At 41.0% G+C, this 72,089-nt stretch overlaps 1 pseudogene; it reads right to left on the reverse strand.

Moving 5' to 3' along the window:
* Positions 1–26,458: 26,458 nt before the first annotated feature.
* LOC134314692 (uncharacterized) lies at positions 26,459–55,886 on the reverse strand (annotated as a pseudogene).
* Positions 55,887–72,089: the final 16,203 nt, after the last annotated feature.

Here is a 72,089-nt window from a genome sequence, read left to right on the forward strand (position 1 = left end):
AATTGGAGCGGCAGTACTTGATTCTGTTGTTGCTTCTGTTGTTGGTTGTTTAGTTGTGAGTGTAGTAGTTGGGGTTTCAGTTGTACTACTTGCAGCAGCAGTAGTTGGTTCTGTTGTTGGTTGTTTAGTTGTGAGTGTTGTAGTTGGGGGGTTGGTTGTGGTACTTAAAGCGGCAGTAGTTGTTGTTGTTGTTGGTTCTGTTGTTGGTTTTTTAGTTGTGAGTGTAGTAGTTGGGGTTTCAGTTGTGGTACTTGCAGCGGCAGTTCTTGGTTCCGTTGTTGGTTGTTTAGTTGTGAGTGTAGTAGTTGGGGTTTCAGTTGTGGTACTTGGAGCAGCAGTACTTTGTTCTGTTGTTGGTTGTTTAGTTGTGAGTGTAGTAGTTGGGGTTTCAGTTGTGGTACTTGGAGCAGCAGTACTTTGTTCTGTTGTTGGTTGTTTAGTTGTGAGTGTAGTAGTTGGGGTTTCAGTTGTGGTACTTGCAGCGGCAGTACTTTGTTCTGTTGTTGGTTGTTTAGTTGTGAGTGTAGTAGTTGGGGTTTCAGTTGTGGTACTTGGAGCAGCAGTAGTTGTTTTTGTTGTTGGTTCTGTTGTTGGTTTTTTAGTTGTGAGTGTAGTTGTTGGGGTTTCAGTTGTGGTACTTGCAGCTGCAGTACTTTGTTCCGTTGTTGGTTGTTTACTTGTGAGTGTAGTAGTTGGGGATTCAGTTGTGGTACTTGGAGCGGCAGTACTTGGTTTTTTTGTTGGTTCTGTTGTTGGTTGTTCAGTTGTGAGTGTGGTAGTTGGGGTTTCAGTTGTGGTACTTGCAGCGGCAGTACTTGGTTCCGTTGTTGGTTGTTTAGTTGTGAGTGTAGTAGTTGGGGTTTCAGTTGTGGTACTTGCAGCGGCAGTACTTTGTTCCGTTGTTGGTTGTTTAGTTGTCAGTGTAGTAGTTGGGGATTCAGTTGTGGTACTTGGAGCGGCAGTACTTGGTTTTTTTGTTGCTTCTGTTGTTGGTTGTTTAGTTGTGAGTGTAGTAGTTGGGGTTTCAGTTGTACTACTTGCAGCAGCAGTAGTTGGTTCTGTTGTTGGTTGTTTAGTTGTGAGTGTTGTAATTGGGGGGTTGGTTGTGGTACTTAAAGCGGCAGTAGTTGTTTTTGTTGTTGGTTTTTTAGTTGAGAGTGTAGTAGTTGGGGTTTCAGTTGTGGTACTTGCAGCGACAGTTCTTGGTTCCGTTGTTGGTTGTTTAGTTGTGAGTGTAGTAGTTGGGGTTTCAGTTGTGGTACTTGGAGCAGCAGTACTTTGTTCTGTTGTTGGTTGTTTAGTTGTGAGTGTAGTAGTTGGGGCTTCAGTTGTGGTACTTGCAGCGGCAGTACTTGGTTCCGTTGTTGGTTGTTTAGTTGTGAGTGTAGTCGTTGGGGTTTCAGTTGTGGTACTTGCAGCGGCAGTACTTTGTTCCGTTGTTGGTTGTTTAGTTGTGAGTGTAGTAGTTGGGGATTCAGTTGTGGTACTTGGAGCGGCAGTACTTGGTTTTTTTGTTGCTTCTGTTGTTGGTTGTTTAGTTGTGAGTGTAGTAGTTGGGGTTTCAGTTGTACTACTTGCAGCAGCAGTAGTTGGTTCTGTTGTTGGTTGTTTAGTTGTGAGTGTTGTAGTTGGGGGGTTGGTTGTGGTACTTAAAGCGGCAGTAGTTGTTTTTTTTGTTGGTTCTGTTGTTGGTTTTTTAGTTGTGAGTGTAGTAGTTGGGGTTTCAGTTGTGGTACTTGCAGCGGCAGTTCTTGGTTCCGTTGTTGGTTGTTTAGTTGTGAGTGTAGTAGTTGGGGTTTCAGTTGTGGTACTTGGAGCAGCAGTAGTTGTTTTTGTTGTTGGTTCTGTTGTTGGTTTTTTAGTTGTGAGTGTAGTAGTTGGGGTTTCAGTTGTGGTACATGCAGCGGCAGTACTTTGTTCCGTTGTTGGTTGTTTAGTTGTGAGTGTAGTAGTTGGGGATTCAGTTGTGGTACTTGGAGCGGCAGTACTTGGTTTTTTTGTTGGTTCTGTTGTTGGTTGTTTAGTTGTGAGTGTGGTAGTTGGGGTTTCAGTTGTGGTACTTGCAGCGGCAGTACTTGGTTCCGGTGTTGGTTGTTTAGTTGTGAGTGTAGTAGTTGGGGTTTCAGTTGTGGTACTTGCAGCGGCAGTACTTTGTTCCGTTGTTGGTTGTTTAGTTGTGAGTGTAGTAGTTGGGGATTCAGTTGTGGTACTTGGAGCGGCAATACTTGGTTTTTTTGTTGGTTCTGTTGTTGGTTGTTTAGTTGTGAGTGTAGTAGTTGGGGTTTCAGTTGTGGTACTTGCAGCGGCAGTACTTGGTTCCGTTGTTGGTTGTTTAGTTGTGAGTGTAGTAGTTGGGTATTCAGTTGTGGTACTTGCAGCGGCAGTACTTGGAGCGGCAGTACTTGGTTTTGTTGTTGGTTCTGTTGTTTGTTGTTTAGTTGTGAGTGTAGTAGTTGGGGTTTCAGTTGTGGTACTTGCAGCGGCAGTACTTGGTTCCGTTGTTGGTTGTTTAGTTGTAAGTGTAGTAGTTGGGGTTTCGATTGTGGTACTTGGAGTGGCAGTAGTTTGTTTTGTTGTTGGTTCTGTTGTTGGTTGTTTAGTTGTGAGTGTAGTAGTTGGGGTTTCAGTTGTGGTACTCGGAGCAGCAGTACTTGGTTCCGTTGTTGGTTGTTTAGTTGTGAGTGTAGTACTTGGGGATTCAGTTGTGGTACTTGGAGCGGCAGTACTTGGTTTTGTTGTTGGGTCTGTTGTTGGTTGTTTAGTTGTGAGTGTAGTAGTTGGGGTTTCAGTTGTGGTACTTGCAACGGCAGTACTTGGTTCCTTTGTTGGTTGTTTAGTTGTGAGTGTAGTAGTTGGGGTTTCGATTGTGGTACTTGGAGCGGCAGTAGTTTGTTTTGTTGTTGGTTCTGTTGTTGGTTGTTTAGTTGTGAGTGTAGTAGTTGGGGTTTCAGTTGTGGTACTTGGAGCAGCAGTAGTTGGTTTTGTTGTTGGTTCTGTTGTTTGTTGTTTAGTTGTGAGTGTAGTAGTTGGGGTTTCAGTTGTGGTACTTGGAGCAGCAGTACTTTGTTCTGTTGTTGGTTGTTTAGTTGTGAGTGTAGTAGTTGGGGTTTCAGTTGTGGTACTTGCAGCGGCAGTACTTTGTTCTGTTGTTGGTTGTTTAGTTGTGAGTGTAGTAGTTGGGGTTTCAGTTGTGGTACTTGGAGCAGCAGTAGTTGTTTTTGTTGTTGGTTCTGTTGTTGGTTTTTTAGTTGTGAGTGTAGTTGTTGGGGTTTCAGTTGTGGTACTTGCAGCTGCAGTACTTTGTTCCGTTGTTGGTTGTTTACTTGTGAGTGTAGTAGTTGGGGATTCAGTTGTGGTACTTGGAGCGGCAGTACTTGGTTTTTTTGTTGGTTCTGTTGTTGGTTGTTTAGTTGTGAGTGTGGTAGTTGGGGTTTCAGTTGTGGTACTTGCAGCGGCAGTACTTGGTTCCGTTGTTGGTTGTTTAGTTGTGAGTGTAGTAGTTGGGGTTTCAGTTGTGGTACTTGCAGCGGCAGTACTTTGTTCCGTTGTTGGTTGTTTAGTTGTCAGTGTAGTAGTTGGGGATTCAGTTGTGGTACTTGGAGCGGCAGTACTTGGTTTTTTTGTTGCTTCTGTTGTTGGTTGTTTAGTTGTGAGTGTAGTAGTTGGGGTTTCAGTTGTACTACTTGCAGCAGCAGTAGTTGGTTCTGTTGTTGGTTGTTTAGTTGTGAGTGTTGTAATTGGGGGGTTGGTTGTGGTACTTAAAGCGACAGTAGTTGTTTTTGTTGTTGGTTTTTTAGTTGAGAGTGTAGTAGTTGGGGTTTCAGTTGTGGTACTTGCAGCGACAGTTCTTGGTTCCGTTGTTGGTTGTTTAGTTGTGAGTGTAGTAGTTGGGGTTTCAGTTGTGGTACTTGGAGCAGCAGTACTTTGTTCTGTTGTTGGTTGTTTAGTTGTGAGTGTAGTAGTTGGGGTTTCAGTTGTGGTACTTGCAGCGGCAGTACTTGGTTCCGTTGTTGGTTGTTTAGTTGTGAGTGTAGTCGTTGGGGTTTCAGTTGTGGTACTTGCAGCGGCAGTACTTTGTTCCGTTGTTGGTTGTTTAGTTGTGAGTGTAGTAGTTGGGGATTCAGTTGTGGTACTTGGAGCGGCAGTACTTGGTTTTTTTGTTGCTTCTGTTGTTGGTTGTTTAGTTGTGAGTGTAGTAGTTGGGGTTTCAGTTGTACTACTTGCAGCAGCAGTAGTTGGTTCTGTTGTTGGTTGTTTAGTTGTGAGTGTTGTAGTTGGGGGGTTGGTTGTGGTACTTAAAGCGGCAGTAGTTGTTTTTTTTGTTGGTTCTGTTGTTGGTTTTTTAGTTGTGAGTGTAGTAGTTGGGGTTTCAGTTGTGGTACTTGCAGCGGCAGTACTTTGTTCCGTTGTTGGTTGTTTAGTTGTGAGTGTAGTAGTTGGGGATTCAGTTGTGGTACTTGGAGCGGCAGTACTTGGTTTTTTTGTTGGTTCTGTTGTTGGTTGTTTAGTTGTGAGTGTGGTAGTTGGGGTTTCAGTTGTGGTACTTGCAGCGGCAGTACTTGGTTCCGGTGTTGGTTGTTTAGTTGTGAGTGTAGTAGTTGGGGTTTCAGTTGTGGTACTTGCAGCGGCAGTACTTTGTTCCGTTGTTGGTTGTTTAGTTGTGAGTGTAGTAGTTGGAGATTCAGTTGTGGTACTTGGAGCGGCAATACTTGGTTTTTTTGTTGGTTCTGTTGTTGGTTGTTTAGTTGTGAGTGTAGTAGTTGGGGTTTCAGTTGTGGTACTTGCAGCGGCAGTACTTTGTTCCGTTGTTGGTTGTTTAGTTGTGAGTGTAGTAGTTGGGGATTCAGTTGTGGTACTTGGAGCGGCAATACTTGGTTTTTTTGTTGGTTCTGTTGTTGGTTGTTTAGTTGTGAGTGTAGTAGTTGGGGTTTCAGTTGTGGTACTTGCAGCGGCAGTACTTGGTTCCGTTGTTGGTTGTTTAGTTGTGAGTGTAGTAGTTGGGGTTTCAGTTGTGGTACTTGCAGCGGCAGTACTTGGTTCCGTTGTTGGTTGTTTAGTTGTGAGTGTAGTAGTTGGGGTTTCGATTGTGGTACTTGGAGTGGCAGTAGTTTGTTTTGTTGTTGGTTCTGTTGTTTGTTGTTTAGTTGTGAGTGTAGTAGTTGGGGTTTCAGTTGTGGTACTCGGAGCAGCAGTACTTGGTTCCGTTGTTGGTTGTTTAGTTGTGAGTGTATTAGTTGGGGTTTCGATTGTGGTACTTGGAGCAACATTAGTTGGTTTTGTTGTTGGTTCTGTTGTTGGTTGTTTAGTTGTGAGTGTAGTAGCTGGAGTTTCAGTTGTGGTACTTGCAGCGGCAGTACTTGGTTCCGTTGTTGGTTGTTTACTTGTTAGTGTAGTAGTTTGGGATTCAGTTGTGGTACTTGGAGCGGCAGTACTTGCTTCTGTTGTTGGTTGTTTAGTTGTGAGTGTAGTAGTTGGGGTTTCTATTGTGGTAATTGGAGTGGCAGTACTTGATTCTGTTGTTGCTTCTGTTGTTGGTTGTTTAGTTGTGAGTGTAGTAGTTGGGGTTTCACTTGTAGTACTTGCAGCAGCAGTAGTTGGTTCTGTTGATGGTTGTTTAGTTGTGAGTGTTGTAGTTGGGGGGTTGGTTGTGGTACTTAGGGTGGCAGTAGTTGGTTTTGTTGTTGGTTGTTTAGTTGTGAGTGTAGTAGTTGGGGTTCCAGTTGTGGTACTTGGAGCGGCAGTAGTTTGTTTTGTTGTTGGTTGTTTAGTTGTGAGTGTAGTAGTTGGGGATTCAGTTGTGGTACTTGGAGCGGCAGTACTTGGTTTTTTTGTTGGTTCTGCTGTTGGTTGTTTAGTTGTGAGTGTAGTAGTTGGGGTTTCAGTTGTAGTACTTGGAGCGGCAGTACTTGGAGTGGCAGTACTTGGTTTTGGTGTTGGTTCTGTTGTTGGTTGTTTAGTTGTGAGTGTAGTAGTTGGGGTTTCAGTTGTGGTACTTGCAGCGGCAGTACTTGGTTCCGTTGTTGGTTGTTTAGTTGTGAGTCTTGTAGTTGGGGTTTCGATTGTGGTACTTGGAGCAGCAGTAGTTTGTTTTGTTGTTGGTTCTGTTGTTGGTTGTTTAGTTGTCAGTGTAGTAGTTGGGTTTTCAGTTGTGGTACTTGGAGCAGCAGTACTTGGTTTTGTTGTTGGTTCTGTTGTTGGTTGTTTAGTTGTGAGTGTAGTAGTTGGTGTTTCAGTTGTGGTACTTGCAGCGGCAGTACTTTGTTCCGTTGTTGGTTGTTTAGTTGTGAGTGTAGTAGTTGGGGTTTCGATTGTGGTACTTGGAGCGGCAGTAGTTGGTTTTGTTATTGGTTCTGTTGTTGGTTGTTTAGTTGTGAGTGTGGTAGTTGGGGTTTCAGTTGTGGTACTTGCAGCGGCAGTACTTGGTTCCATTGTTGGTTGTTTAGTTGTGAGTGTAGTACTTGGGGATTCAGTTGTGGTACTTGGAGCGGCAGTACTTGGTTTTTTTGTTGGTTCTGTTGTTAGTTGTTTAGTTGTGAGTGTAGTAGTTGGGGTTTCAGTTGTAGTACTTGGAGCGGCAGTACTTGGAGCGGCACTACTTGGTTTTGTTGTTGGGTCTGTTGTTTGTTTAGTTGTGAGTGTAGTAGTTGGGGTTTCAGTTGTGGTACTTGCAGCGGCAGTACTTGGTTCCTTTGTTGGTTGTTTAGTTGTGAGTGTAGTAGTTGGGATTTCGATTGTGGTACTTGGAGCGGCAGTAGTTTGTTTTGTTGTTGGTTCTGTTGTTGGTTGTTTAGTTGTGAGTGTAGTACTTGGGGTTTCAGTTGTGGTACTTGGAGCAGCAGTAGTTGGTTTTGTTGTTGGTTCTGTTGTTTGTTGTTTAGTTGTGAGTGTAGTAGTCGGGGTTTCAGTTTTGGTACTTGCAGCGGCAGTACTTGGTTCCGTTGTTGGTTGTTTAGTTGTGAGTGTAGTAGTTAGGGTTTCAGTTGTGGTACTTGGAGCAGCAGTAGTTGGTTTTGTTGTTGGTTCTGTTGTTGGTTTTTTAGTTGTGAGTGTAGTATTTGGGGTTTCAGTTGTGGTACTTGCAGCGGCAGTACTTGGTTCCGTTGTTGGTTGTTTAGTTGTGAGTGTAGTAGTTGGGGTTTCGATTGTGGTACTTGGAGCGGCAGTAGTTGGTTTTGTTGTTGGTTCTGTTGTTGGTTGTTTAGTTGTGAGTGTAGTAGTTGGGGTTTCAGTTGTGGTACTTGCAGCGGCAGTACTTTGTTCCATTGTTGGTTGTTTAGTTGTGAGTGTAGTAGTTGGGGTTTCGATTGTGGTACTTGGAGCGGCAGTAGTTGGTTTTGTTATTGGTTCTGTTGTTGGTTGTTTAGTTGTGAGTGTAGTAGTTGGGGTTTCAGTTGTGGTACTTGCAGCGGCAGTAATTGGTTCCATTGTTGGTTGTTTAGTTGTGAGTGTAGTACTTGGGGATTCAGTTGTGGTACTTGGAGCGGCAGTACTTGGAGCGGCAGTACTTGGTTTTTTTGTTGGTTCTGTTGTTGGTTGTTTAGTTGTGAGTGTAGTAGTTGGGGTTTCAGTTGTAGTACTTGGAGCGGCAGTACTTGGAGCGGCAGTACTTGGTTTTGTTGTTGGGTCTGTTGTTGGTTGTTTAGTTGTGAGTGTAGTAGTTGGGGTTTCAGTTGTGGTACTTGCAGCGGCAGTACTTGGTTCCTTTGTTGGTTGTTTAGTTGTGAGTGTAGTAGTTGGGGTTTCGATTGTGGTACTTGGAGCGGCAGTAGTTTGTTTTGTTGTTGGTTCTGTTGTTGGTTGTTTAGTTGTGAGTGTAGTAGTTGGGGTTTCAGTTGTGGTACTTGGAGCGGCAGTACTTGGTTCTGTTGTTGGTTGTTTAGTTGTGAGTGTAGTAGCTGGGGTTTCGGTTGTGGTACTTGGAGCGGCAGTACTTGGTTCTGTTGTTGGTTGTTTAGTTGTGAGTGTAGTAGTTGGGGTTTCGGTTGTGGTACTTGGAGCGGCAGTAGTTGTTTCTGTTTTTGTTTCTGTCGTTGGTTGTTTAGTTGTGAGTGTAGTAGTTTGGGATTCAGTTGTGGTACTTGGATTGGCAGTACTTGATGTTTGTTTTGTTGTTGTTCCTGATTGTTCAGTTGTGATTTTTGTTGTTGGGGGTTCAGATGTGGTAGATCGAGCTACATTAGTATTTAATGTATTTGATGTTGTTGGTTCTGTTGTTGTTGTAAATTGTGTTGATGACAGAGTTCCAGTCACCCCTGTTGTTGGTGTTGATGTTATTGTGGTAATTGTAGTTTTTGTGGGTTCAGATGTGGTTATTGTGACTGTAGATGTGGTGGTTTGTGTTGGTGGTTTCGTGGTGTCTGTAGTCTGAGTTGTAGTCGTCCTAAAAACCAAGACTTCATGTTTAGTGAAGTTTAATACTTTTTTTTTATTTTCTCAATATATTTTTAATTAAAAAATTACTTGTCATTGAATTTAAGTAAACTTAAGTGAATTAGTTTTACTTACGATTCAGTCGCGCCTGTAAGTACCAACCAAATCCAGACTGTTAAAAATACAAAACACCGTTACACTCTTCTCATGACACGTGTTTGTACTTTAATTGCTGTTTTTTAACATAAGTAATATTTTCTTTATTTTTAAATTTAAACTATTTTTATTGTGTTCAGCTCATATAAATGTATTCATTTTATTGTAAACAACAGAATTTAACATGAATTTATTGTTGTACACAATAAACGTATTTCCTTTGGGTTTACAAAATATCCTGCCTGTCTAGAACTCAGTATTTTACTTTATATATTAATAAATCATCTTAATAATTGTAACACTTCGCCTCTGTGTGCTCTGGTGCTGCTGTGTGCCACGCCCCCTCTCCTGAGCACACTCTGTCTCCTGCCATGCCCTAGCTCATGATTGGTTCCCCAGGACTAATTGGCTCCAGCTGCCCTCTATTTAAGAGGTGCACCGGAGCACTAGGAGGGGAACTGTTTTGTTGGACTACTATGGAGGCTCTGTGAGGCTCTGTGAGGCTCTGTGAGGCTCTGTGAGGCTCTGTGAGGCTCTGTGAGGCTCTCTTCAGTTAAGTCATGCTAAGTTATATTAAGTCATGCTAAGTCATGCTAAGTTATATTAAGTCAGGTTAAGTCATGCTAAGTCATGTTACATCATGCTAAGTTATATTAAGTCAGGTTAAGTCATGTTACATCATGCTAAGTCATGTTACATCATGCTAAGTCATGCTGTTATATTAAGTCAGGTTAAGTCATGTTACGTCATGCTAAGTCATGTTAAGTCATGCTAAGTTATATTAAGTCATGCCAAGTCATGTTGTCATGCCAAGTCATGTTAAGTCATGTTTCTAGCTCATCATGTTAAGCTATGTTACTAACTCTTGTGTTTAGCTCTCATTACTAGTTATGTTTCTAATAAATTCTTAGTTTGTTTGCATCTCTGCGTGTGTGTCCGCCCCTTCTGTCTCGTCTTAGCCCCATTCGTGACAATAATAATAAATATATAATATTTATTAAAATATTAAAGCAGATAGAGATCATGCAGTGTGTTAATTTTTATTAATATTGTGTCCACATCTTAAGTTTAGGAAGCTTTATTGTTATTTTAGCTCTTTACACGTACACACTGAAATGAAGTGACCGAGACCAGGGTGCACCATGATACACCCAATGCATAATAAAAAAAAACAGTGTAAGAAATACAAAGACCTACAACAGAAGAATTAGAACGCCTTTATTTATCATATACCTGTATACATTTACACGTGTTCAGTACAACAAAATTCTCTCCGTGTATCTCAGCTTGTTTTGGAAGTTGGGGTCAGAGTGCAGGAACAGTGAGGGGTGTGGTGTGGTGGGGAGGGGTGGGGTGGGGTGGGGTGGGGTCGGGGGTGTGATGGGTGTGACGGGTGTGACTGGTCCTCCACAGTTGGTTGTAAATGTCTGTAGGAGATTGGATGAGACCTGGATGACCTCCTCAGGATGCTCTCAGTCAGTGATGGATTACTCGGTACTCTTTTAAAGTCACCCACTGTCTCCTTTGTGTAGTCTTCATTTAGATGCAGCTTGTTGACTTTGCTCAGGTCGTTTGGTGGCCACGCCTTGATTTTTAATTTGTATAAACGTGTACGAGTGTTTTTATTTGCAAGTTCGGGCGTGTCAATGAATTTAACTGTTTTCGGTACACTGGGGAGATGTTAGTTGACATGCTAGCATGCTGTGCCACCTTGTCCCATTGGTTTGAATGGCAAGATGCTAAATGTGAAACCCAATGGAATCTCTGTCTAAGTAGCGCGTTCGAATAAGCTGCCTTAGGAGTCGATGACTTATTAAAATCCTCTCTACTAAGCAGCTGCCTGTGTGGGCAGTAAGACAGCAGGGCAGCTCACTGGATTTTCGAACACACCCACTGTCTCCGAGCCGGACTGACTGAGGTCTTCTCGTCCAGGATCCAGTTGCAGAACGAGGTGTTCAGTCCCCTGAGTGCTCTTTTACAGCAGTGTAAAACAAGTTCTGTTTCAGGTCACACACCATTCCATGCATTTTATCAAAAAACAAACGGGATCCTCATTATCAAGGTTTTCAGTATAAATCGGGATTAAATTCGTGGGCGTGTCAGGTTGTAAAGAAAAGAGAACGCAGCAGTGTCGTGTACTCTGAATAGAACCAAGGTTAAAAAAAATCAGAACTTAACCAGTCCAGAGTTATTGTGGTTGAAATGAGCTCGTGTGCAGCACAACCCCGTCGGTCAGGAACTACTGAGGTATAATATTGTTATTTTATAATAATAGTTTGTGACTAAGATGTGTCGTTAGTGTTAGCGCTGATAAAATAAATATTCCAGTACTAGAATAGACACGATTTAAACTTTTGCTCAGTGAATCTGGTTCAGCCCGTCAACAAATCTTTAACACTTTTATTTCCATCTCTCCTCCGCTGGATCCTGTGTGAGGATCAGTTTTAGGTAAAACAACACCAGCAGTGTCATCAATACTGACACATTGATCACATCAGTACTTCGCAGCATTTTACCTTCAGGCACGTTTTGTGAATTGTTTGTTTAATGACGATTAAAATGGATTCTTGGAAAGGTTCAAACAGAATGTGTTTGTGTGTGGGGGGGGGGGGTGTATCTGAGATAATATAATCTATTAATTTAGTTTAGTTTTATAGCTTTATAGTTTTAATTTATTTTGAAACAAAATGTCAGTAGCTAACCACGCATTATTAATTATATCTAGATTGTAATTACAGTTATTTATTATATAAGCTAAATTGTACATCTTTCACACCTTATATCACCTTTATACTGTACTTATTATATCTATCTATATGAACATGCCCCCTGGAAAGAGCCACCAGAGAATCTGAACTCCTCGGTTCGGTACTCGGTGTTGCCACCGGGCGGCTGGGCATAATTGGCAGTGCCTGCAGCAGATACTAATTGGCCACCATATCTGCAGGGTGGGGGCCGGGCTGTGTGTGGGTGGGTGGGTGGGTGGGTCTTCATACGCTGTGTAAGGACCCTGATTGGCAGAAGAGACACCTGTGCAGAATGAGAGCTGTGCACGTGTCGAAAGAGGTGTGTACAGTGACATGCTCTCCTCAGATGTGATCTGGTATCTCTCAGCAGTGGAAAATGCATTTAAAAATAATAATAATAATAAAGAAAGAGTCACATTTTACGTCAGTCATTAAATTTCACTCATAAATGCAATGATAGAATAAATAGAAGCTACAACACGCAGCACAGCTACATTAATAGATTTTCATACTCAGTTACCCGAGTTGTGTTTTAGCCGCTTTACACTTCCACATCTTGGACATTTTGACTAACCGGTTGCTAACTGAATTGCCGTAGGATTGCTGGTATAACCGAGTGTCTTTAAAGTTGCTGCGTTTATAAAGAAAGAACTAAACTGAACACGGACAAACTATCAATAGCAGAAAACTTTACTGGTTTGTTCTTTTGAGGCGCATCACAGAGACGGTCACGTGTGTAGAGAAACACACTTTTAAACTTCACTCAGTACGTAAAGACACACATCAAACATCGTCAGCACAGAAACATCTCTTACACTAACTTCATTATGATGCTGTATGATCACTAAGATGCCTCATATTTCATACGATTCGAAAATGAACAAATCTTACATTTTAAATTTCACAGTAATGAATATCAGTTCATGGTTACGTCCCTGACATTTATACATCTGACAGATAATTTTGCCACTGAGACAGAGTGAGAACCTCTGTGTTAAGTGTAAAGCTCAGGGGCTCAACAGACGTATATTTATAATAAAAACATTAAAGGTACAAAAATCATCCCTCTGATTTAAGGGAAAGCTGAACTACTAACTAGCTGTTTGGTTTAAAAGTAGTGATGCTACCACCTTATTACCGGGTATGAAAGTATGAGAGATAAAAGCAGTAAGTGATGAAAATATGTTAATATGGTTTAAACACAGTCAGTGTTGAGTAAAAACACCACAGTTACTTACGGATGGTGAGGAGAGCAGTTTTTCTGTTGCCATTGTTTATAGAGGAAGGAAACCTGTTAACATACAGAGAGAATAAAACTTCACTTTCTTATTTATTTGACCTAAAAAGATAAAATAACACTTTAAAAATGCTGCATTTAGACTTTAAACACTATTAAACACTATTAAATAAACACGTCCATTATTATACACTATTAAATAAACACGTCCATTATTACACACTATTAAATAAACATGTTTATATAACACTATAATTATCTACACTAATTACTCTGATCAGTTCACATTCCTGCTCTGCATCAGTACAAGAGCAGAACTGATGACTAACTGTCCAACACTCCAGTAAAGCATCATAAAGATCAATAAAATAAATCAACAATAAAGTCTAACAGGACCAAAGTGAAACATCTTCTGTAGAATTGCATCCAAAACTGATCATCAGAATATTATATTTCTATTGCATTTTAATATTCAGACTCAGGTTTTTCATTCTGAATATTTTATTTTGCAGAATTAATTTGATTCAGTATAAAATGTGTCTCCAGTGCTAATGATGTAAATGATCAGAACTGATCAGTGCTGTGAATCTTCAGTAATAACGCAGCGCAGGAAGCAGAGAAAGATACAGAAATAATATTGGAAACTAATGAAATAGAAATGAAATGATGAATAAGTTTAAATGTAATAATAATAATAATAATAGATTTGAGTTTATTTTACCTTGTTAGTTTCTTCCCAGTCATAACCATCCAGTGTTAAAGTATCTTAAATCTCTCTTTAACTCTCAGTGTTTGTTCTCTTCTGGCTGTTCAATAACTAACTGAACAACCTGATCAGTATGTGGTTATAGGTAAAACTCTGAGTGCCTCTCCCCTTTTTTGTATGCACATCATATGAGACAACGTTTTTTTAACACATCCCCACAACAATAGGTGTGGATTCCTAAGAATGATGTGAAACATGTCTTTTGGTGAGTTTACCACCCTGCTGAAGTTTATTCGATGCCCTAAATAAAAACTTGTAGTCCTAAACAAACAAACTCTGACAAACTGGATGGTTCAGTACATCATAATTAATGATGAGAAGATTCCTGCAGAGATTATTCATGATCAATCATTTGAAATGTTCTTCTGACATTGATGGCTTCATGCAAATCAGCTTTAAAATAATAATCAGCTTTAAAAAATCATTTCTGATTTTTGCAGCGTACAAAAAGAAATGTAGTCTGTATAGAATGAGCTGTTCTGTTCAAGGTTTTATATGTTTGACATCTAAGAGCAGGAAGGATTAAAATGATATTTATTATCTGTGAAACATTAATACTGGTGCTGTAATAAATACTCTTCTGTTTATTGTTTGCTGTGTTTTGTGTGATTATATTTCATTTCATTTTATTTTAATCATCCACTCACCACCTTTAGCCAATCATGTCTGTGTAGATGCCCAGCCGACCCAAGATTGGAACCTGGATCTTAGCAGTGGTGTAGAGTAATACACTGCTGCGCCCCCCGAGCACCACAGAGCAATTTTGTATTAATAAAAGAGCAGGTGTGAAGTTTATACATGTTAACAATGTGGAAGAAACTTGTTGACTTTGTAGTTTAAGATGCTTTTGTTGTAGCTGAAATCCTCCCATGGACTTTAGCTTTGTTTTGTTAAGCAGAAAATTTCTGCATTTTTAAGGAGAAATTTAAAGGTCAAATGATCTCAAAAGTAAGTTTGGTTTGTCTCTGATAGTTTCAATCCTGTCACAAGTGGATGTTTTCTCAAATGTAAAAGAGTTAAATTTGGGGTAAAATTGCTCAGAATCTTGTTTGCCAGTTTGAGTGAAATACAGCTGAAGCTCTAAACTAAAAGTCTCACTTACTTTTATCTAATGAATATAAAGAAATCATTTTAAAACCGTGCTGTTTAAGGATGTTTTAATGTTATTTATTGATTAAAGCCTGTGTAAACATTCACTTTACATCATCTTCACATTTCACATCCTGTTAATCACTTCCAGTGAACAATGAATTCTACAGAAGCTGAGAAGTATGATGAAGTTCCTGCATCAACCACCGGAGATACGAGCGCTGAACCATGGATGAATAAAAAGCTCCTGAAAACCAGTTCTTCATTTAATCCTAAATTTTGTTTATTATTTCATGTCCACTAAGATGCAGTTATTACAATGTTAGGAATGTAGAATGTGTTGAGTGTACAGAAGGAAGACTCACACAGCCATGAGGTTTGAGGGAGTTCCGTCCATCTTCCAAATATTTTTGGATTGAACTGCTGGTCAGAACCTTCTGAGGAAAATAGTCCACTCAATGTGTGGACGTTAAGCCTGATGTGATGCTAAGTGGATCCATCTAAGAGTTTTTATTGATCAGGCTCATCAGTTCACTGTTACAGTATTCTACTGTTAAATAAAATAAAAATTATATAAATAAACTCCACCGGCTTCCAGGTTTTTCTGAGTCGACTGGACTACTCACCTGTGGGGAAAATAATGCACCACTTTCACCGAACAAACAGTAAAGGTGTGTCAAATCAGAGACATCCAGGCTTTGGAACTGGTTTTACCTCACTCATTAATTCTCCCCCATCAACACCCACCAGTGCCCTGCCCCCCCCCCCCCCCCCCCTTTAGTTTAAGGCTAATTCCACTACAATAGCAGATTGTCAAGAAAATTGACACGGACTGGGCGTCGAGCACTTTGTGTAAACTGATCTCTTCTGTACAATCAGATATTGTCTTCTTTCTCTCTCCTTTTCTTGCACACTATGTAGCCAAAATTATGTGGACACACCACCACCATGTCAGTGTCATTGCAGTCCAGATCTGTCTCATATTTAAAACGTACAGTCCATAATGAAGAGGTAAATATCCAAGTCTTAGTTCGAATGCTACCAGGGTGGGTGTTTTAGTAGTCCTGGACTCAAATAAACCTTTCATTAAAACCCCAAAGTCCAAAAGTTCTGGGTTTATTAGGCATGAATGTGATTTTTCAATGCTACCATGAGTTGTTCCAGTGCAGGTCTACTCTGTTTTAGGCTCTGCCTACTGGTCTCCTAATGTAATGGTGCAGAAGAAGGCTGGTATATTACGGCGATGTGGAGACTATATGCAGCTAATGCAAAAACCTGGAAGGATCCATGTATTTTACCACAGCTGGCACTGGATTGTTTTCCACCCTTGATCTGACTAGTGACTCCTAAATCCCCATGACTGAGAAGGACAAACAAAACACTGCCTTTTGTACCCTGATTGTGTTATTTGAGTTTAATAGTATGCCCTTCGGCTTTGTAATGCCCCTAGTGCTTCAAACGCCTAGTGGAGTATATTTTTGGAGAGGAGCATTTCCACTCCTCATTGCTTTGCTTGGACAGTATATCAACACACACGTACTGTGTTCAGTTAGGGAGTAGTGTTGAATTAGGTAGTTAAATTGTTGTTTTGTTGTGTTAAATAAAACCTTTGTGAAGAAAAACCACCTGTAACTCCTTGTGCTTACTGGCTTGGTCCTTCACAATCATTAAAGTCAGACAGGGTAACAGACCTCCATGACAATCATGACCATCAAGGGTGTGAATTGACATTATTTTGTCTCCTGTCACCTGAGGAGAAGAGACCCTGACCAGTGACGACAGCAGTGTTCGGGTTGTGTGTTCGCCAAAGCAGTGTACCCCAACCTCAGGACTTTTCTGGGTAGCTTGTTGACTTCCAAGCCATTGATGGTGCCAGTGATGGCCAGGAGAATGTTTTTGATGATGTTTTGGGGGAAGGCTTATGACCACCCCTGACCAAAGGGCGATCACGATGATGCATATACTGACGGAGAATTGGTTTTACATTAATGAGGTTCCCCAATGTAATTTCTCTAACTTTACATTTGTTAAATGCTTTGTGTAAGACATTTGGGGTTGAGAAGAGTCAGACTTCTCCATTCCACCCAGAAGGAAATGGGCGGTGTGGAAGGTTTACCTGTTGCCACCAGATAAGAATCAAAACTGCCTGCAGCATCTCACTCAGTTTCTTTTTGCTTACAGTAGAACAGCACATTAGTCAACTGTTAGTCAAACACATCTACAGCGTCAGGAGAAGGTTTTGGGAAGATTACAGCAACAGTACTAGAAGCTGAAACTCGAACTTGCTACAATCCTTCAAGGCAGCAAACTAAGCCAGGGATAAGTGCATTGGATGGAAAGTGTGTGCGTGTGCGTGTGCGTGTGCGCGTGCGTGTGTGTAAGTGTTCAGCACATTGGAAGATAGGAGATTGGAAGTTAGTGATGGCACCCAAGCTTGCTTATGCTGATTTCACACAACCATTGATCCTTGAGATTGATGCAAGTCATCCTGAGCTTGGGGTCATGCTCTCACAAGCACAGGATGGGAAGAAGTGGTCCATCACATATGCTAGTGAAGGGTTTCATCCAACATCTCTGCAGTTCCAGACATTAGAGCTGCTCAGTTTGAAATGGGCAGTCACAGGAATGTTTCAGGTGTACTTTTTAAGAGGCCAAGTTATCTGTCTTCACTGACCACAATCCCCTGAGCTACAGTACTCAGCCACCACTAGCTATGTTGTTTTAGCAAAGTTTTAATGATCATCTATATTTATTTTTCAGTCTTTCTAATTTTCCTAGAAATGTGTCAAACAGGCACTGCAATAAAGCTGCCAGACGCTGAACCATGTCTCTGCTGGACTTCTTCTGATCTCTCAAAGAAGAAACTCTGAGAAACTTCTCATTATATTCTGAGTTTTATTTCTAATTCTTCAGATTTCTTTATAGCATCTTGAGTATCCAGTTTGTTTGTTGATTTCATTTTCAGAGGCCTTGCTGATGCAAAATATTGATTTGATGTCTGTTATGATTCTGTGATCTTTGACATTCGGAACGGAATGATATGAATGAACGTTGTTCTTTCAAGTTAAGCCTCCAGTTAAATAAATTCATACAGCTTTTATGTAGGTGTGAGAGAGCCGGTCACACTAAACACTCACCACTTCATCCTACAGAAGCTTTTATTCTGATATTTTTTGTTTGTTTCTAAAACTTAACATGAATTTCCTATATTTTCAGGTTATATTCTAATAAAGAGACTGAGTAAAAATTACATATGGTCGTTACATCACTGCTCAACAACAAATCTAACAGTGGTTCAAGACTTTTGCACAGTGCTGTATTTGCTGAACTGTTCAGCTTGAAATACTGAAAGTGGTTCATTGGACTGAACCATGTGCCCGCCATGCTGTGGGGGAGCAGGGGTATTTGTAGGTAGGAACGGAGATTACTTCTTTCGGAAATGTATTAGATTTTAAAACGTTTCTTAGGTTAATTTGTAGTTAATTTGTCCGTAGTGAGTTTCTGGCTTGTCTTTGTAGTGGTTGTAATGCAGATGATGGTGTACTGTGTTAACTCTCTCTGTGTAAGTGGTCTGATCAGCCAGTAAGTAAGTGTGTTCAGTTAGGGAGTAGTGTTGAATTAGGTAGTTGAATTGTTGTTTTGTTGTGTTAAATAAAACATTTCTGGAGAAAAACCACCTGTGCTTGCTGGCTTGGTCCTTCACAATCATTAAAGTCAGACGGAGTAACAGACCTCCATGACAATCATGATCATCAAGGGTGTGAATGGATGTTATTTTGTCTCCTCTCACCTGAGGAGAATAGACACTGACCAGTGGTGCCAGCAGTGTTCCTGTTGTGTCTGCCAAAGCAGTGTACACCAAGGTAAGGACTTTTCTGGGTAGCTTTTTGGCTTCCAAGCCTTTGTAGGTTGTGCCAGTGGATCAGGCAGTGATGGCCAGGAGAATGTTTCTGGTGATGTGAAGCCTTATACCACCAATGACCAAAGGGTGAGCATATGTTGCATATACTGACAGAATTGGTTTTACATTTGTAAGGTTGTTAAAGGCTTTGTGTAAGACGTTTGGGGTTGAGAAGAACCAGACTTCTCTACTCCACCCAAAAGGAAATGGACAGTGTAGAAGGTTTAATCGTGCATGACGTGTCGCCACCAGAAAATCAAAACTGCCTGCAGCATCTCACTCAGTATTGTACAGTAGAATAGTCAACTGGCTACACCCATATGTACCAGTCTGGACTGTGAATGGGTGAAGGAACAACAACAAGAGTTTCTCCAGTGTCCTTATGCCAGTAAAGAATAGTGACTAAACACAGCAGCACCCAGCATGCCCAGTTGCACCCAATTCTTTCAACTGATACTATTTTCTACAGGATGCTTGTGACAGTACTAGGTCCTGGGCGGTAACGTGTCTGGATGATTGTAGATGTCTGGAGGAGATACAGATATGAATGCCAAAACTGAAGCAATCTTGGTCGGCACCTCGCATCAGATTCAGTCATCTTCTATAAACAGCATTACTTTCTCTGGTCACAATATTCCCATCTCCTCATCAGTCACCAATCTTGGTGTAAGATTTGACTCACATCTCACCTTTGATACCCACATCAAACCTCTCTGCAAGATCTCGTTCTACCATCTCAGAAATATTGCCAAACTTGGTCCCACTCTCACTCTATCAGATGCTGAAAAGCTGGTGCACGCTGTTGTCTCCTCCAGACTGGATTACTGTGATGTATCTTCTCGTTGGGGTTTCTAGCAAAAGTCTTCAGGGATTACAGAGCATTCAGAACAGCGCTGCTAGGATCCTGATGGGAGTGTGAAAATATGAGCATATTTACATTTTTACATTTTTATCCAAAGCGACTTACAGTACTGGGCCAGTATACAGTCTGAGCAATTGAGGATTAAGGGCCTTGTTCAAGGGCTCAACAGTGACAACCTGGCAGTAGTGGGGCTTGAACCAGCGACCTTCTGATTACTGGTCCAGTACCTTAAACACTAGGCTTATCACACCTATTCTCCATTCTCTTCACTGGCTCCCCGTCTCGGTCAGGATTGAATACGAGGTCTTCCTCCTCACTCACCAGTGTATTTATGGATATGCTCCCACTTATCTGAAAGAACTGCTCACCACACAAATCTCACTCCGATCCCTCTGCTCTACAAATTTAAATCGCCTTCTACCCCTAAAGAACCAAGCTCAGCACCATGGGTGATCGGACCTTCTGTTCTGCTGCCCCTCGCCTTTGGAATGCCCTCCCTGACCATTTGAGGGCACCACAGACTTTTAAAAAGAGACTCAAAACCTTTCTTTTTGGCAGAACTTATGAGTATTTTTAATTAATGTAGTGATGGTTGCTATCTTTTAAATTGCTTATTTATTCTTTTTTGTAGTGATGTAAATGTTATTTATTTAAAGTATCCTCCAGGCCACCCAAGAAGGATGGGCCCTGCTGAGTCTGGTTCCTCTCAAGGTTCTTCCTGTAATTTTAAGGGAGTTTTTCCTGCCACTGTCACCCTCGGCTTGCTTAGTAGGGGTTTTTGGTCTGCCGGTCCGGGATTCTGTAAAGTTGCTTTGAAACAATGTCCATTGTAAACAGTGCTATATAAATAAATCTGACTTGACTTTTATCTTGTGGCACTTTGAGATTTGTTTCAAATGTAAAGTGTGTTACAAATAAAACATATTATTTTTATTATTATTATTATTATTATTGGAGTATACACTATTAGTCCTGTAGAAGTCCAGGGTCCTGAAAGACACCTCCAAAGCACCTCCATGAGAGTAGATCCCGGACAGACAGTTATTCTTCCAGTGATGTTCTGAGAGATGAGGGGAAGTCTTCAGAAATAAGTGAGCCACCATGGCAGGCCCATAGAAGGGAAGGTTAGGATGATGAATCTGGTCATTGGTTGATGAAACAGAATGTAGTCCCAGAACCAACAGTAGGTTCACCACACTCAGTCAGAGTTTCATATCCATCCTGGCTGTTACAGACAGCCCAGGTGATCCGATCAACACAGAAGACGACTGGTAGGCTTTAAATGCCCATCATTTTCTCAACACAGTAGTCTTTTCAAACAAGTCAGTGGCAGCTGCAGTGACTTAAAGGCAGCAAGTCTAAGGCAGCCGTTACTGGGTCACATATAGGGTGTGTTCGAAAACCTAGTGCACTCTCTACATAGACGCATTTTACGTCATTCTATGTACGCTCCCGAGAAGGAGGCTGTTCGAAATCCTAGAGGGAGATGTTATTTGACATGCTAGCGCGTTGTGCCACCTCATCCCATTGGTTCAAATGGCACGATGCTAACTGTGTTAGCTTAGTAAGCGAAACCCAGTGTTATCGCTGTCTACGTAGTGCGTTCGAATAAGCTGCCTTATGAGTTGATGACTTATTAAAATCCTCTCTACTAAGCAGCTGTCTGTGTGGGCAGTAAGACAGCAGGGCAGCTCACTGGGTTTTCGAACACACCCACAGTCTTGCTTTAATCTGTAGGAGTGTAACGAAGCGAAGGTCCGTTTCGAGGTTTACATGTAAAAGTTTGGTACACTGTTGTTTGGGTGCTGCAGTGTGTAGACACCACAATCATTGACTTGGTTATCGATGCACACTGTGATTATTTAGCTGGGGATGATTGTAAGACGTGGGATGAATGTTTGTTAGCAGTGTTCACTTTTGAAACAAGTTAGGAAAGTTTGTTTCTAGTAAGTTTACTTACACGTTTGCTTGCAGGCAGCTGTGATGGTTGATGGGATTTGAAGTCTTTGGATTGCACCATTTTGGGAATGGGCCATTTTGTATTTATGAGGGGGGGGGGGTTGTTAATTATCCTTTTATCTTTTGTATGGTGTTCTTATATAATTGTGATGGTGATATTGTCTTAATGTAATTAATATACACTTGTTTATCGGTGTAATGATGTAATGGGTTTGTTTGCTACAGACCAATGACGTTTTGATAGTGATGAACTTAAGAAATGTTGTGTTACCTGTAGTTGGTTTGGTCCAATCCCTCATGAGTATTCAGGAGGGGGGGGTGTTTGTGGGCATGTTGGAGTTGTAATGGTGGTGCTGTAATTGAGAAGCACTTAAGTTTAGTTTAAAGTTTGTTTACTTGTTTAGGCCGTGTTTGAGTGTTGGAATATCTCAGTGAAGAAATAATTTACCACAATTGCATCCCAGGTTCAGGATTCTGCCTCAGTTTTTCCTGTAACAAGGAGTAATGGTCGTTCGGTCTTATTTGGGATCAGCCAGTTGCACACGGAGCTTTAATTAAAATCCCGGTAGTTCAAATAGCATTTTAATCTGACTTGTTTAGGAGTAAAATAATGATGCTGGGATGAGCACGGTGTAAAACTCACACATGCTTAAGGACTCTCCCTAACTGAATGAGCAGTACATGTGTTTGGTATCTACACTGTAAAGGTACAATTAAGTCCCTGTTGGCTTTTAAAAGAAAGTTTGCTAATACACCGATCAGCCATAACATTAAAACCACCTCCTTGTTTCTACACTCACTGTCCATTTTATCAGCTCCACTTACCATATAGAAGCACTTTGTAGTTCTACAATTACTGACTGTAGTCCATCTGTTTCTCTACATGCTTTGTTACCCCCTTTCATGCTGTTCTTCAATGGCCAGGACCCCCCACAGAGCAGGTATTATTTAGGTGGTGGATCTCAGCACTGCAGTGACACTGACATGGTGGTGGTGTGTTAGTGTGTGTTGTGCTGGTATGAGTGGATCAGACACAGCAGCACTGCTGGAGTTTTTAAACACCTCACTGTCACTGCTGGACTGAGAATCGTCCACCAACCAAAAATATCCAGCCAACAGTGCCCCGTGACCACTGATGAAGGTCTAGAAGATGAGCGACTCAAACAGCAGCAATAGATGAGCGATCGTCTCTGACTTTACATCTACAAGGTGGACCGACTAGGTAGGAGTGTCTAATAGAGTGGACAGTGAGTGGACACGGTATTTAAAAACTCCAGCAGCGCTGCTGTGTCTGATCCACTCATACCAGCGCAACACACACTAACACACCACCACCATGTCAGTGTCACTGCAGTGCTGATAATCATCCACCACCTAAATAATACCTGCTCTGTGGTAGTCCTGTGGGGGTCCTGACCATTGAAGAACAGGGTAAAAGGGGGTAACAAAGCATGCAGAGAAACAGATGGACTACAGTCAGTAATTGTAGAACTACAACGTGCTTCTATATGGTAAGTGGAGCTGATAACATGGACAGTGAGTGTAGAAACAAGGGGGTGGTTTTAATGTTATGACTGATCGGTGTATACTGGTTGTTATATTATACTGAATGTTTGTGTAGTAGACCATCATCAGACTTGGTGCTTTTTGTTTACACAGTCAAACGAGCATTAGTAAGGTCAGGGATTAATGTTGCACAGACGGCCTGGATTACCATCAGCACGTGAATTCATCACAGAGGTGTTCAGCACGGTCGAGGTTACGCTAGCACAGGAATGGGCCTTCCCCAATCTGTTGCTGCAAAGTTAGATACACCTATAATATTCCTGTTATTATGTAATATTCCCATATCCTTATTACAGGTTACATTAGAGTGAAGTGAGAAGTGAGATCATATATTTAAGTACGTTGGAAAAAACTTATTAAAAGTGTGTGTGTGTGTGTGTGTGTGTGTGTGTGTGTGTGTGTGTGTGTGTGTGTGTGTGTGTCCTAGTGAACTGTGAATAACAAAAGTACACTGGCTTAAAAATCCTTTGTTACACCCAAATACCTCACATTGTCTTTAACCTGTTTTTGTTTTGTGTTGTACCTCTGATTGTTCACCGTCTTTAAATGACAAAGTTCAAATGATTCATTTGTTTTTGAAACCTGCTGCAGTGTTTGTAGAGTTTAACCTGTGGGATTAATACCGAGCCTGGGGCGCATCTAAGTGTACATTTGCATGCGTGCATCTTCATCAGTATATTAAAATAGATCAGCTATTCTAAACATGTACTTTTAAAATCACGACTGGCATTTTTTCATTCTATAATGTCAATTCTGGTATTTCAGCCACGCCCACTGCGAACAGCAATTACATAACATTAACTTTATATAAAATATAAGACTGCTTTACTGTCCTAGCGTGACTGTACGCCTGTGGGACAAAACAAGGTCCATAGAAACTCAAGTACCCTCTTTTCCACCGACACGGATCCGGCTCTGTTCCGGTTCGCGAACTTGATTCTGAACCGTTTCCACGTGTTTCCACTGAAAAGCGAGGTTCCAAACAGAGAACTAGGGTTCTAATCTGGTTCTCTACAAAACACCAAAGTTTGAAGAAACCCAAACAGAACCAGAGTTCTTTTGGTGGAAAAGCGGTTTGGTGGAACAGTTGTAGCCTAGCGGATAAGGTGCTGGACTAGTAATCCAAAAGTTGCTGGTTTAAGCCCCATCACTGCCAGGTTGCCACTGTTGGGCCCTTGAGCAAGGCCCTTAACCCTCAATTGCTTAGAATATATAATGTCACAGCACTGTAAGTCGCTTTGGATAAAAGCGTCTGCTAAATGCTGAAAATGTAAAAGTGCTGAAGGCGGCTTCACAGATACCTAAACTCTAAACTCAATCCCACACTGACCACCTTTAAGATGCTAATCTCACAAATGATCTCATTTTACACTAATAGCACGAATAGATGCTGTTTTAGGGCAGTTGTAGCCTAGTGGTTAAGGTACTGGACTAGTAATCAAAAGGTCACTGGTTCATGCCCCACCACTGCCAGGTTGTCACTGTTGGGCCCTTGAGCACAACAACTTAAAACACATTTTATTTCTTATACTCACACGAACGACATTATAATTATGTGTACAGCAAACTGATACGGCTTTAATTTGATAGATAGATGGACGGACAGACGGACGGACGGACGGACAGACAAATAGGTAGATTAGATAGATTCTCAGTCCAGCCGTGACAGTGAGGTGTTTAAAAACTCCAGCAGCGCTGCTGTGTCTGATCCACTCATACCAGCACAACACACACTAACACACCACCACCATGTCAGTGTCACTGCAGTGCTAAGAATCATCCACCACCTAAATAATACCTGCTCTGTGGGGGTCCTGTGGGGGTTCTGACCATTGAAGAACTGCATGAAAGGGGGTAACAAAGCATGCAGAGAAACAGATGGACTACAGTCAGTAATTGTAGAACTACAAAGTGCTTCTGTATGATAAAATGGACAGTGAGTGTAGAAACAAGGAGGTGGTTTTAATGTTATGGCTGATCAGTGTAACAGTTCCACCACTGAAGCAGAACAAGCCTTCCTCACCTCATTGTGGTTCTGTATGGGGATTATACTAGTCTGAAGAAGGTCATGTTGGATGTAAATGTAACATCAAGTTAGACTTGATTGAGTGATTTACAACCGGCAGTATTGTGAGCAGCCGGGCCCCTGGAGACGTGGGTGGATCCTCAAAGTAATAAAACATTTTTTATGAAATTACAACTGGGCTGAAATCTTGAAATGACTGTGACTGTTTTGATTAGTTGTTCTTGTCAGCGGTGGATCAGCATGGAAAGTTCTGACAAGTGGTTGGATGATTGCCAGCTCCAATTGAAGAACTGTCACGATTGTTTGGGCTGAGCTCTTGAGCAAGAGCGTGAAACTCTGTTCAGAGCGACGGCTATTGTTCCTCTCAGATTACGGATCACTTGTCACCTCGGGGTAAAATTACGTTCCACTCTCTGCTTGGATTCTTGAGCAGGGTTGCTAGAGAGGAGTCATGGGAAATCCTGAGAGTGCAGGAGGAGCCCTGACATAACTCAGCCTGACTTGAATATTAGTGGTTATATTAGTTATACAGTCAAGCCGGAAAGTCTGCACACCCCTCTTATCTTCTCCACGTATTATTACATTACAGACTCCTTCTATAATAGATTCAGTTCATTTTTTGTCTCAAACATCTAAACAGAATCACCAACAGGGTTTAGAACATATGCACTTTTATTGTACTGACAATAAGGGTTTATGTAGGTGTGACAAATCTGTACACACCCTGAGCCTACTACCTGCTTGAAGCACCTTTGGCAGCAATTACAGCTTCAAGTCATCTTGGGAAAGAAGCTACGAGCTTGGCACACTTGTTTCTGGACATTGTTGCCCGTTCCTCTTGGCATATCCTTGCAGCTCCGTCAGGTTGGATGGGGAGCGTCGATACACGGCCATTTTCAGCTCCTTCCACAGATGTTCTATTGGATTCAGGTCTGGGATCTGGCTGGGCAGAAGCCACGCCTTTGTTCTCTTGGCTGTGTGCTTCGGGTCGTTGTCATGTTTGAAGGTAAACCTTCACCCCAGTCTGAGGTCCAGAGCACTCAGAAGCAGGTTATCATCAAGGTTATCTTCAACCGCACCTGAATTGCTATATAAAGAGGAAGAGTCGGCACTGGCAGGAGCTCAACCATGGGACAGCGCACATCGCAGACCGGGACATACCCCACAAGAGCTGCAGGTTTGGAGATGCTCTGACCCAGTTGTCTAGCCATCACAATTTGGTCCACATCAACCTGGCTCAGATCCTCACGCTCGCCTCTAACATCAACTTTGAGGATAAAATGTTCCCCCCCCCCCCCCCACTAACAGGTGCTGTGATGAAAAGATAACCAGTGTTATTCACTTCACCTCTCAGTGGTCATAATGTTATGCCTACTTGGTGTAGTACGTTGTCAGTCTCCTCATTTTTGGTCTGCATGGAGTTTAACACGATCCAACTAAGTCGTGTCACCTAATGTTGCCGCCTCATATTAAAAAGATTCCATTACACGACACATCATTTGATTATATTTATTTAAGACATTGTAAAGAATAAATTAATTTAAGCCAAAGTATTATACATTTCTATACATTAAATCCATTTTACATTCCAGTCACTTCAGTGTAGAAAAATAAATCTTTTAAACTGGTTTATCTTAAAGAAAGCTATGAAGAAGAGCTGAGAAATTCTAACAGATAAATTAAACATTAAGAAATTTAAATGAACTCATCAGATAACTGGGTTATGAATTATGAGTTATGAGTAAAATATGAATATAAATATGTTGTCGAAGGTCTCTGTTAAAAAAGTCCGTTCCTCGTTGTGTACTGCACGTTATAGGACCGTCTTCGGTTGTAGCGTCGTCTCAGACCTGCACAGCAACCACACAGCATGCACTGAAATAAACAAGATAAACAGCACAGAGTGAGAGACTGCTTACTAATACCAGCATTATATAAAATATATTCATATTATTATTTATATTAAGATGTAGAAAAGTGAAATGTAGAAATGTACAACCAATAAAACTGAAACATTAAAAAATATGAACTTGACTGGAAAGCATGGATCGTGTGGTGGATCAAAATCTGTATATTTATTTATCTAAGTTCGAATCACACGTAAGTCGCACACACAGCGACTTCAGACTCGACTCAGACTCATTTCAAATGACTCGACTCATGACTCACAAACAACAAGAGTCTCTAGCAACAGCATGTGTTAACATTAGTTATGTGTGATAATATATAAACATTCTGCTCTCTAATAATAATAATAATAATAGTAATAATAACAATAATAATAATAATAATAATAATAATAACAATAATAACAATAATAATAATAATAATAATAATAATAATAATAATAATAATAATAACGCTCCGGCCGTCTGAACCCACAACACACACGATGTGTAAATGTTCCAGCAGCTTCCGGTGTAGTGATGAAGCGTCGCTCCCTACTCCCTACACACTCTGAAGTTCACTTCATCTGAACATTCTCGTTACCTTTGGATCAGAATCTCACTTAAAATGGTGGAGTACCCTACGTAGTGCACTTCACAGGAACGACCGGGGTGAATGGAACGCTCCTACAGAATCGGTGCTGATGGTTGAAAGACGCTTTCTGAACCAATCAGAGCTTCTGATTGTAATTGTTAGTAAGAAATGCTGTTATTTGCATTTATTCGGTTTGCGTCACACAGATGACGCGGTAATGAAACGCTCGATCGGCTTTCTAACCACTTCCTGTTTTACTTCACCACCGGGAAAAGTTTGGAGGTTTTTAATTATAAGCACATTTACAAAATAACGGATTCTGTTCCTAATGGGACGCACGCTTATAAATGTAATAGCATCTGGAAGAACAGAAGCTAAGGTAAGCAGCGGTTATGATGGTTTTTGCTGTGTTTGGGATTTTGGCCGCTGTGCCGTGATTTATCGAGCGCTTTTGTTCTGTAATGAAAACAAAACGTATCAGTTGAAGCTTTTAACTGGAACCTTCTTGTTACAGAAATTACATTCATTTACACAATGAGGAGGAAAGTAAAGACACGAAGTAAAACGGCTAAATACACTCGCTAATCTGTTGTTGCTTTTATCTGAACTTACAGATTATTTCTTTATTTCTACACTACATTTATAATATATGTTTTGTGTAGATTATATTGACTCGTGACTCGACTCAGACTCGTATTTTGTGACTTGTGAACATCTCTGATATGCAGACGTCATTTTAATACTCACGCAGAGTAAAATCCAGCACGGTATGAGAACGATGGCCGTACTGCAGATGACAATGATGGCCACGGCCCATCCGGGAAGCTCATCTCGAACTGGGGCGGTGCTGGTCGTTGGGGTCGGGGCTTCGGTGGGGACAGGTAAACCGCTGACAATTAGCACTTGAGCAAGAAATCCACTCGGTGCCTTGATGTCACCTTGCTCAAAGACGTATTCGGAATCGGCCACAATCACGGTGCCGTTCAGCCTGGATGAATGAAAGAAAATAAAAAATCTAAATGAATTTGGAGTTTGGAATGAAACGTGTGGTGCTGTTCTGGTACATTCGTTCTGAAGAAATTACGTACGTGAAGTTTGCCGACGGGAAGACAAATAACGGTGCGTTCGGTGAGTTCAGGATTTTGTTGAGCTGTAAAAAAATTTTAAAAAGTCAAATTAAATTTAACAAAAACTACCAAAACTTCCTAAAGTGCAACAACAACTGATCCCACTCACCAGACCGTTGACTGTATTTTGGATTAACGTGTACGTAGCGTTGAGGTCTTCATTTTTCTCAGAAATGTTCACGTTGTTGATTTTAAACCCAAAGCCGATAATGTAAGAGTTGTTGCCTATTTCTAAAATAGAAATGAAACACAAAAGATTAAAAATGTAAAAGAATTTGCTGTTCATGTATATTTAATTAGCCCAAATCTGACTTCTGGAACTGACGCCTTCGTTTACTACACAGTCAAGATGATGATGGAGGAGACTCACTCTGATAGGTGACGTTGTGGATGCTGACAGGATTGTTCAGTTTTGTGCTTTCGATATCTCGCACTGTTCTGACGCTTGTGTCCAGCAGAGCTTCGGCTGCTTTTATAACTTCGGCTTCACTGGGCACGGTGGTCAGATTTTTAAAAACTAGGCGGATGTAAATCAGTGCAGATCCCAAACTGAAACAGCAAAGAAATACAAACGTTACGTCATTAAAAACTCTAAACATTCTAAAACATCCAGTGTTAACCTGATACGTATCAAACACAAGATCACTCACGTCAAGGTTTAATTACAAGGTTTGTTTAGGTTGGGGCCAAAACTTTGTGCATTTCAGTCTACTGTAGACCATCAGTGGTATGATGAAACAGGAAGGGGCCTTCCCAAACTCTTTTCCAAACTAGTTTTAACTGTCATCAGAACTAGAGCTCTAAACTCTAACACCTCACACATCCTGACACGCCACACTTTACCGTCCAGCACCCCGAGAGGTCCGAGTCTTTATGGTTAGGGTTCAGACTTCTAGTTCTGGTTGTTAAAACTGTGTTTCCACTGCTCCGGAGTCTAACAGTGTGGTACCTTACACCACGCTCATTAAACTAGGAAATTTGTAGAGCTTTATAGATGATTCCTTCACACTTGAATTAAAGTAAGAACTTGTAAAAACCTTCTGTGATAAAGTCCAACCAAGCATGCAAATTAACAAAGACATCCTCTTAGGATTGTGTGAAATTACTTTAAATGGAATAAAGAGATGCATTAGAACTCTGACTACTAATGTTCAATAAAATAATAAACAAAATACTTACAAAGATGGAGCTTTGGTCGCTGTCCAAGCTGTGAAAATGATCAGATTAGATTTAGAATCATGAAAATTCCACTATTCAGAGTTTTATATCACATGTGGACCCCTGAGCATGAGTTTGGGTTCGAAGTGTGGAGTTTGCATGTTCTCCCCGTGTCTCCCTGGGTTTCCTCCAGTAGCTCCGATTTCCTCCCACAATCCAAAAAAATGCCGTCAGGTTAATTGGAGACGCTGAATTGCCCTATAGGTGAATGTGTGTGTGTGTGTGTGTGTGTGTGTGTGTGTGATGAACTGGCGCCCCGTCCAGGGTGTTACTGTGTGCCTTGCGCCCATTGAAAAGCTGGGATAGGCTCCAGCACCCCCGTGACCCTGATTGGATAAGCGGTTAAGAAAGTGAGTCTAAAATAACTCTATGAGAGGCAGACACGGATGCTCCTGGTCCAGAGCCCTCAGTCGCTCCCTGTACTTGTTCTTGATGTAAGTTAGGCTCGAAAAGCTCAGTTCACGCCATGAACGAATCAGATTTAACATAATTAAACAAGTTTATAGTTTATTTCTCAATGATTTGTCATTATACTAAGAGCACTGCTTCTTTTCTGCATGTTCTCTCTGTAGCTCGGTTACGGCTCTCTCAACTCAAACTCAAAAGAAGATTTATTGACAGGACAAATAAGGACATTTGTATTGCCAAAGCAAGTTACAGAGAAATAATAAAAATAGCAATAAGAAAGAACAAATTTATACAAAACAGTTACATGTGCAAAAAAATATAAAATAGAATAAAATATTAATAAAAACAGTGCAAAATAATAACAATGAAAAATTATAATATTTACATTAATGAGGTAATAACGATCAGTTTGTGTGTGTGTATCTCTGTGTGTGTGTGTGTGTGTGTCTGTGTGTGTACGTCTCTGTGTGTGTGTGTGTGTGTGTGTGTGTGTGTGTGCGTGTCTCTCTTGTGTGTTTGTGTGTGTTGTTCGCTCTGTGTGTGTGTCTTTATATATTAATAATTTAAATACTAAATTATTAATATTTTATTCTATTTTATATTTTTGCACATGTAACTGTTTTGTATAGTTTTGTTCTTATCGTTATTTTTATTATTTCTCTGTAACTTGATTTGGCAACACGAATGTCCTTATTTGTCCTGCTAATAAAGCTTCTTTTGAGTTTGAGTGTCTCTCTCTCTTTCTCTCGCGCTCTGTGTGTGTGTGTGTGTGTGTGTGTGTGTGTGTGTGTGTGTGTGTGTGTGTGTGTGTGTGTGTGTGTGTCTCGCTCTCTCCGCACTCCGTGTTCGGATCTGAATTTGGATAATAAACACTCTCATTATGACTGATTGATTCCCTCTACTGATGGAAGCAGACTGGGTGAATTACAGCCAAACTGCGCTGAAATAAAAATATATATAACGGCTCCCAGAGGCGCGACTCGGTTCCTTTTGTTCATTTTAAAGAGCCGTTTAATAAAATTGGATCGTTCGCGAACGACTCATCACTATCAGAATATTTTTGACGGCACCCCGGTTGAGAAAGGCTGATTTAGAGCTCAGTCCACATTCCACCTTCACCAGCTCAAAAATACTACATTAATTTTTTACCCTCTGCGTTTGAGATCAGATTCAGAAATCCCGTCAGTCTCGAGTCTCCATGTGTGAAAGTGTAAATCATGTCACCGCTGATCTGATCGAACGAGCTCCTGTGAATCAGAAACAAATCATTCCATTAGGTATTTTCCTCCCGTCACTCCAGGAATCATTTAGTTTTGTGTGATTTTATAGAAGTGACGCGGTTACGTACGTAAAGTTCGGTGTTGTAGAATCAAAAGGATGATTTCCTGGATCAGCCAGAATTGTGTCAAGCTGAAGAAAAGGAAAACGAGACACCGATTAGACGTTGCTTCTGTATGGACCCACTGTGGGCTGGACTGTGGATGCTTGGACCCACTGTCGGCTGGACGATGGACACATGGACCCACTGTGGACTGGACTGTGGACATCGTCACTTACCAGAGTGTTGATGGTGTTGAGCACTTGGTCGTAGGTGTCGTTCCTCAGGTCGGTGTTCAGTGGCATGCTGATGTTGTCCACAATAAATGTGAAGACGACCGCGTACGAAGTGTCGGAAACTTCTGTGAATTTAATGTAAAGCATGTTAGCTTGATTGATCGTTCAAATTTAGTCAGTAAATAAATAAACCAATAATCAATATATCAATCAATAAATGCATCAATGAATAAATAAAAAATTCAATAAATAAATCGATAATTAATTAAATCAAAGCAATACATATATAAATCAGTACATCAATAATAAGTAAATACATAAACATACTCTCGAAAGTGCAGTTCAGGATGTTTACAGAATTTGTGAGGTTGGTGGTACGGGAGTTGAGCAGAGATGTGATGGCACTCATGACCGAACTCTCTTTGGGAAGAGGAGAGGAGTTGAACACCAGTCTGGATTGAATCAAACCTGAACCAGGTCTGGAAAAAATAAAAGCGTTTATTTAACTAATTCAGATTAAAGGATGGTGGTGAGGTTCTCACAATGTGATGTAGGTACATGTTAATAGTTGAGCATACACTTTAAGGTTATTGAGGAAGCTGATTGGTTTTTTGGTATCTTCATCCTTGAAAGCATATCCGAGTTTAGCGTTGACCTCATTTCCTGTGCTCCTGGTTAGAAAAAATAAAATTGACATGGTCGTGATATAAACTGCTGTTCAACACGTTTGTTACTGAATTATAATAAATAATAATAGATGTGTTACGTACGTGAGTGTACAGTTCTTGAAATCAAACAGTTCAGCACCGGGTTCATTCAGAAGTGTGTTCAGCTGGAGATAATAAAAAAAGTTTAATTGGTAATTTATGTGATTATTGATTAAATAAAAACTAAAATGTTTAAGGTTATTACTATTCACCCTGACCCGACCTGGTCCTTATTTATTTATTTTTTTAGTTATTTTTTTTAATTGCTCATTCAAAATCTATCAATATCACCCAAAAAGTATTCAGACCCTCGCCTCACAGCAAGAAGGTCCTGGGTTCGATCCCCAGGCGGGGTGGTCCGGGTCCTTTAAGTGTGGAGTTTGCATGTTATCCCTGTGTCTGTGTGGGTTTCCTCCAGGAGCCCCGGTTTCCTCCTCCCACAGTCCAAATACATGCAGTCAGGTTAATTGGAGACACTAAATTGCCCTATAGGTAAATGGGTGTGTGAGTATGTGTATCTGCCCTGTGATGGACTGGTGCCCCATCCAGGGTGTTACTGTGTGCCTTGTGGCCATTGAAAAGCTGGGGTAGGCTCCAACGACCCCCGCGCAACCCCAATTGGATAAGTGGTTAAGAAAGTGAGTGAGTGCTTTAATGACAGGATAGTAAAAATTAATTAAGAGATTGAGGTAATGAGTTCTATAACTACAGTGTATTGGTTCTGTGTGGACATGTGTACAGTTCTACTGGACTCCTGACATGCAGAGTATCCTTAACCCTAACCTTAACCCTAACCATAACCATACCCCTAACCTTAACCCCTAACCTTAACCCTAACCTTAACCTTAACCCTAACCCTATCCTTAACCCTAACCTTACCCCTTAACCTGAACCCTAACCTTAACCTTAACCCTAACCTTACCCCTTAACCCTACCCCTAACCTTAACCTTAACCCTAACCTTACCCCTTAACCCTACCCCTAACCTTAACCTTAACCCTACCCCTAACCTTAACCCTACCCTTAAAGACCCAATACTGTGTAATTAAATGTTATATCTATACAGTGGGGGAAATAAGTATTGAACGCATCAACATTTTTCTCAGTAAATATATTTCTAATGGGACTGTTGACATGAAATTTTCATCAGATGTTGGTAACAACCCAAATAATCCACACATATAAAGCAGTTAAAACAAATGAGTCCAAAAATTAAGTTATGTGTAATAAAGTGGAATGACACAGGGGAAAAAGTATTGAACACATGAAGAAAAGGAGGTGCAAAAGAGATGGAAAGCTAAAACACCAGCTGAAATCTGTCAGTATTTAGAAAGAAATCCTGTCCCTATCAGGGCAAATTAATATCAGCTGGTTTAGTCCTAATTGATGGCCTACAAAAAGGTTTCTTATTACCAAGGTGTCACACAAGAAGCATCTCGTGATGGGTAAAAGCAAAGAGCTCTCTCACGACCTTCACAACCTTATTGTTGCAAAACATACTGATGGTATTGGTTACAGACGTATTTCTAAACTTCTGAATGTTCCACTGAGCACCGTTGGGGCCATTATCCAGAAGTGGAAAGAACATCATTTCATCATAAACCGGCCACGGCCAGGTGGTCCTCACAAGATTTCTGACAGAGGAGTCAAAAGAATAAACAGAAGAGTTGTCCAAGAGCCAAGGACCACTCACAGAGAGCTTCAGAAACACCTGGAATTAGAAGGTACAGTTGTTTCGAAGAAAAGTATAAGTAATCCACTCAACCGCCATGGCCTTTATGCACGCTCACCACACAAGACTCCATTACTGAAGAAAAAGCATGTTGAAGCTCGTTTAAAGTTTGCTGCACAACATTTGGACAAACCTATAAAATACTGGGAGAATATAGTCTGGTCAGATGAGACCAAAATTGAACCCTTTGGGTGTCCTAGCACACACCATGTTTAGAGGAGAAAAGGCACTGCACATCACCCCGATATCACCATACCAACAGTGAAGTTTGGAGGTGGGAACATCATGGTGTGGGGCTGTTTCTCAGCATATGGTACTGGTAGACTTCATGTAATTGAAGAAAGGATGAATGGAGAAATGTACCGAGACATTCCTGATAAGAATCTGCTGCCATCTACCAGGATTCTGAAGATGAAACGAGGATGGACGTTTCAGCAAGATGATGATCCCAAACACACAGCCAGGAAACACTCAAGTGGTTTCAGAGAAAGAAAATAAAGCTGCTAGAATGTCCCAGTCAATCACCCGACTTGAATCTAATTGAAAATCTATGGAAAGAACTGAAGATCAGAGTTCATAGAAGAGGCCCCCAGAACCGTCATGATCTGAAGACAAAATCACACCTGAACAATACATGTGACTAGTTTCTCCATACAGAAGGCGTCTTGAAACTGTCATTACCAACAATGGCTTTTCTACTAAATATTAAATACATTTCAGTAAGCGTGTTCAATACTTTTTCTCTGTGTCATTTCACTTTATTACACATAACTTCATTTTTGAACTTATTTATTTTGACTGCTTTATATGTGTGGATTATTTGGGTTGTTACCAACATCTGGTGAAAATTTCATGTCAGTAGTCCCATCAGAAATATATTTCCTGAGAAAAACGTTCAGTACTTATTTCCCCCGCTGTATATCTTCTGAAACAGGTTCTGATTGGATGGTCCCTCACCGCGGTGTTGATGGTGCTCTGCACTTCTTTGTAGGTTTCATTCCTGAGGTGAGCGTTTGCAGGGATGCTGATGTTACCGATGCTGAGACTAAAGACAACTGCATATGAGGTGTCTGAAATTTCTGTAAAATAAATAAATTTTTTTAGTTTCTTTGGTCGAGCAGCACATTTTATAAATTACTTTAATAACTGAAGTACTCACTTTCATATGTGTAGTTTAGAACGTTTACAGAACTCGGAAGATTTGGCGACCGAGCTGTTAGCAGAGCTGCGATAGCATCCCTGACTGAACTCTCACTGGGAGCGGGAGATGAGGAGTTGAACACCAGCCTGGTCTGAACCACAGCTGATCCAGGTCTAGAGAAATAAATTCCAAAAATTAACACATGATTGCAGAACTGAGATGTTTAATCCTCTTTAAATAAACATGTTAAACAATTATCATACACATTCTGAAGTTCTTCAAGGAAGCTAATTGGTTGCTTGGCATCTCCATCCTTAAATGTGTACTCAGTTTTAACATCAACCACATTCCCTTGGCTCCTGTCGATTAAATAAAAACAATTTCGTCATGAAACCAGTAATCACATGAACTGGATTCCAGAAAGTCATTTTAGACTGATAACGTACGTGGAGGTGGAGGTCTGAGGGCTGAACGGATCTGCACCAGGTTTATTCAGTACAGTGTTTAACTGCGCAAAATGGCACATTAAATATTAATAACAGAATTATTTAATTATATCAATCTAACGTATTGTGTTGGAACATGCAGAAAGATTTAAAACGTCTTCATTCACTCACTATTGTGTTGATGGAGTTCTGTACTTGCTCGTAGGTTTCGTTCCTGTATTTAGTTTTCTCTGGCATGTTGATGTCACCGACACCGAACGTGAAGACGACCGCGTACGAAGTGTTGGAAATTTCTACAGGAGAAATTTAACGTCAATTAAAAAGAATAATTAAAAGTTTTTTATCGACATTATCTTTATTTTACCTTTGTTTTTTATTTTTAGTTTTTCTTGAACTGAATTTCCCAGGGCTAACCCTAATTTTAACCCTAACACTAACCTTAACACCTAACCTTAACGTCTAACTGTAAACCCTAAACTTAACCCCTAACCCTGACCCCTAACCCTGCCCTTAACCCTAACCTCAACCTCTAACCCTAATCTTAAACCCTAACCTTAACCCTGACCTTAACCCTGACCCTAACCCTGACCTTAACCTTGTTGGATCTGTATATCTTATTAAAAAAGGTTCTGATTAGATTGTTCATGGTCTGTACTGTATCATTAGTGAAGTGAGCTTACTCTCATAGGTGTAGTTGAGGACATTAACAGGATCAGTGTAATTTGGGAGTCGAGATGTCAGAAGACTTGAGATCACATAGAGGACTGAACTCTCACTGGGAATGGGAGCTGAGGAGTCGAACACCAGCCTGGTCTGAACCACAGCTGATCCAGGTCTAGAGAAATAAAACAGTGTGTGAAAGATTTAATAGAAACTGCTCATCAATGTTTATCAGGTGTTGATGAGAGATGTTACATACACAGTCTGAAGTTCCTCAAGGAGGCTTAAAGGTAGTTTGGTGTCTACATCCTTGAAGCTGTAGTCCACATTCGCGTCAATCGTGTTTCCGGCGCCCCTGTTAAGAAGACACAAAAAACATTTTAATTATGACTTAGTTATAACTAACTGGTAACTTAAGTGGTAAACTACCACTGCTCAGTACATCTCAAAACAGTTAGAACATACGTGAAGGTTTGGCTCTGGGGTTCAAATGCTTCAGCATCAGGTTTATTAAGAAGAATGTTGAGCTGAAAATAAAAATGAGAAATTTGAATTAGAAATGAATCATTAGTGTATTTGTACAGTTTACTGCATGTTGTGTGGATTCAAGTGAATTATTTACTCACCGCTGTGTTGATGGTGTCCTGTACTCGCTCGTAGGTGTCGTTCCTGAGCTCGGTGTTCTCTGGCATTCTAACATCACTGATGCTGAATTTGAAGACGACTGCATAGGAGGTGTCTGAAATCTCTGTGGAATAAACCAAATGTTCTTCAGTTTGGTTCAGAACTTCAGATTTTATAAAGACAGGATGGTGATTTACATTCTCCTGGAGTAAAAAAAAAGAAAACCTACGTTCATAGGTGTAGTTCAGCACTGTTACTGAAGCAGGAAGGTTTGATCCTCTTGAGCTCAGAAGAGCTGCGATAGCATCCAGGACTAAACTCTCACTAGGAACCGGAGACGAGAAGTTGAACACCAGCCTGGTCTCAACCACTGCTGATCCAGATCTACAAAAACAAACGATGATTTCAATTCTGATTCACTTTCCATCCTTGATAAAGTCCTTCAATCTTATTACAAATACACGTGAAAGGATTGACTTACACGTTCTGGAGCTCATTGAGGAAGCTGACTGGTAGGTTGGCGTCTCCACTCTGGAAACTGTATTCCATGTAACCATTAATCTCATTTCCTGTGCTCCTGTTAAGGTTGTGGATAAAGAAACATGGTCATCAAACCAAATACTGCCAACAAGAAGTCATTGTACACCATCAATTCTTCCTGCTTTGAACTTACGTGAAGGTTTGGCTCTGGGGTTGGAATGTTCCTGCACCAGGTTCATTTAGAAGTGTGTTGAGCTGCAGATAAAAATAAAGATTTGTAGAAATGAATCATTAGTGTATTTGTACAGTTTACTGCATGTACCCTAACCTTAACCCAAACGTTAAACCTGACCCTAACCTCAACCCTAAAAATTCAGAGAGATTGCAGTAATGAGCTCCATAACTCCAGTATTTGAGTTCTGTGTGGACATGTGCACAGTTCTACTGGACTCCTGATGTTTGTGTAGTAGCACCACACCTCTGAGTACTCAGGACATTTAAAAACATTTACATATTTAAAGTGCACAACATTTCTATCTTTATTTTACCTTTGTTTAATATTTTTAGTATTTCTAAAACTGCTGTGAATTTCCTGAGGCTAACCCTAACCTTAACCCTAACTATAACCCTAACCTTAACCCTAACTTTAACCCTAACCTTAACCCTACCCCTACCCTAAAAGACCCAATACTGTGTAATTAAATGTTATATCTGTACATCTTATGGAAACAGGTTCTGATTGGATGGTCCCTCACCGCGGTGTTGATGGTGCTCTGAACTTCTTTGTAGGTTTCATTCCTGAGGTGAGCGTTTGCAGGGATGCTGATGTTACCGATGCTGAGACTAAAGACAACTGCATATGAGGTGTCTGAAATTTCTGTAAAATAAATAATTTTTTTTATTTCTTTTGTCGAGCAGCACATTTTATAAATTACTTTAATAACTGAAGTACTCACTTTCATATGTGTAGTTTAGAACGTTTACAGAACTCGGAAGATTTGGCGACCGAGCTGTTAGCAGAGCTGCGATAGCATCCCTGACTGAACTCTCACTGGGAGCGGGAGATGAGGAGTTGAACACCAGCCTGGTCTGAACCACAGCTGATCCAGGTCTAGAGAAATAAATTCCAAAAATTAACATATGATTGCAGAACTGAGATGTTTAATCCTCTTTAAATAAACATGTTAAACAATTATCATACACATTCTGAAGTTCTTCAAGGAAGCTAATTGGTTGCTTGGCATCTCCATCCTTAAATGTGTACTCAGTTTTAACATCAACCACATTCCCTTGGCTCCTGTCGATTAAATAAAAACAATTTCGTCATGAAACCAGTAATCACATGAACTGGATTCCAGAAAGTCATTTTAGACTGATAACGTACGTGGAGGTGGAGGTCTGAGGGCTGAACGGATCTGCACCAGGTTTATTCAGTACAGTGTTTAACTGCGCAAAATGGCACATTAAATATTAATAACAGAATTATTTAATTATATCAATCTAACGTATTGTGTTGGAACATGCAGAAAGATTTAAAACGTCTTCATTCACTCACTATTGTGTTGATGGAGTTCTGTACTTGCTCGTAGGTTTCGTTCCTGTATTTAGTTTTCTCTGGCATGTTGATGTCACCGACACCGAACGTGAAGACGACCGCGTACGAAGTGTTGGAAATTTCTACAGGAGAAATTTAACGTCAATTAAAAAGAATAATTAAAAGTTTTTTATCGACATTATCTTTATTTTACCTTTGTTTTTTATTTTTAGTTTTTCTTGAACTGAATTTCCCAGGGCTAACCCTAATTTTAACCCTAACACTAACCTTAACACCTAACCTTAACGTCTAACTGTAAACCCTAAACTTAACCCCTAACCCTGACCCCTAACCCTGCCCTTAACCCTAACCTCAACCTCTAACCCTAATCTTAAACCCTAACCTTAACCCTGACCTTAACCCTGACCCTAACCCTGACCTTAACCTTGTTGGATCTGTATATCTTATTAAAAAAGGTTCTGATTAGATTGTTCATGGTCTGTACTGTATCATTAGTGAAGTGAGCTTACTCTCATAGGTGTAGTTGAGGACATTAACAGGATCAGTGTAATTTGGGAGTCGAGATGTCAGAAGACTTGAGATCACATAGAGGACTGAACTCTCACTGGGAATGGGAGCTGAGGAGTCGAACACCAGCCTGGTCTGAACCACAGCTGATCCAGGTCTAGAGAAATAAAACAGTGTGTGAAAGATTTAATAGAAACTGCTCATCAATGTTTATCAGGTGTTGATGAGAGATGTTACATACACAGTCTGAAGTTCCTCAAGGAGGCTTAAAGGTAGTTTGGTGTCTACATCCTTGAAGCTGTAGTCCACATTCGCGTCAATCGTGTTTCCGGCGCCCCTGTTAAGAAGACACAAAAAACATTTTAATTATGACTTAGTTATAACTAACTGGTAACTTAAGTGGTAAACTACCACTGCTCAGTACATCTCAAAACAGTTAGAACATACGTGAAGGTTTGGCTCTGGGGTTCAAATGCTTCAGCATCAGGTTTATTAAGAAGAATGTTGAGCTGAAAATTAAAATGAGAAATTTGAATTAGAAATGAATCATTAGTGTATTTGTACAGTTTACTGCATGTTGTGTGGATTCAAGTGAATTATTTACTCACCGCTGTGTTGATGGTGTCCTGTACTCGCTCGTAGGTGTCGTTCCTGAGCTCGGTGTTCTCTGGCATTCTAACATCACTGATGCTGAATTTGAAGACGACTTCATAGGAGGTGTCTGAAATCTCTGTGGAATAAACCAAATGCACTTCAGTTTGGTTCAGAACTTCAGATTTTATAAAGACAGGATGGTGATTTACATTCTCCTGGAGTAAAAACAGAAAACCTACGTTCATAGGTGTAGTTCAGCACTGTTACTGAAGCAGGAAGGTTTGAGCCTCTTGAGTTTAGAAGAGTTTTGATGGCATCCAGGACTAAACTCTCACTAGGAACCGGAGACGAGAAGTTGAACACCAGCCTGGTCTCAACCACTGCTCCTCCAGATCTACAAAAACAAACAATGATTTTAATTCTGATTCACTTTCCATCCTTGATAAAGTCCTTCAATCTTATTACAAATACACGTGAAAGGATTGACTTACACGTTCTGGAGCTCATTGCGGAAGCTGATTGGTAGGTTGGCGTCTCCACTCTGGAAACTGTATTCCATGTAACCATTAATCTCATTTCCTGTGCTCCTGTTAAGGTTGTGGATAAAGCAACATGGTCATCAAACCAAATACTGCCAACAAGAAGTCATTATACACCATCAATTCTTCCTGCTTTGAACTTACGTGAAGGTTTGGCTCTGGGGTTGGAATGTTCCTGCACCAGGTTCATTTAGAAGTGTGTTGAGCTGCAGATAAAAATAAAGATTTGTAGAAATGAATCATTAGTGTATTTGTACAGTTTACTGCATGTTGTGTGGATTCAAGTGAATTATTTACTCACCGCTGAGTTGATGGTGTCCTGTACTCGCTCGTAGGTGTCGTTGCTGGATTCAGAGTTCTCTGCTACGCTAATATCACTGACGCTGAACGTGAAGACGACCGCATAGGAAGTGTCTGAAATATCTGAGCAACAATGTGAAGCACTTTAGTTCTTGTAAAAAGTTCAGATTTTATAAAGACAGGACCACGATTTTTATTCTTGTTGCAGTAAAAGACAATAAATGAGAAACTTACTCTTGTAGGTGTAGTTCAGCACTGTTACTGAATCAGGAAGGTTTGAACCTCTTGAGATCAGAAGAGCTTCGATAGCATCCAGGACGGAACTCTCACTGGGAACCGGAGACGAGAAGTCGAACACCAGCTTGGTGTAAACCACAGCTGATCCAGATCTGAAGAAACAAACCATAATTTCTATTATTTTAGAGTCACAATGATGAAACTGTAGATCTTTATTAGATCCACCTCAGAAGTGAACATACAGTCTTGATGGATCTGCTGGAGAAGTGGTCTTCAGATGTTTGGTGATTGGAGATGATGTTGTAGATGCCTCTGTAAGAAAGAATCAGTATTACAACAAAAGCACTTCTGATTCCTGACCAAAAGTAAGTGGACAGTCGTGATAAAGAATATGGTGCATTAACATACCGTTCTGTTTCTGCAGCTCATTGAGGAAGCTGCTTAATAGCTTGGTATCTTCATCTTGGAAGTAGTACTTCATGTTACCTTCAACCCAGTATGTTGAGCTCCTGATAACAGCAGCAGAAAGCAGGAACGTTACAATGCAGATTTCTGTACCATTCTAATAAACAGCAAGTGGTTTCAGACAGGAATGGAATCATCTTTTATTCTTACGTGAAGGAAACACTCTGAGGATCAAATGGTTCTGCACCAGCTTCATTCAGAAGTGTGTTCAGCTGGAGAAGAAAAGATTTAGAAAAAGTTTCATGAGAATCTTGGACAGATCCAGAAAACATTTGAGTTGTTTGTAGCTGATGTTCCTGTTGTGTGCTGTTTGTAAAGGTTGTTTGTAGGTTTGTGGTAAATTGGAACCATTTCTGATGGTGAGAAGATGTTCTACTGTTCTGATAATCATGGTTCCTCACCGTGGTGTTGATGGTGCTCTGTAACTGGCTGTAGGTTTCGTTCCTGAGCTCGGTGTTCTCTGGCATTCTAACATCACTGATGCTGAATTTGAAGACGACTGCATAGGAGGTGTCTGAAATCTCTGTGGAATAAACCAAATGTTCTTCAGTTTGGTTCAGAACTTCAGATTTTATAAAGACAGGATGGTGATTTACATTCTCCTGGAGTAAAAAAAAAGAAAACCTACGTTCATAGGTGTAGTTCAGCACTGTTATTGAAGCAGGAAGGTTTGATCCTCTTGAGCTCAGAAGAGCTGCGATAGCATCCAGGACTAAACTCTCACTAGGAACCGGAGACGAGAAGTTGAACACCAGCCTGGTCTCAACCACTGCTGATCCAGATCTACAAAAACAAACGATGATTTCAATTCTGATTCACTTTCCATCCTTGATAAAGTCCTTCAATCTTATTACAAATACACGTGAAAGGATTGACTTACACGTTCTGGAGCTCATTGAGGAAGCTGACTGGTAGGTTGGCGTCTCCACTCTGGAAACTGTATTCCATGTAACCATTAATCTCATTTCCTGTGCTCCTGTTAAGGTTGTGGATAAAGAAACATGGTCATCAAACCAAATACTGCCAACAAGAAGTCATTGTACACCATCAATTCTTCCTGCTTTGAACTTACGTGAAGGTTTGGCTCTGGGGTTGGAATGTTCCTGCACCAGGTTCATTTAGAAGTGTGTTGAGCTGCAGATAAAAATAAAGATTTGTAGAAATGAATCATTAGTGTATTTGTACAGTTTACTGCATGTACCCTAACCTTAACCCAAACGTTAAACCTGACCCTAACCTCAACCCTAAAAATTCAGAGAGATTGCAGTAATGAGCTCCATAACTCCAGTATTTGAGTTCTGTGTGGACATGTGCACAGTTCTACTGGACTCCTGATGTTTGTGTAGTAGCACCACACCTCTGAGTACTCAGGACATTTAAAAACATTTACATATTTAAAGTGCACAACATTTCTATCTTTATTTTACCTTTGTTTAATATTTTTAGTATTTCTAAAACTGCTGTGAATTTCCTGAGGCTAACCCTAACCTTAACCCTAACTTTAACCCTAACCTTAACCCTAACTTTAACCCTAACCTTAACCCTACCCCTACCCTAAAAGACCCAATACTGTGTAATTAAATGTTATATCTGTACATCTTATGGAAACAGGTTCTGATTGGATGGTCCCTCACCGCGGTGTTGATGGTGCTCTGAACTTCTTTGTAGGTTTCATTCCTGAGGTGAGCGTTTGCAGGGATGCTGATGTTACCGATGCTGAGACTAAAGACAACTGCATATGAGGTGTCTGAAATTTCTGTAAAATAAATATTTTTTTTTATTTCTTTTGTCGAGCAGCACATTTTATAAATTACTTTAATAACTGAAGTACTCACTTTCATATGTGTAGTTTAGAACGTTTACAGAACTCGGAAGATTTGGCGACCGAGCTGTTAGCAGAGCTGCGATAGCATCCCTGACTGAACTCTCACTGGGAGCGGGAGATGAGGAGTTGAACACCAGCCTGGTCTGAACCACAGCTGATCCAGGTCTAGAGAAATAAATTCCAAAAATTAACATATGATTGCAGAACTGAGATGTTTAATCCTCTTTAAATAAACATGTTAAACAATTATCATACACATTCTGAAGTTCTTCAAGGAAGCTAATTGGTTGCTTGGCATCTCCATCCTTAAATGTGTACTCAGTTTTAACATCAACCACATTCCCTTGGCTCCTGTCGATTAAATAAAAACAATTTCGTCATGAAACCAGTAATCACATGAACTGGATTCCAGAAAGTCATTTTAGACTGATAACGTACGTGGAGGTGGAGGTCTGAGGGCTGAACGGATCTGCACCAGGTTTATTCAGTACAGTGTTTAACTGCGCAAAATGGCACATTAAATATTAATAACAGAATTATTTAATTATATCAATCTAACGTATTGTGTTGGAACATGCAGAAAGATTTAAAACGTCTTCATTCACTCACTATTGTGTTGATGGAGTTCTGTACTTGCTCGTAGGTTTCGTTCCTGTATTTAGTTTTCTCTGGCATGTTGATGTCACCGACACCGAACGTGAAGACGACCGCGTACGAAGTGTTGGAAATTTCTACAGGAGAAATTTAACGTCAATTAAAAAGAATAATTAAAAGTTTTTTATCGACATTATCTTTATTTTACCTTTGTTTTTTATTTTTAGTTTTTCTTGAACTGAATTTCCCAGGGCTAACCCTAATTTTAACCCTAACACTAACCTTAACACCTAACCTTAACGTCTAACTGTAAACCCTAAACTTAACCCCTAACCCTGACCCCTAACCCTGCCCTTAACCCTAACCTCAACCTCTAACCCTAATCTTAAACCCTAACCTTAACCCTGACCTTAACCCTGACCCTAACCCTGACCTTAACCTTGTTGGATCTGTATATCTTATTAAAAAAGGTTCTGATTAGATTGTTCATGGTCTGTACTGTATCATTAGTGAAGTGAGCTTACTCTCATAGGTGTAGTTGAGGACATTAACAGGATCAGTGTAATTTGGGAGTCGAGATGTCAGAAGACTTGAGATCACATAGAGGACTGAACTCTCACTGGGAATGGGAGCTGAGGAGTCGAACACCAGCCTGGTCTGAACCACAGCTGATCCAGGTCTAGAGAAATAAAACAGTGTGTGAAAGATTTAATAGAAACTGCTCATCAATGTTTATCAGGTGTTGATGAGAGATGTTACATACACAGTCTGAAGTTCCTCAAGGAGGCTTAAAGGTAGTTTGGTGTCTACATCCTTGAAGCTGTAGTCCACATTCGCGTCAATCGTGTTTCCGGCGCCCCTGTTAAGAAGACACAAAAAACATTTTAATTATGACTTAGTTATAACTAACTGGTAACTTAAGTGGTAAACTACCACTGCTCAGTACATCTCAAAACAGTTAGAACATACGTGAAGGTTTGGCTCTGGGGTTCAAATGCTTCAGCATCAGGTTTATTAAGAAGAATGTTGAGCTGAAAATTAAAATGAGAAATTTGAATTAGAAATGAATCATTAGTGTATTTGTACAGTTTACTGCATGTTGTGTGGATTCAAGTGAATTATTTACTCACCGCTGTGTTGATGGTGTCCTGTACTCGCTCGTAGGTGTCGTTCCTGAGCTCGGTGTTCTCTGGCATTCTAACATCACTGATGCTGAATTTGAAGACGACTTCATAGGAGGTGTCTGAAATCTCTGTGGAATAAACCAAATGCACTTCAGTTTGGTTCAGAACTTCAGATTTTATAAAGACAGGATGGTGATTTACATTCTCCTGGAGTAAAAACAGAAAACCTACGTTCATAGGTGTAGTTCAGCACTGTTACTGAAGCAGGAAGGTTTGAGCCTCTTGAGTTTAGAAGAGTTTTGATGGCATCCAGGACTAAACTCTCACTAGGAACCGGAGACGAGAAGTTGAACACCAGCCTGGTCTCAACCACTGCTCCTCCAGATCTACAAAAACAAACAATGATTTTAATTCTGATTCACTTTCCATCCTTGATAAAGTCCTTCAATCTTATTACAAATACACGTGAAAGGATTGACTTACACGTTCTGGAGCTCATTGAGGAAGCTGACTGGTAGGTTGGCGTCTCCACTCTGGAAACTGTATTCCATGTAACCATTAATCTCATTTCCTGTGCTCCTGTTAAGGTTGTGGATAAAGCAACATGGTCATCAAACCAAATACTGCCAACAACAAGTCATTGTACACCATCAATTCTTCCTGCTTTGAACTTACGTGAAGGTTTGGCTCTGGGGTTGGAATGTTCCTGCACCAGGTTCATTTAGAAGTGTGTTGAGCTGCAGATAAAAATAAAGATTTGTAGAAATGAATCATTAGTGTATTTGTACAGTTTACTGCATGTTGTGTGGATTCAAGTGAATTATTTACTCACCGCTGAGTTGATGGTGTCCTGTACTCGCTTGTAGGTGTCGTTGCTGGATTCAGAGTTCTCTGCTACGCTAATATCACTGACGCTGAACGTGAAGACGACCTCATAGGAAGTGTCTGAAATATCTGAGCAACAATGTGAAGCACTTTAGTTCTTGTAAAAAGTTCAGATTTTATAAAGACAGGACCACGATTTTTATTCTTGTTGCAGTAAAAGACAATAAATGAGAAACTTACTCTTGTAGGTGTAGTTCAGCACTGTTACTGAATCAGGAAGGTTTGAACCTCTTGAGATCAGAAGAGCTTCGATAGCATCCAGGATGGAACTCTCACTGGGAACTGGAGACGAGAAGTCGAACACCAGCTTGGTGTAAACCACAGCTGATCCAGATCTGAAGAAACAAACCATAATTTCTATTATTTTAGAGTCACAATGATGAAACTGTAGATCTTTATTAGATCCACCTCAGAAGTGAACATACAGTCTTGATGGATCTGCTGGAGAAGTGGTCTTCAGATGTTTGGTGATTGGAGATGATGTTGTAGATGCCTCTGTAAGAAAGAATCAGTATTACACCAAAAGCACTTCTGATTCCTGACCAAAAGTAAGTAGACAGTCGTGATGAAGAATATGGTGCATTAACATACCGTTCTGTTTCTGCAGCTCATTGAGGAAGCTGCTTAATAGCTTGGTATCTTCATCTTGGAAGTAGTACTTCATGTTACCTTCAACCCAGTATGTTGAGCTCCTGATAACAGCAGCAGAAAGCAGGAACGTTACAATGCAGATTTCTGTACCATTCTAATAAACAGCAAGTGGTTTCAGACAGGAATGGAATCATCTTTTATTCTTACGTGAAGGAAACACTCTGAGGATCAAATGGTTCTGCACCAGCTTCATTCAGAAGTGTGTTCAGCTGGAGAAGAAAAGATTTAGAGAAAGTTTCATGAGAATCTTGGACAGATACAGAAAACATTTGAGTTGTTTGTAGCTGATGTTCCTGTTGTGTGCTGTTTGTAAAGGTTGTTTGTAGGTTTGTGGTAAATTGGAACCATTTCTGAAGGTGAGAAGATGTTCTACTGTTCTGATAATCATGGTTCCTCACCGTGGTGTTGATGGTGCTCTGTAACTGGCTGTAGGTTTCGTTCCTGAGCTCGGTGTTCTCTGGCATTCTAACATCACTGACGCTGAATTTGAAGACGACTGCATAAGAGGTGTCTGAAATCTCTGTGGAATAAACCAAATGCACTTCAGTTTGGTTCAGAACTTCAGATTTTATAAAGACAGGATGGTGATTTACATTCTCCTGGAGTAAAAACAGAAAACCTACGTTCATAGGTGTAGTTCAGCACTGTTACTGAAGCAGGAAGGTTTGATCCTCTTGAGTTTAGAAGAATACTGATGGTATCCAGGACTGAACTCTTACTAGGAACCGGAGACGAGAAGTTGAACACCAGCCTGGTCTCAACCACTGCTGCTCCAGATCTACAAAAACAAACGATGATTTCAATTCTGATTCTCTTTCCATCCTTGATAAAGTCCTTCAACCTTATTACAAACACACGTGAAAGGATTGACTTACACGTTCTGGAGCTCATTGAGGAAGCTGATTGGTAGGTTGGCGTCTCCACTCTGGAAACTGTATTCCATGTAACCATTAATCTCATTTCCTGTGCTCCTGTTAAGGTTGTGGATAAAGCAACATGGTCATCAAACCAAATACTGCCAACAAGAAGTCATTGTACACCATCAATTCTTCCTGCTTTGAACTTACGTGAAGGTTTGGCTCTGGGGTTGGAATGTTCCTGCACCAGGTTCATTTAGAAGTGTGTTGAGCTGCAGATAAAAATAAAGATTTGTAGAAATGAATCATTAGTGTATTTGTACAGTTTACTGCATGTTGTGTGGATTCAAGTGAATTATTTACTCACCGCTGAGTTGATGGTGTCCTGTACTCGCTCGTAGGTGTCGTTGCTGGATTCAGAGTTCTCTGCTACGCTAATATCACTGACGCTGAACGTGAAGACGACCGCATAGGAAGTGTCTGAAATATCTGAGCAACAATGTGAAGCACTTTAGTTCTTGTAAAAAGTTCAGATTTTATAAAGACAGGACCACGATTTTTATTCTTGTTGCAGTAAAAGACAATAAATGAGAAACTTACTCTTGTAGGTGTAGTTCAGCACTGTTACTGAATCAGGAAGGTTTGAACCTCTTGAGATCAGAAGAGCTTCGATAGCATCCAGGATGGAACTCTCACTGGGAACTGGAGACGAGAAGTCGAACACCAGCTTGGTGTAAACCACAGCTGATCCAGATCTGAAGAAACAAACCATGATTTCTATTATTTTAGAGTCACAATGATGAAACTGTAGATCTTTATTAGATCCACCTCAGAAGTGAACATACAGTCTTGATGGATCTGCTGGAGAAGTGGTCTTCAGATGTTTGGTGATTGGAGATGATGTTGTAGATGCCTCTGTAAGAAAGAATCAGTATTACACCAAAAGCACTTCTGATTCCTGACCAAAAGTAAGTGGACAGTCGTGATAAAGAATATGGTGCATTAACATACCGTTCTGTTTCTGCAGCTCATTGAGGAAGCTGCTTAATAGCTTGGTATCTTCATCTTGGAAGTAGTACTTCATGTTACCTTCAACCCAGTATGTTGAGCTCCTGATAACAGCAGCAGAAAGCAGGAACGTTACAATGCAGATTTCTGTACCATTCTAATAAACAGCAAGTGGTTTCAGACAGGAATGGAATCATCTTTTATTCTTACGTGAAGGAAACACTCTGAGGATCAAATGGTTCTGCACCAGCTTCATTCAGAAGTGTGTTCAGCTGGAGAAGAAAAGATTTAGAAAAAGTTTCATGAGAATCTTGGACAGATCCAGAAAACATTTGAGTTGTTTGTAGCTGATGTTCCTGTTGTGTGCTGTTTGTAAAGGTTGTTTGTAGGTTTGTGGTAAATTGGAACCATTTCTGATGGTGAGAAGATGTTCTACTGTTCTGATAATCATGGTTCCTCACCGTGGTGTTGATGGTGCTCTGTAACTGGCTGTAGGTTTCGTTCCTGAGCTCGGTGTTCTCTGGCATTCTAACATCACTGACGCTGAATTTGAAGACGACTGCATAGGAGGTGTCTGAAATCTCTGTGGAATAAACCAAATGCACTTCAGTTTGGTTCAGAACTTCAGATTTTATAAAGACAGGATGGTGATTTACATTCTCCTGGAGTAAAAACAGAAAACCTACGTTCATAGGTGTAGTTCAGCACTGTTACTGAAGCAGGAAGGTTTGATCCTCTTGAGTTTAGAAGAATACTGATGGTATCCAGGACTGAACTCTCACTAGGAACCGGAGACGAGAAGTTGAACACCAGCCTGGTCTCAACCACTGCTGCTCCAGATCTACAAAAACAAACGATGATTTCAATTCTGATTCTCTTTCCATCCTTGATAAAGTCCTTCAACCTTATTACAAACACACGTGAAAGGATTGACTTACACGTTCTGGAGCTCATTGAGGAAGCTGATTGGTAGGTTGGCGTCTCCACTCTGGAAACTGTATTCCATGTAACCATTAATCTCATTTCCTGTGCTCCTGTTAAGGTTGTGGATAAAGCAACATGGTCATCAAACCAAATACTGCCAACAAGAAGTCATTGTACACCATCAATTCTTCCTGCTTTGAACTTACGTGAAGGTTTGGCTCTGGGGTTGGAATGTTCCTGCACCAGGTTCATTTAGAAGTGTGTTGAGCTGCAGATAAAAATAAAGATTTGTAGAAATGAATCATTAGTGTATTTGTACAGTTTACTGCATGTTGTGTGGATTCAAGTGAATTATTTACTCACCGCTGAGTTGATGGTGTCCTGTACTCGCTCGTAGGTGTCGTTGCTGGATTCAGAGTTCTCTGCTACGCTAATATCACTGACGCTGAACGTGAAGACGACCGCATAGGAAGTGTCTGAAATATCTGAGCAACAATGTGAAGCACTTTAGTTCTTGTAAAAAGTTCAGATTTTATAAAGACAGGACCACGATTTCCATTCTTGTTGCAGTAAAAGACAATAAATGAGAAACTTACTCTTGTAGGTGTAGTTCAGCACTGTTACTGAATCAGGAAGGTTTGAACCTCTTGAGATCAGAAGAGCTTCGATAGCATCCAGGATGGAACTCTCACTGGGAACCGGAGACCAGAAGTCGAACACCAGCCTGGTCTCAACCACAGCTGATCCAGATCTGAAGAAACAAACCATGATTTCTATTATTTTAGGGTCACAATGATGAAACTGTAGATCTTTATTAGATCCACCTCAGAAGTGAACATACAGTCTTGATGGATCTGCTGGAGAAGTGGTCATCAGATGTTTGGTGATTGGAGATGATGTTGTAGATGCCTCTGTAAGAAAGAATCAGTATTACATTAAAGCACTTCTGATTCCTGACCAAAAGTAAGTGGACAGTCGTGATAAAGAATATGGTGCATTAACATACCGTTCTGTTTCTGCAGCTCATTGAGGAAGCTGCTTAATAGCTTGGTATCTTCATCTTGGAAGTAGTACTTCATGTTACCTTCAACCCAGTATGTTGAGCTCCTGATAACAGCAGCAGAAAGCAGGAACGTTACAATGCAGATTTCTGTACCATTCTAATAAACAGCAAGTGGTTTCAGACAGGAATGGAATCATCTTTTATTCTTACGTGAAGGAAACACTCTGAGGATCAAATGGTTCTGCACCAGCTTCATTCAGAAGTGTGTTCAGCTGGAGAAGAAAAGATTTAGAAAAAGTTTCTTGAGAATCTTGGACAGATCCAGAAAACATTTGAGTTGTTTGTAGCTGATGTTCCTGTTGTGTGCTGTTTGTAAAGGTTGTTTGTAGGTTTGTGGTAAATTGGAACCATTTCTGAAGGTGAGAAGATGTTCTACTGTTCTGATAATCATGGTTCCTCACCGTGGTGTTGATGGTGCTCTGTAACTGGCTGTAGGTTTCGTTCCTGAGCTCGGTGTTCTCTGGCATTCTAACATCACTGATGCTGAATTTGAAGACGACTTCATAGGAGGTGTCTGAAATCTCTGTGGAATAAACCAAATGCACTTCAGTTTGGTTCAGAACTTCAGATTTTATAAAGACAGGATGGTGATTTACATTCTCCTGGAGTAAAAACAGAAAACCTACGTTCATAGGTGTAGTTCAGCACTGTTACTGAAGCAGGAAGGTTTGATCCTCTTGAGTTTAGAAGAATACTGATGGTATCCAGGACTGAACTCTCACTAGGAACCGGAGACGAGAAGTTGAACACCAGCCTGGTCTCAACCACTGCTGCTCCAGATCTACAAAAACAAACAATGATTTTAATTCTGATTCTCTTTCCATCCTTGATAAAGTCCTTCAATCTTATTACAAATACACGTGAAAGGATTGACTTACACGTTCTGGAGCTCATTGAGGAAGCTGATTGGTAGGTTGGCGTCTCCACTCTGGAAACTGTATTCCATGTAACCATTAATCTCATTTCCTGTGCTCCTGTTAAGGTTGTGGATAAAGCAACATGGTCATCAAACCAAATACTGCCAACAAGAAGTCATTGTACACCATCAATTCTTCCTGCTTTGAACTTACGTGAAGGTTTGGCTCTGGGGTTGGAATGTTCCTGCACCAGGTTCATTTAGAAGTGTGTTGAGCTGCAGATAAAAATAAAGATTTGTAGAAATGAATCATTAGTGTATTTGTACAGTTTACTGCATGTTGTGTGGATTCAAGTGAATTATTTACTCACCGCTGAGTTGATGGTGTCCTGTACTCGCTCGTAGGTGTCGTTGCTGGATTCAGAGTTCTCTGCTACGCTAATATCACTGACGCTGAACGTGAAGACGACCTCATAGGAAGTGTCTGAAATATCTGAGCAACAATGTGAAGCACTTTAGTTCTTGTAAAAAGTTCAGATTTTATAAAGACAGGACCACGATTTTTATTCTTGTTGCAGTAAAAGACAATAAATGAGAAACTTACTCTTGTAGGTGTAGTTCAGCACTGTTACTGAATCAGGAAGGTTTGAACCTCTTGAGATCAGAAGAGCTTCGATAGCATCCAGGATGGAACTCTCACTGGGAACCGGAGACCAGAAGTCGAACACCAGCTTGGTGTAAACCACAGCTGATCCAGATCTGAAGAAACAAACCATGATTTCTATTATTTTAGAGTCACAATGATGAAACTGTAGATCTTTATTAGATCCACCTCAGAAGTGAACATACAGTCTTGATGGATCTGCTGGAGAAGTGGTCTTCAGATGTTTGGTGATTGGAGATGATGTTGTAGATGCCTCTGTAAGAAAGAATCAGTATTACACCAAAAGCACTTCTGATTCCTGACCAAAAGTAAGTGGACAGTCGTGATAAAGAATATGGTGCATTAACATACCGTTCTGTTTCTGCAGCTCATTGAGGAAGCTGCTTAATAGCTTGGTATCTTCATCTTGGAAGTAGTACTTCATGTTACCTTCAACCCAGTATGTTGAGCTCCTGATAACAGCAGCAGAAAGCAGGAACGTTACAATGCAGATTTCTGTACCATTCTAATAAACAGCAAGTGGTTTCAGACAGGAATGGAATCATCTTTTATTCTTACGTGAAGGAAACACTCTGAGGATCAAATGGTTCTGCACCAGCTTCATTCAGAAGTGTGTTCAGCTGGAGAAGAAAAGATTTAGAAAAAGTTTCATGAGAATCTTGGACAGATCCAGAAAACATTTGAGTTGTTTGTAGCTGATGTTCCTGTTGTGTGCTGTTTGTAAAGGTTGTTTGTGGGTTCGTGGTAAAGTGAAACCATTTCTGAAGGTGAGAAGATGTTCTACTGTGCTGATAATCATGGTTCCTCACCGTGGTGTTGATGGTGCTCTGTAACTGGCTGTAGGTTTCGTTCCTGAGCTCGGTGTTCTCTGGCATTCTAACATCACTGACGCTGAATTTGAAGACGACTGCATAGGAGGTGTCTGAAATCTCTGTGGAATAAACCAAATGCACTTCAGTTTGGTTCAGAACTTCAGATTTTATAAAGACAGGATGGTGATTTACATTCTCCTGGAGTAAAAACAGAAAACCTACGTTCATAGGTGTAGTTCAGCACTGTTACTGAAGCAGGAAGGTTTGATCCTCTTGAGTTTAGAAGAATACTGATGGTATCCAGGACTGAACTCTCACTAGGAACCGGAGATGAGAAGTTGAACACCAGCCTGGTCTCAACCACTGCTGCTCCAGATCTACAAAAACAAACAATGATTTCAATTCTGATTCTCTTTCCATCCTTGATAAAGTCCTTCAACCTTATTACAAACACACGTGAAAGGATTGACTTACACGTTCTGGAGCTCATTGAGGAAGCTGATTGGTAGGTTGGCGTCTCCACTCTGGAAACTGTATTCCATGTAACCATTAATCTCATTTCCTGTGCTCCTGTTAAGGTTGTGGATAAAGCAACATGGTCATCAAACCAAATACTGCCAACAAGAAGTCATTGTACACCATCAATTCTTCCTGCTTTGAACTTACGTGAAGGTTTGGCTCTGGGGTTGGAATGTTCCTGCACCAGGTTCATTTAGAAGTGTGTTGAGCTGCAGATAAAAATAAAGATTTGTAGAAATGAATCATTAGTGTATTTGTACAGTTTACTGCATGTTGTGTGGATTCAAGTGAATTATTTACTCACCGCTGAGTTGATGGTGTCCTGTACTCGCTCGTAGGTGTCGTTGCTGGATTCAGAGTTCTCTGCTACGCTAATATCACTGACGCTGAACGTGAAGACGACCGCATAGGAAGTGTCTGAAATATCTGAGCAACAATGTGAAGCACTTTAGTTCTTGTAAAAAGTTCAGATTTTATAAAGACAGAACGACAATTTCCATTCTTGTTGCAGTAAAAGACAATAAATGAGAAACTTACTCTTGTAGGTGTAGTTCAGCACTGTTACTGAATCAGGAAGGTTTGAACCTCTTGAGATCAGAAGAGCTGCGATAGCATCCAGGACGGAACTCTCACTGGGAACCGGAGACGAGAAGTCGAACACCAGCTTGGTGTAAACCACAGCTGATCCAGATCTGAAGAAACAAACCATGATTTCTATTATTTTAGGGTCACAATGATGAAACTGTAGATCTTTATTAGATCCACCTCAGAAGTGAACATACAGTTTTGATGGATCTGCTGGAGAAGTGGTCATCAGATGTTTGGTGATTGGAGAAGATGTTGTAGATGCCTCTGTAAGAAAGAATCAGTATTACACTAAAGCACTTCTGATTCCTGACCAAAAGTAAGTAGACAGTCGTGGTAAAGAATATGGTGCATTAACATACCGTTCTGTTTCTGCAGCTCATTGAGGAAGCTGCTTAATAGCTTGGTATCTTCATCTTGGAAGTAGTACTCCATGTTACCTTCAACCCAGTATGTTGAGCTCCTGATAACAGCAGCAGAAAGCAGGAACGTTACAATGCAGATTTCTGTACCATTCTAATAAACAGCAAGTGGTTTCAGACAGGAATTGAATCATCTTTTATTCTTACGTGAAGGAAACACTCTGAGGATCAAATGGTTCTGCACCAGCTTCATTCAGAAGTGTGTTCAGCTGGAGAAGAAAAGATTTAGAAAAAGTTTCATGAGAATCTTGGACAGATCCAGAAAACATTTGAGTTGTTTGTAGCTGATGTTCCTGTTGTGTGCTGTTTGTAAAGGTTGTTTGTAGGTTTGTGGTAAAGTGAAACCATTTCTGAAGGTGAGAAGATGTTCTACTGTGCTGATAATCATGGTTCCTCACCGTGGTGTTGATGGTACTCTGTAACTGGCTGTAGGTTTCATTCCTGAGCTCGGTGTTCTCTGGCATTCTAACATCACTGACGCTGAATTTGAAGACGACTGCATAGGAGGTGTCTGAAATTTCTGTGGAATAAACCAAATGCACTTCAGTTTGGTTCAGAACTTCACATTTTATGAAGACAGGATGGTGATTTACATTCTCCTGGAATAAAAACAGAAAACCTACGTTCATAGGTGTAGTTCAGCACTGTTACTGAAGCAGGAAGGTTTGATCCTCTTGAGTTTAGAAGAATACTGATGGTATCCAGGACTGAACTCTCACTAGGAACCGGAGACGAGAAGTTGAACACCAGCCTGGTCTCAACCACTGCTGATCCAGATCTACAAAAACAAACGATGATTTTAATTCTGATTCACTTTCCATCCTTGATAAAGTCCTTCAACCTTATTACAAACACACGTGAAATGATTGACTTACACGTTCTGGAGCTCATTGCGGAAGCTGACTGGTAGGTTGGCGTCTCCACTCTGGAAACTGTATTCCATGTAACCATTAATCTCATTTCCTGTGCTCCTGTTAAGGTTGTGGATAAAGCAACATGGTCATCAAACCAAATACTGCCAACAAGAAGTCATTGTACACCATCAATTCTTCCTGCTTTGAACTTACGTGAAGGTTTGGCTCTGGGGTTGGAATGTTCCTGCACCAGGTTCATTTAGAAGTGTGTTGAGCTGCAGATAAAAATAAAGATTTGTAGAAATGAATCATTAGTGTATTTGTACAGTTTACTGCATGTTGTGTGGATTCAAGTGAATTATTTACTCACCGCTGAGTTGATGGTGTCCTGTACTCGCTTGTAGGTGTCGTTGCTGGATTCAGAGTTCTCTGCTACGCTAATATCACTGACGCTGAACGTGAAGACGACCTCATAGGAAGTGTCTGAAATATCTGAGCAACAATGTGAAGCACTTTAGTTCTTGTAAAAAGTTCAGATTTTATAAAGACAGGACCACGATTTTTATTCTTGTTGCAGTAAAAGACAATAAATGAGAAACTTACTCTTGTAGGTGTAGTTCAGCACTGTTACTGAATCAGGAAGGTTTGAAGCTTTTGAGCTCAGAAGAGCTTCGATAGCATCCAGGACGGAACTCTCACTGGGAACTGGAGACGAGAAGTCGAACACCAGCCTGGTCTCAACCACAGCTGAACTGGGTGTGTTTGCAGTGGAGCTCAAAGTTGGCTTCATTGATATCTTTTCTGGCGTTACAGTTGTAGGGTTTGGAGTTCCCTCTGTTTCTGGCATTTTTGTCTTTGTATATGCCGGAATGGTCACTGGAGTAACATTGGTAGTTAAAATTCCTACGTTGCTGGTACTTATATTTGTATAATTTTCTGCTGTGGATTTCACTGTGGGTACTACACCAGTAGATACACTGCTTAAATAAATGTTTGTTAGAGGTGTTTGTGTAGTTGTTACTGTTGCATTGTTGAGTATTTGATTTTCTGTTCTAGAGACGACATTATTTACAGTGACTGGAGCTACTGTAGTTTTGGTCATAGCTGGATGTATGACTGTTGTTTGTGTAGTTATAATAGGCTTAGACATATTTACAATAGAAGTCGTTAATTCTATTATTTGTGATGCAGTTGTTAAAGAAGTTGTAGTTTCGGTGACTGGAGTGTCCTCTGTGACTGTAGATGCAAAAATGGTAGTGTCTTGACCTACAGTAGTTACAGAAGCAGTTGATCCTGGTGTTGTTGATTCTGCTGTTTCTGCTGTTGGTGTTGTTGGAACAGTTGTAGTTGCAGTGATAGGTGTTTCCTCAGTGACTGTAGATGTTTCAGTAGTAGAGCTCTGGAATACAGTCGGTACAGAGGCAGTTGTTCCTGGTGTTTTTGATTCTGTTGTTGCAGTTGTTGGAACAGTTGTAGTTGCAGTGACAGGTGTTTCCTCTGTGACTGTAGATGTTTCAGTAGTAGAGCTCTGGAATACAGTCGTTACAGAGGCAGTTGTTCCTGGTGTTGTTGATTCTGTTGTTGCAGTTGTTGGAACAGTTGTAGTTGCAGTGACAGGTGTTTCCTCTGTGACTGCAAATGTTTCAGTAGTAGAGCTCTGGTATACAGTTGTAACAGAGGCAGTTGTTCCTGGTGTTGTTGACTCTGTTGTTTGTTCTGTTGGTGTTGTTGGAACAGTTGTAGTTGCAGTGACAGGGGTTTCCTCTGTGACTGTAGATGTTTCAGTAGTAGAGCTCTGGAATACAGTAGTTACAGAGGCAGTTGTTCCTGGTGTTGTTGACTCTGTTGTTTGTTCTGTTGGTGTTGTTGGAACAGTTGTAGTTGCAGTGACAGGGGTTTCCTCTGTGACTGTAGATGTTTCAGTAGTAGAGCTCTGGAATACAGTAGTTACAGAGGCAGTTGTTCCTGGTGTTGTTGACTCTGTTGTTTGTTCTGTTGGTGTTGTTGGAACAGTTGTAGTTGCAGTGACAGGGGTTTCCTCTGTGACTGTAGATGTTTCAGTAGTAGAGCTCTGGAATACAGTAGTTACAGAGGCAGTTGTTCCTGGTGTTGTTGATTCTGTTGTTTGTTCTGTTGCAGTTGTTGGAACAGTTGTAGTTGCAGTGACTGGAGTTTCCTCTGTGACTGTAGATGTTTCAGTAGTAGAGCTCTGGAATACAGTCATTAAAGAGGCAGTTGTTCCTGGTGTTGTTGATTCTGTTGTTGCAGTTGTTGGAACAGTTGTAGTTGCAGTGACAGGTGTGTCCTCTGTGACTGTAGATGTTTCAGTAGTAGAGCTCTGGTATACAGTAGTTACAGAGGCAGTTGTTCCTGGTGTTGTTGATTCTGTTGTTTGTTCTGTTGCAGTTGTTAGAACAATTGTAGTTGCAGTGACTGGTGTTTCCTCTGTGACTGTAGATGTTTCAGTAGTAGAGCTCTGAAATACAGTCGTTACAGAGGCAGTTGTTCCTGGTGTTGTTGATTCTGTTGTTGCAGTTGTTGGAACAGTTGTAGTTGCAGTGACTGGTGTTTCCTCTGTGACTGTAGATGTTTCAGTAGTAGAGCTCTGGAATACAGTAGTTACAGAGGCAGTTGTTCCTGGTGTTGTTGACTCTGTTGTTTGTTCTGTTGGTGTTGTTGGAACAGTTGTAGTTGCAGTGACAGGTGTTTCCTCAGTGACTGTAGATGTTTCAGTAGTAGAGCTCTGGAATACAGTCGTTACAGAGGCAGTTGTTCCTGGTGTTGTTGATTCTGTTGTTGCAGTTGTTGGAACAGTTGTAGTTGCAGTGACAGGTGTTTCCTCAGTGACTGTAGATGTTTCAGTAGTAGAGCTCTGGAATACAGTATTTACAGAGGCAGTTGTTCCTGGTGTTGTTGACTCTGTTGTTTGTTCTGTTGGTGTTGTTGGAACAGTTGTAGTTGCAGTGACAGGGGTTTCCTCAGTGATTGTAGATGTTTCAGTAGTAGAGCTCTGGAATACAGTAGTTACAGAGACAGTTGTTCCTGGTGTTGTTGACTCTGTTGTTTGTTCTGTTGGTGTTGTTGGAACAGTTGTAGTTGCAGTGACAGGTGTTTCCTCAGTGACTGTAGATGTTTCAGTAGTAGAGCTCTGGAATACAGTCGTTACAGAGGCAGTTGTTCCTGGTGTTGTTGATTCTGTTGTTGCAGTTGTTGGAACTGTTGTAGTTGCAGTGACAGGTGTTTCCTCAGTGACTGTCGATGTTTCAGTAGTAGAGCTCTGGAATACAGTAGTTACAGAGGCAGTTGTTTCTGGTGTTTTTGACTCTCTTGTTTGTTCTGTTGCAGTTGTTAGAACAATTGTAGTTGCAGTGACTGGAGTGTTGTCTGTGACTGTAGAAGTTTCAGTAGTAGAGCTCTGGAATACAGTCGTTACAGAGGCAGTTGTTCCTGGTGTTGTTGATTCTGTTGTTTGTGCTGTTGGAGTTGTTGGAACAGTTGTAGTTGCAGTGACAGGTGTTTCCTCTGTGACTGTAGATGTTTCAGTAGTAGAGCTCTGGAATACAGTCGTTACAGAGGCAGTTGTTCCTGGTGTTGTTGATTCTGCTGTTGCAGTTGTTGGAACAGTTGTAGTTGCAATGATAGGTGTTTCCTCTGTGACTGTAGATGTTTCAGTAGTAGAGCTCTGGAATACAGTCGTTACAGAGGCAGTTGTTCCTGGTGTTGTTGATTCTGTTGTTTGTGCTGTTGGAGTTGTTGGAACAGTTGTAGTTGCAGTGGCTGGGGTGTTCTCTGTGACTGTAGATGTTTCAGTAGTAGAGCTCTGGAATACAGTCGGTACAGAGGCAGTTGTTCCTGGTGTTGTTGATTCTGTTGTTTGTTCTGTTGCAGTTGTTGGAACAGTTGTAGTTGCAGTGACAGGTGTTTCCTCTGTGACTGTAGATGTTTCAGTAGTAGAGCTCTGGTATACAGTCGTTACAGAGGCAGTTGTTCCTGGTGTTGTTGATTCTGTTGTTGCAGTTGTTGGAACAGTTGTAGTTGCAGTGACAGGTGTTTCCTCTGTGACTGTAGATGTTTCAGTAGTAGAGCTCTGGAATACAGTCATTACAGAGGCAGTTGATCCCGGTGTTGTTGATTCTGTTGTTTGTTCTGTTGCAATTGTTGGAACAGTTGTAGTGGCAGTGACAGGTGTTTCCTCTGTGACTGTAGATGTTTCAGTAGTAGAGCTCTGGAATACAGTCGGTACAGAGGCAGTTGTTCCTGGTGTTTTTGATTCTGTTGTTGCAGTTGTTGGAACAGTTGTAGTTGCAGTGACAGGTGTTTCCTCTGTGACTGTAGATGTTTCAGTAGTAGAGCTCTGGAATACAGTCGTTACAGAGGCAGTTGTTCCTGGTGTTGTTGATTCTGTTGTTTGTTCTGTTGCAGTTGTTGGAACAGTTGTAGTTGCAGTGACAGGAGTTTCCTCAGTGACTGTAGATGTTTCAGTAGTAGAGCTCTGGAATACAGTTGTTACAGAGGCAGTTGTTCCTGGTGTTGTTGATTCTGTTGTTGCAGTTGTTGGAACAGTTGTAGTTGCAGTGTCTGGGGTGTTCTCTGTGACTGTAGATGTTTCAGTAGTAGAGCTCTGGAATACAGTCATTACAGAGGCAGTTGATCCCGGTGTTGTTGATTCTGTTGTTTGTTCTGTTGCAATTGTTGGAACAGTTGTAGTGTCAGTGACAGGTGTTTCCTCTGTGACTGTAGAAGTTTCAGTAGTAGAGCTCTGGAATACAGTCATTACAGAGGCAGTTGTTCCTGGTGTTGTTGATTCTGTTGTTTGTTCTGTTGCAGTTGTTGGAACAGTTGTAGTTGCAGTGACAGGTGTTTCCTCAGTGACTGTAGATGTTTCAGTAGTAGAGCTCTGGAATGCAGTCGGTACAGAGGCAGTTGTTCCTGGTGTTGTTGATTCTGTTGTTGCAGTTGTTGGAACAGTTGTAGTTGCAGTGACAGGTGTTTCCTCTGTGACTGTAGAAGTTTCAGTAGTAGAGCTCTGGAATACAGTCGTTACAGAGGCAGTTGTTCCTGGTGTTGTTGATTCTGTTGTTGCAGTTGTTGGAACAGTTGTAGTTGCAGTGACTGGTTTTTCCTCTGTGACTGTAGATGTTTCAGTAGTAGAGCTCTGGAATACAGTCGTTACAGAGGCAGTTGATCCCGGTGTTGTTGATTCTGTTGTTGCAGTTGTTGGAACAGTTGTAGTTGCAGTGACTGGTGTTTCCTCTGTGACTGTAGATGTTTCAGTAGTAGAGCTCTGGAATACAGTCGTTACAGAGGCAGTTGATCCCGGTGTTGTTGATTCTGTTGTTTGTTCTGTTGCGGTTGTTGGGACAGTTGTAGTGGCAGTGACAGGTGTTTCCTCTGTGACTGTAGATGTTTCAGTAGTAGAGCTCTGGAATACAGTCGGTACAGAGGCAGTTGTTCCTGGTGTTTTTGATTCTGTTGTTGCAGTTGTTGGAACAGTTGTAGTTGCAGTGACAGGTGTTTCCTCTGTGACTGTAGAAGTTTCAGTAGTAGAGCTCTGGAATACAGTCGTTACAGAGGCAGTTGTTCCTGGTGTTGTTGATTCTGTTGTTGCAGTTGTTGGAACAGTTGTAGTTGCAGTGACTGGTGTTTCCTCTGTGACTGTAGATGTTTCAGTAGTAGAGCTCTGGAATACAGTCGTTACAGAGGCAGTTGATCCCGGTGTTGTTGATTCTGTTGTTTGTTCTGTTGCGGTTGTTGGGACAGTTGTAGTGGCAGTGACAGGTGTTTCCTCTGTGACTGTAGATGTTTCAGTAGTAGAGCTCTGGAATACAGTCGGTACAGAGGCAGTTGTTCCTGGTGTTTTTGATTCTGTTGTTGCAGTTGTTGGAACAGTTGTAGTTGCAGTGACAGGTGTTTCCTCTGTGACTGTAGATGTTTCAGTAGTAGAGCTCTGGAATACAGTCGTTACAGAGGCAGTTGTTCCTGGTGTTGTTGATTCTGTTGTTTGTTCTGTTGCAGTTGTTGGAACAGTTGTAGTTGCAGTGACAGGAGTTTCCTCAGTGACTGTAGATGTTTCAGTAGTAGAGCTCTGGAATACAGTTGTTACAGAGGCAGTTGTTCCTGGTGTTGTTGATTCTGTTGTTGCAGTTGTTGGAACAGTTGTAGTTGCAGTGTCTGGGGTGTTCTCTGTGACTGTAGATGTTTCAGTAGTAGAGCTCTGGAATACAGTTGTTACAGAGGCAGTTGTTCCTGGTGTTGTTGATTCTGTTGTTGCAGTTGTTGGAACAGTTGTAGTTGCAGTGACAGGTGTTTCCTCTGTGACTGTAGATGTTTCAGTAGTAGAGCTCTGGAATACAGTCGTTACAGAGGCAGTTGTTCCTGGTGTTGTTGATTCTGTTGTTGCAGTTGTTGGAACAGTTGTAGTTGCAGTGACTGGTGTTTCCTCTGTTACTGTAGATGTTTCAGTAGTAGAGCTCTGGAATACAGTAGTTACAGAGGCAGTTGTTCCTGGTGTTGTTGACTCCGTTGTTTGTTCTGTTGGTGTTGTTGGAACAGTTGTAGTTGTAGTGACAGGTGTTTCCTCTGTGACTGTAGATGTTTCAGTAGTAGAGCTCTCAAATACAGTCGTTATAGACGCAGTTGTTCCTGGTGTTGTTGATTCTGTTGTTTGTGCTGTTGCAGTTGTTGGAACAGTTGTAGTTGCAGTGACTGGAGTTTCCTCTGTGACTGTAGATGTTCTAGTAGTAGAGCTCTGGAATACAGTCGTTACAGAGGCAGTTGTTCCTGGTGTTGTTGATTCTGCTGTTGCAGTTGTTGGAACAGTTGTAGTTGCAGTGACTGGTGTTTCCTCTGTGACTGTAGATGTTTCAGTAGTAGAGCTCTGGAATACAGTCGTTACAGAGGCAGTTGATCCCGGTGTTGTTGATTCTGTTGTTTGTTCTGTTGCGGTTGTTGGGACAGTTGTAGTGGCAGTGACAGGTGTTTCCTCTGTGACTGTAGATGTTTCAGTAGTAGAGCTCTGGAATACAGTCGGTACAGAGGCAGTTGTTCCTGGTGTTTTTGATTCTGTTGTTGCAGTTGTTGGAACAGTTGTAGTTGCAGTGACAGGTGTTTCCTCTGTGACTGTAGATGTTTCAGTAGTAGAGCTCTGGAATACAGTCGTTACAGAGGCAGTTGTTCCTGGTGTTGTTGATTCTGTTGTTTGTTCTGTTGCAGTTGTTGGAACAGTTGTAGTTGCAGTGACAGGAGTTTCCTCAGTGACTGTAGATGTTTCAGTAGTAGAGCTCTGGAATACAGTTGTTACAGAGGCAGTTGTTCCTGGTGTTGTTGATTCTGTTGTTGCAGTTGTTGGAACAGTTGTAGTTGCAGTGTCTGGGGTGTTCTCTGTGACTGTAGATGTTTCAGTAGTAGAGCTCTGGAATACAGTTGTTACAGAGGCAGTTGTTCCTGGTGTTGTTGATTCTGTTGTTGCAGTTGTTGGAACAGTTGTAGTTGCAGTGACTGGTGTTTCCTCTGTTACTGTAGATGTTTCAGTAGTAGAGCTCTGGAATACAGTAGTTACAGAGGCAGTTGTTCCTGGTGTTGTTGACTCTGTTGTTTGTTCTGTTGGTGTTGTTGGAACAGTTGTAGTTGTAGTGACAGGTGTTTCCTCTGTGACTGTAGATGTTTCAGTAGTAGAGCTCTCAAATACAGTCGTTATAGACGCAGTTGTTCCTGGTGTTGTTGATTCTGTTGTTTGTGCTGTTGCAGTTGTTGGAACAGTTGTAGTTGCAGTGACTGGAGTTTCCTCTGTGACTGTAGATGTTCTAGTAGTAGAGCTCTGGAATACAGTCGTTACAGAGGCAGTTGTTCCTGGTGTTGTTGATTCTGCTGTTGCAGTTGTTGGAACAGTTGTAGTTGCAGTGACGGGAGTTTCCTCTGTGACTGTAGATGTTTCCGTAGTAGAGCTCTGAAATACAGTAGTTACAGAGGCAATTGATCCCGGTGTTGATCCAGCAGATGTTGTAGACTGAAGTGTTATTGCAGTGGTTGTGCTCTGCTCTGTATTTGGTGTAATAGTTGTTGGAGCAATAGTAGTTGCAGATATTACTGTTGATCCTTCACTCGTTGTGCTTTTGGATACAGTCTCTAGTGTTGTTGATTTTGAAGTTACACTTGTTAAAACATCTGTAGTTGACGTATTTGGAGTTTCCTTTGTGACTGTAGATGCTGTAGCTGCGGTTGCTTGAGATCCAGTAGTTATAGACACAGTTGACTGTGGTGTTGTTGATCCTGCAGTTGTTTGTGACTGGGTTGTGGATGCAGTGATTGTGTTCCCTGTTGCCTGTGTTGTTGTTATATGTGTTACAGCTGTAGAACTAGCTGATGGCGTGGTTGATTCTGTTGTTAAATCTGTGGTTGTAGGCTGTGTTGTAAATGCAGTAGTGGTAACCTCTGTTGTTTGTGATGTCAGGGTTGTAGTTAAAGCTGTAGAAAGTTCAGTTGTACTTGTGCCTAGAGATGTTAGCAATGTAGATGATTGTGTTGTTGAATCTGTGGTTGTAGGTTGTGTTAAGGACACAGAAGTAGTTACACCTGTTGTTGATGGACTTGCAGAAGTTGTTGACTCTGTTGTTTGCCCTGTGGTTGTTGGAAGCTCTGTCGTGGATACAGTAGTGGTCACTCCTCTTGTCGATGGTACAGTTGTAGGGGAAGTTGTACTTGTAACTAGTATAGTCAGCAACGTAGTTGATGCTGTTGTTAAATCTGTAGTTGTAGGTTGTGTTGTGGACGCAGACGTAGTTACACCTGTTGCTGTTGATGGCGTTGCAGAAGTTGTTGACTCTGTTGTTTGCCCTGTGGTTGTTGGAGGTGCTGTCGTGAATACAGTAGTGGTCACTCCTGTTGTTGTTGCCACAGTTGTAGGGGAGGTTGTTGGAGGTTCAGTTGTACTTGTGACTAGTGTAGTCAGCAACATAGTTGTTGCTGTTGTTAAAGCTGTTGTTGCTGTTGATGGTGTTGCAGAAGTTGTTGACTCTGTTGTTTGCCCTGTGGTTGTTGGAAGCTCTGTTGTGGATACAGTAGTGGTCACTCCTGTTGTTGATGGTACAGTTGTAGGTAAAGTTGTGGAAGGGTTAGTTGTACTTGTGACTAGTGTAGTCAGCAATGTAGTTGATGCTGTTGTTAAATCTGTAGTTGTAGGTTGTGTTGTGGATGCAGACGTAGTTACACTTTTTGTTGTTGTTGATGGACTTGCAGAAGTTGTTGACTCTGTTGTTTGCCCTGTGGTTGTTGGAAGCTCTGTCGTGGATACAGTAGTGGTCACTCCTGTTGTAGATGGTATAGTTGTAGGTAATGTTGTGGAAGGGTTAGTTGTACTTGTGACTAGTGTAGTCAGCAATGTAGTTGATGCTGTTGTTAAGGCTGTAGTTGTAGGTTGTGTTGTGGATGCAGACGTAGTTACACCTGTTGTTGCTGTTAATGGTGTTGCAGAAGTTGTTGACGCTGTTGTTTGCCCTTTGGTTGTTGGAGGTGCTGTCGTGGATAGAGTAGTGGTCACTCCTGTTGTCGATGGTACAGTTGTAGGTAAAGTTGTGGAAGGGTTAGTTGTACTTGTTACTAGTGTAGTCAGCAACGTAGTTGATGCTGTTGTTAAAGCTGTAGTTGTAGGTTGTGTTGTGGATGCAGACGTAGTTACACCTGTTGTTGCTGTTGATGGCGTTGCAGAAGTTGTTGACTCTGTTGTTTGCTTTGTGGTTGTTGGAAGCTCTGTCGTGGATACAGTAGTGGCCACTCCTGTTGTAGATGGTATAGTTGTAGGTAAAGTTGTGGAAGGGTTAGTTGTACTTGTGACTAGTGTAGTCAGCAACGTAGTTGATGCTGTTGTTAAAGCTGTAGTTGTAGGTTGTGTTGTGGATGCAGACGTAGTTACACCTGTTGTTGCTGTTGATGGTGTTGCAGAAGTTGTTGACGCTGTTGTTTGCCCTGTGGTTGTTGGAGGTGCTGTCGTGGATAGAGTAGTGGTCACTCCTGTTGTTGATGGTACAGTTGTAGGTAAAGTTGTGGAAGGGTTAGTTGTACTTGTGACTAGTGTAGTCAGCAACGTAGTTGATGCTGTTGTTAAAGCTGTAGTTGTAGGTTGTGTTGTGGATGCAGACGTAGTTACACCTTTTGTTGTTGTTGATGGACTTGCAGAAGTTGTTGACTCTGTTGTTTGCCCTGTGGTTGTTGGAAGCTCTGTCGTGGATACAGTAGTGGTCACTCCTGTTGTAGATGGTATAGTTGTAGGTAAAGTTGTGGAAGGGTTAGTTGTACTTGTGACTAGTGTAGTCAGCAACGTAGTTGATGCTGTTGTTAAAGCTGTAGTTGTAGGTTGTGTTGTGGATGCAGACGTAGTTATACCTTTTGTTGTTGTTGATGGACTTGCAGAAGTTGTTGACTCTGTTGTTTGCCCTGTGGTTGTTGGAAGCTCTGTCGTGGATACAGTAGTGGTCACTCCTGTTGTAGATGGTACAGTTGTAGGTAAAGTTGTGGAAGGGTTAGTTGTACTTGTGACTAGTGTAGTCAGCAACGTAGTTGATGCTGTTGTTAAAGCTGTAGTTGTAGGTTGTGTTGTGGATGCAGACGTAGTTACACCTGTTGTTGCTGTTGATGGTGTTGCAGAAGTTGTTGACGCTGTTGTTTGCCCTGTGGTTGTTGGAAGCTCTGTTGTGGATACAGTAGTGGTCACTCCTGTTGTTGATGGTACAGTTGTAGGTAAAGTTGTGGAAGGGTTAGTTGTACTTGTGACTAGTGTAGTCAGCAACGTAGTTGATGCTGTTGTTAAAGCTGTAGTTGTAGGTTGTGTTGTGGATGCAGACGTAGTTATACCTTTTGTTGTTGTTGATGGACTTGCAGAAGTTGTTGACTCTGTTGTTTGCCCTGTGGTTGTTGGAAGCTCTGTCGTGGATACAGTAGTGGTCACTCCTGTTGTAGATGGTATAGTTGTAGGTAAAGTTGTGGAAGGGTTAGTTGTACTTGTGACTAGTGTAGTCAGCAACGTAGTTGATGCTGTTGTTAAGGCTGTAGTTGTAGGTTGTGTTGTGGATGCAGACGTAGTTACACCTGTTGTTGCTGTTGATGGTGTTGCAGAAGTTGTTGACGCTGTTGTTTGCCCTGTGGTTGTTGGAAGCTCTGTTGTGGATACAGTAGTGGTCACTCCTGTTGTTGATGGTACAGTTGTAGGTAAAGTTGTGGAAGGGTTAGTTGTACTTGTGACTAGTGTAGTCAGCAACGTAGTTGATGCTGTTGTTAAAGCTGTAGTTGTAGGTTGTGTTGTGGATGCAGACGTAGTTACACCTGTTGTTGCTGTTGATGGCGTTGCAGAAGTTGTTGACGCTGTTGTTTGCCCTGTGGTTGTTGGAGGTGCTGTCGTGGATAGAGTAGTGGTCACTCCTGTTGTCGATGGTACAGTTGTAGGTAAAGTTGTAGAAGGATTAGTCGTACTTGTGACTAGTGTAGTCAGCAACGTAGTTGATGCTGTTGTTAAAGCTGTAGTTGTAGGTTGTGTTGTGGATGCAGACGTAGTTACACCTGTTGTTGTTGTTGATGGACTTGCAGAAGTTGTTGACTCTGTTGTTTGCTTTGTGGTTGTTGGAGGCGCTGTTGTAGATACAGTAGTGGTCACTCCTGTTGTAGATGGTATAGTTGTAGGTAAAGTTGTGGAAGGGTTAGTTGTACTTGTGACTAGTGTAGTCAGCAACGTAGTTGATGCTGTTGTTAAGGCTGTAGTTGTAGGTTGTGTTGTGGATGCAGACGTAGTTACACCTGTTGTTGCTGTTGATGGTGTTGCAGAAGTTGTTGACGCTGTTGTTTGCCCTGTAGTTGTCGGAGGTGCTGTCGTGGATAGAGTAGTGGTCACTCCTGTTGTCGATGGTACAGTTGTTGGTAAAGTTGTGGAAGGATTAGTCGTACTTGTGACTAGTGTAGTCAGCAACGTAGTTGATGCTGTTGTTAAAGCTGTAGTTGTAGGTTGTGTTGTGGATGCAGACGTAGTTACACCTGTTGTTGCTGTTGATGGCGTTGCAGAAGTTGTTGACGCTGTTGTTTGCCCTGTGGTTGTTGGAGGTGCTGTCGTGGATATAGTAGTGGTCACTCCTGTTGTCGATGGTACAGTTGTAGGTAAAGTTGTGGAAGGGTTAGTTGTACTTGTGACTAGTGTAGTCAGCAACGTAGTTGATGCTGTTCTTAAAGCTGTAGTTGTAGGTTGTGTTGTGGATGCAGACGTAGTTACACCTGTTGTTGTCGATGGACTTGCAGAAGTTGTTGACTCTGTTGTTTGCTTTGTGGTTGTTGGAGGCGCTGTTGTAGATACAGTAGTGGTCACTCCTGTTGTAGATGGTATAGTTGTAGGTAAAGTTGTGGAAGGGTTAGTTGTACTTGTGACTAGTGTAGTCAGCAACGTAGTTGATGCTGTTGTTAAAGCTGTAGTTGTAGTTTGTGTTGTGGATGCAGTGGTAGTTACACCTGTTGTTGCTGTTGATGGCGTTGCAGATGTTGCTGACGCTGTTGTTTGCCCTGTGGTTGTTGGAGGTGCTGTCGTGGATACAGTAGTGGTCACTCCTGTTGTAGATGGTACAGTTGTAGGTAAAGTTGTGGAAGGGTTAGTTGTACTTGTGACTAGTGTAGTCAGCAACATAGTTGATGCTGTTGTTAAAGCTGTAGTTGTCGGTTGTGTTGTGGATGCAGACGTAGTTACACCTGTTGTTGCTGTTGATGGCGTTGCAGATGTTGCTGATGCTGTTGTTTGCCCTGTGGTTGTTGGAGGTGCTGTTGTGGATGCAGTAGTAATGGTCACTTTTGTTGTTGATGGTACAGTTGTAGGGGAAGTTGTTGATGGTACAGTTGTAGGTAAAGTTGTGGAAGGGTTAGTTGTGCTTGTGACTAGTGTAGTCAGCAATGTAGTTGATGCTGTTGTTAAAGCTGTAGTTGTAGGTTGTGTTGTGGATGCAGAAGTAGTTACACCTGTTGTTGCTGTTGATGGCGTTGCAGATGTTGCTGATGCTGTTGTTTGTCTTGTGGTTGTTGGAGGTGCTGTCGTGGAGGCAGTACTTATGGTCACCCCTGTAGTTGGTGTAGTTGATGGAGCAGTTGTAGCTGAATTGGTTGTTGATGTCGTGGTGCTGGTTGCATTCCCAGCAAGTACCATCCATAGCAACACTGTTTCATTTAAAAATATAATGTTAATATGTATGCATTAACAAACTTCTTGTAAGAAACCAAGTGAACCAAATGCATGGCCAAAATAATGTGGACAACTTAACCGTGTAGCTCTTTGCATTTGTTTATCAAACAACAGATATACTCTTTTGCAAAGGGTTTGACTTACCTTCAGCAACACGAGCATCAGACATTGATGGTGTCCTTATTTTATCTAACTACAGGTTAAAGAGAATTTATAAATAACCATTTTTATGTTTTTAGGGTCTAAAAGTAAATAATTTGGACACATACCCATGAGCTTTTGGACATCCCATTCTAAAACCATGGGCATGAGTGTAGTGTTGGCCTTCCACTGACGCCACAGCCTACTCTACAACATTCTGAATTGTGTCTGTAGGAATTTGTGTCTGTAAGGTTAAAGCTAACGTACCAGTCCCAGTCCTCCCCTGCTGCTGAACATACTGACTCAATGTTTTTGAGCATATCAGGGCTGGACGTTCCACAATAAAGTGGTGGACATCCTCACGGAAAGTGGCGGCTTTAAACCAATCAAATACCATAAGCCAATGACAGGAGAATTAATTATGATCGTTACAGGAGTCTGGTCACTTCCAAATGAGGATGATTAAGTGTCCGTCCAGGCCTCACACTTACTGTGGACAGGCTGATGAAAAACTGGTCTGTCCATCCTAAAAGCAGGTGTATGGACACCCTAACACAGACTGATTCTGTAAGTAAAGTAATCAGAGGACGGATTCACTTTTCTACTACGGCGTATTAGGGCCACTGTAAAAAAAAAAATTTAAGTTTTGATTTCAAAAATAAAGTGGAAATATTCTGGCCAAAGAGTGAGCGGCCATCGTAGGCTCTTCAGTTCAGAGAAGCGCGGGTCTCAGTATCTGGATCGGCCTCCAACGTGGGTTACTGTGGTTATCCAATAACTTGCGATTACTTTTTTTTTTTGGGTGGTTGTTTGTATTGTACACTTTCATCCACATGACATGACGACTAAACCCGTCAATGCAACCATTTATAGCGATGCCACACAGCTTTAGTTCAAGTCCATAAGGCGTTGGGGCCTCGGTTTAAGTACTGGCGATGACACAGACGCAGAGTGCACCAGTGGCGCACGTTCTTCTAAATAAACACAGTTTATTGCAGCATCCTTAAACTAATAACACGCTGGTGCTGATGTGCAGGAGATCAAGGATTTCTTTATTTGTGAAACCGATACGAAAATATAATGTTACCAAATCATGAACATCCCTCATTTCAACACTAGGAGGTTGCTGTGGCCGTAATATTTCCACTTTGTTTCACTTTAATCTCGAAATTAAAACTTAAAAATATATATTTTCTTTTAAAGTGGCCCTAATACGCCGTCATACTTTTCCAACCCTCGTACAGTTCTTTATTTTCAGAACCGTTTCCTCTTTTCTTGTTACCTGAATGTTGCAAGGACGATCGTGATAATAAGGCTGGAGAGATTTTTTATGAGTGTTTGTTTGGGTGTTGGTCTATAAAGATCTTCTCTAGAAACTCTATAGTGAATATGAAAATAGTTCATGTCTTTTTATGCGGAGGATTTAAGAATGTAAAATAGATCATTTGTTTTTCTACTTTGTTTCACTTCCAGTAATTCGAGTCGACTTTTTGTTTACCGAGTTTTTGCGAACAATTAAGGGATGGTCACTTTTCATCAGTTTCAGGTTTTTTCATCCATGAAGACAAAGAAGAAGCTTTCAGACTGTATTTTTACATTTATGTTATTTAGCAGGTGCTTTTATTCAAAGCAACTTATCATGACTATTTATGACTGGATAAAATCGAGCTATTAAGGGTTAAAGGCCTTGCTCAGGGGCCCAACGGTGGCAACTTAGTGGTGGTGGGACTTGAATTGACAACCTTCTGATTTTTAGTTGGGTACTTTAACCACTGAGCTGCTCAGGTACTTTAAAAGTCAGTTCCATCCTTTAAATCTTACACTCCAAATATGAGCCTGACTGTATAATACTAACAAATCTTCATATTTTACATACATGTTCACCTAAATGTTTCACCAGCGTATGAATATGAGGTACCTCAGATACACAAATAAAAAGAAGCTGAAGAAGGTTCCTCTTATATCAGGCGACTAAGTGTCCCACAGGAACCTGGTGGATCCAGAAGATTCTAGTTAATCAACACTAAATGGTTTAAACTATTCACTCATTATGTGGTAGCAGTGGTAGCCTAGTCGATAGAGCTGTGGGCTACAAATCAGTAAACTGTCGGTTTAAATCCAGCCTCTGCTATGCAGCCACTGTTGGGTCCTTAATCAAGGCTCTTACCCCTGTTTGCTCCAGGGATGTCGTACAGCTTCCAAACCAGCTGGGATACACAGATAAAGAATTTCATTGTTCTGTACGTGTGTGTCTGTATATATGACTATTAAATGTGTTCTTTTATTCATTTATTAATATCTAGTTTAAGTGTTTAGGTTACGGTCAGGATTACCTGGTGCCTTTTCATCTAATGGTTCTATTTTATACAAACAATCCAAATGCAATCCTTAATTTTGTGATTAACCTTCCTATAAAAGTAATCAAAGGTTTAATAAGAAATCAAAGTACAAAACTTGGACACTTTAACCCGGGTTGCCACTGTTGGGCCCTTGAGCAAGGCTCTTAACCCTCAATTGCTTAAGCAATATATACTGTCACACTAGTGTAAGTCGCTTTGGTAAAAGCATCTGATAAATGCTGAAAATGAAATGAAGGACACTTCTCAAAAATGTACATTTGTTTACAAATTCAAACCCCAAAGTACAGACGCTCACAAAGCTAAAACCTTCACGGTTCAGGATTCACATCGAGGACACACACAGGAACATTATCTAGTCTTTATCAAGTCAAGAATTAACCTCTAAAACGACAGATTATTTTTCAAGATGTATGTTTACTGTGCTGTCTACAAAAAATGGAATTTAGTCACCTGGTTTTGAAACAGCTTGTACACGTTAGCAAAATGTTCCAGCAACAATGTTCAGTAGATCAGTACTGCATTGAAGCCTCAAAACATTACCCAGAATGCTTTGTTCAAATTTATCATGCTTTTATAAAACACAAACTCTTAAAACCTTCACCAAGAGCAAATATTTAAGAAACACCACAACAAATACATATATATATATATACACCATATGAAACAAACAGCTGTACTAAATGGACAGTGGAAGCCTAGGGGGTAGAGCATCGGGCTATCAATCAAAAGGTTGAGAGTTCGAATCCTGGCTCTGCCACGCTGCCACTGTTGGGCCCTTAACCCTCTCAGTTCCAGGGGAGCCATACAATGGCTGACTCTGCACTCTGACCCCAACTTCCAAACAAACTGGGATATGCGTCTGTTTATATGACAATAAAGGCTTTTTATCCTATTTTTTAAATCAATCATAAAAAAAAGACCAAATATCAGCTTCCAACTTTGCAGCAAAACCTTAGGGAAGACCCCTTCCTGTTTCAGCATGTGTCCTGTACAGAGCCCTGACCTCAGTTGAAACATCATCCGAGGCTTTATTAACCAAGCCCTGCCATTAAAAAGCTCTTTGTACTACTGAATGGACACAAATTCCCATACGCAGATGTACTTCAAAGTGGTGAGAGGCTGTTGTTCTAGCTGAAAGGACACATAAAGCTCACTCTAATTCAATTGTTTGAAACGGGACATCTTACAGTCGGTTTTCCAAATACTTTTGGCTGTATATTTATACATATGTTTTTTTCTATGTAGTTGTAAAATACATACAGAATAACGTGAATCACAGCATTTTAAATAAATA

Source organism: Trichomycterus rosablanca, chromosome 5, assembly GCF_030014385.1.
Source record: "Trichomycterus rosablanca isolate fTriRos1 chromosome 5, fTriRos1.hap1, whole genome shotgun sequence".
Classification (NCBI taxonomy): Eukaryota; Metazoa; Chordata; class Actinopteri; order Siluriformes; family Trichomycteridae; genus Trichomycterus; species Trichomycterus rosablanca.